Raw genomic sequence first — 72,089 nt, 5'->3', positions numbered from 1 at the left:
TCCAAGTATATGTGGCAAGAGCAAGCCTTAAAAGCAGGAAACTACTATCCGACTGTACGCCTAAAATTGCCTGTAGCGCCTCTAGAAACCAATGAACCACCAAATCGAAATATGCACAAGAACCTCGTGGCAATGGAATAGAAGAAAATGAGAGATGTGCTCTGATTAAAAAGGACGTAAGGCATCCCAGAAGCCGTATGGAAATATGAAGGATTACAGGACCTATTGAGTGGAACGAATTGTCTAAGAAGCACAAAATATGGGCTGGCGATAAACTGAAGATTGTCGAAAGTAACGAGGAGCAGTAGAAATGAAATTAACTATCTACATCTACATCTCCTGTTATGCTCTGCAAAAGACCATGAAGTGCATGGCAGAGGGTACGTCCCATGGTACCAGTTATTAGGGTTTCTTCTCGTTCCATTACGTATTGTGCGCGGGAAGAATGATTGTTTGAATAATTCAAAGCTTAAGCAAAATTGGGGACTACGAAAAAGACGAAGTGATGTAATTTTGCAACATATGAAACAAAATAGGGCATGAGATTATGAAGGAACAAGGATGTAACTAGACTAGCATAGGCAAAAAGGGCACGCCTCGTTAAAAAAGAGTGTACCAGTATCACAGGCCTTAATTTGACAATGTCCGCTTCGAGCGCAACATTGTGTGAAACTGAATCGTGGACGTTGGGAAAATCGAAAAAGAAGAGAATGATATGTGGTGCTGTAGAAGGGCGTAGAAAATTTACTGGATTGATAGCAAATAACGAGACTCGATAATGAAAGGAATGAGTGGAAAAAGCAGATTGGAAGAAGGGACAGAAGGACAGGGCCTTTGATAAGACACAATGTAATTGCTTCCACGATACTAAGGTAAAAACTGCAGGAAAAGATAGATATAGGAATATATCGTACAAAAATTGAGATGTTGGATGTAAGTGCAACCTTGAGACGAAGAGGGTGGCACAAGATAGTGACAACAATGACAAAAAAAGCTAGGGCACCTTACGAAATGTGCCAGTTTGTGTGCCTCTAAACCTCCACCCCTCCAAATCATCTGACCTCATCTCTATTGAGCACACATGGGACATCATCGGGTAGCACTTCGTTGGCAAGCAGGATGCATCACCTATATGTAATCGAAACACTACGTCAGCGTGTACAGCAACGCATCACTGCACACAATCTTTCATATGGGTTCCAGAATCTAGTAATTATGGTCGTGTGCTTATTCTGACTTCTGTGGCGAGTGACGTGCAGTGAGTGGGGTATCATGTGAGAGGGGCAATATGTGTACCCCGTTACGAAGAAGTGATCTTGAATGGTATGGCTGCTCAACGGTTGTTGTCGTGCAGCACTAAATTGGTGACTGTTTTGTTGAGGCTATCCTCAAGTTCATACAGGCGGCTGGCGGAGGAGGTGAAGACTCCCGACCTTACGCGTGGGGAGCGACCAAAGCTCGCAGTTTGCAGAATTTTTACCAGGGTTAATCGGTGTTCTTCGGTTTGGAGCCGAGTGGAGAGTCTTAACCAAGGACTTCGTCGACTGTGTGACGGGGTAGTGGCTGCAGGTTTATAGACCTGCGTTATCTGGTAGACAGTTGTAGGACTACCCTTGATAGACCACGGGTGCACTATACAAAGGGTAGCGGTGTACTTGTGGAGTGCACATTAGGCTAGGCGGTCGTCTGAGGTACTTCGACGATCACTCGCCAATAGATAAGCAGCGGGGGTTACTGCCCTCCAGGAAAGTTCTCGCGCTCAGATTGTTCTTGGCACTGAGAGCTGGCTGAAATCCGAAGTGGAAAGCTCTGAGATATTTAGCGAGTCGTGGAATGTATATTCGAAAGACAGATTAGAGGCCACAGGAAAGGGGTACTGATTGCAGTTGACAAATATATTCTCTCTATTAAGGTCGAAGGTGAGTGTGACAGTGAAGTTACGTGCTCCCATATAACAGGTGTAGGTGAAACCAAATTAATTGTTGAATGTTTTTACCAAACATCCGATTCCGCTGTGACCGCTGTACAGTCATTCAAAGGAAGTCTACTGTCAGCAGCGCGTAAATACCCAGATCGTGCATTACTAGTTGGAGGCGACATTGACCTATCGATTATAGATTTGCAGGGGGTGCGGAGAGATCTTCGTCCGAAGTACTGTTGAACATCTTTTCTGAAAACTGCCTTGAGCAGCTAGTACTGCAGCACACACGCAATGGAAATATCTTAGACCTTATAGCTACAAACAGGCCAGACCTTATCGATGGCGTCAGTATAGAGACGGGGATTAGTCATTTGACATTATTTAGTTCCAGTAAAATGGACGTAGAGAAATTATGGGCAAAGTTTAAGTAGACTGTAAATCATGGTTTGGAGAGTTATGTGACTAGTAAATGGATAAATGATGGAAGGACCTACCATGGTTTAGTGAGGAAGCAAAGACTGTTGTACGCTCGGTTCAAAACAGAACGGGCAAACGACGACAAGCATGAATTCGCAGAGATTCGCGCGTCTGTGAAAAGATCTATGCACGAAGTATACAACTACCACCGTCATATCTTAGCAAAAGATCTCGCAGAGCACCCGAAAAATTCTGGTCCTATGTAAAATCGCTTAGTGGGTCTAAACCTTCCAACCAATCACTTGTTGATCAGTCCGGTGAGGCACTGAAGATAGCAAAACGAAAGCTGAAGTTTTAAATTTCACGTTCACGAAATCTTTCACGCAGGAGTATTGTACAAACATACTGTAAGACGTCGATGACTAAGGAATTTATTGCTAGAGCACTCGAGAAGATGTAATTTCGATGGATTGCTCACGCGCTGCCTGCGACATGTAAACTATAAGAGAATCTCAGACCAGAGAGCAGTGATGACTGCAATAAGAGCAGTCAGTAGTAGTAGGTAGTAGCGGGCAGTCGCGTGTACTGAGTTGGCTGGGCCGGTCGTGGGGAGCGATGACGGTGCCTGAGCGATGTAGTATAAGGTAAAACCAGCCTCGCGCATATGTACCATTGCTGTATCAAGTCCCATGTAAATGTTTTTCAAAATTTCTTAATAATAATCTTTCTTATATAAATTAACTTTTGACAATCATACATCTCATTTAAAGTATTTACTAAATTCTCTAATCCATGGTCATCCCGATTATTGTAAAGAAAAATTAGTTATTTCTTTTTATACATGACAAATCTATCGGCCAACATTGCACTAGGCTGTGCCATAAAAATTTCTTATAGGAGCAGATATATACGCGTTATCCGGCGACCTTATTGAGGAGCCGGCCGAAGTGGCCGTGCGGTTAAAGGCGCTGCAGTCTGGAACCGCAAGACCGCTACGGTCGCAGGTTCGAATCCTGCCTCGGGCATGGATGTTTGTGATGTCCTTAGGTTAGTTAGGTTTAACTAGTTCTAAGTTCTAGGGGACTAATGACCTCAGCAGTTGAGTCCCATAGTGCTCAGAGCCATTTGAACCATTTTGAACCTTATTGAGGTAAGAATATTGAATTTATTCAGAATGAACTTTCAGGGCCATGACGCGGCACTGCTGACGTCCAAATTTCTCAGTTTAGATTCACAGTAAGTTAATTATTGAAAGGTTATAAGTGAGCCACAATTATAATTAGAGGTTAGTCACATTTTATTATTGGTAGGTTACGAAATTTATTAGTGGGGAGGTTACACTAAATGTGAATGCTATATAATTATTTTTTATCTGTTGGGAGGTTACAATACTATCCATTGAACATCGTACAGACTGCGGTATGGACGACGTAGTAATAAGTATACGTGGTGTATAGAAACAACTGACATGGTTGAAAGCAAATAAGTAACCAGGTCCGGATAGAATTCCTATTCGGATTTACAAAGAGTACTCTACGGCACTGACGCCGTACCCAGGTTGCATTTATCGCCAATGACTCGTGCAGCGCAAAGTACCAAGCGACTGGAAAAAAGTGCCGGCGACTCCTGTGTATAAGAAAGGCAAAGGAAAAGATCCGCAAAATTACAAGCTAGTAACCCTAACTTCGGTTTGCTGCAGAATCCTTGAACAAATTCCCAGTTCAAATATAATAAATTTTCTTGAGACCGATATGCTTATGTCGATGGAACAGCATGGTTTTAGAAAGCATTGCTCTTGCGAAACTCAGCAAGGCCTTTTCACACATGATATACTGCGAACTGTCGATGAAGGGCAACAGGCAGATTCCATATTTCTAGATTTCCGGAAAGCATTTGACACGGTGCCTCATTGCAAACTGTTAAGGGAGGTACGACAGCATAGAATAGGTTCACGGATACATGAGTGGTTCAAAGATTTTTAAGTTATAGAACCCACTACGTTTTCTTCGACGGCCAGTGTTCATCAGATACAGGGGTATCGTCAGGAGTGCGCCAGGAAAGTGTAATAGGACCGCTGTTGTTATTCATACACATAAATGATTTGGCGGGTAGGGTGTGCGGCAATCTGCGGTTGTTTACTGATGATGCTATGGTGTACGGTATGGTATCGAATATGAACGGCGGAAGGAGGATACAAGACGACTAAGACATAATTTCTGGTTAGTGTGATGAATGGCAGCTAGCTATAAATATAGAAAAATGTAAGTTAATGCAGATGTGTAGGAAACACGAACTCGTAGTGTACTGCTTGACAGTCATGTCATTTAAATACCTGAGTGTAAAGTTGCAAAGCGATATGAAATAGAACGAATATGTGAGGACTGTGGTATGGAAGTCGAATGGTCGACTTCTATTTATTGGGAGAATTTTGGGAAAGTGTGATTCATCTGTAAGCGAGGTCGCCTATACAGCGTTGGTGCGACCTACTCTTGAGTACTGCTTAAGTGTCTGGGAACCGTACCAGGTCGGATTAAAGGAAGACGTCGAAGCAATTCGAAGGTGGGCTGATAGATTTATTACCAGTAGGATGAACAGTACTCAAATATCACAGAGATGTTTCGCGGATTCAAATGGGAACACCTGGAGGGAGGGAGACGTTCTTTTCGAGAAACGCCACTGAGAAAATTTAGAAAACCGTAATTTGAAGCTGACTGCCGAACGATTTTGTGGCCTCTAACATATATTGCGCTTAAGCAGCACAAAGATAAGACACGAGGATTAAGAGATCATACAGAGGCTTTAAATGCGAACATTTTTAGGTTAGGCTTTACCGTGACTGTTACTGACATTAAATGAAAAAACAATTTCACTGTTACCAGTCACCGTTTTATTTATTTCACGACGCGTTTCGAAGGTTTAAACCTCCATCATCGGGTGGGTTTACATTAGTAAGTATTACATTTGTGTGTGTGTTGTGTTACGATTTTTGGAGGAACTTGTGGCACTGCCTAGTGTAGAAACGAGACACTATTTCAGAATATGGTTTAGGATAACTTTTATGAAAAATTAAACTGATATCTAATGGTAAACATTAAATAAGTAAACTACAGTACCTTCAGTGATCACAGGTTCCTTTTGCTGTCGTAACACATCACATGTATACTGCCACATTTGTAAACAAATATGGCGTCTGGAATCAGCTGGGTGCAAAGTTCGTATAGCAGACATAATCGCAAAGTGCAAAGAATATACATGATAACAATATTATTACAGAATAATTGCTTTAAGCATTTGGCGGTGTTTGTTTTCAGGTGTCAAATATATGTGTGTGTACTTCAGGTGGTATATAAATCCAATTCTGACAAGTTGAAACAGCAAACATTCGTACTTGTTTATACAAACAGGTGAAATGTTAAAATGGCTTAAACATCATACTTATTGATAACAATTAGGTGAAATGTTACAGACTATAATTTCAATGATCATATTGGCTACAACAGTAAAATCATACATACATTACACTCTTTGATTGGGGTTAATAAACAGACGTGAAGTGAGGGGCTGGAGGCAGAAGGAGAGGTAGAGAGAGAGAAAAAGTGTGTGTGTGTGTGTGTGTGTGTGTGTGTGTGTGTGTGTGTGTGTGTGAGTGAAAGGGAGAGGGGGGGAGAGAGTGAGGGAGGGAGAGAGAGAGAGAGGGAAAGAGGAAAGAGTGATTATTGAGAGGAAACATTTACATGGCAAGGAGTCTTAAGATTGCATGTTGCATATAGTAGCTGCCTAAAGGTTGGGGAATACATTGGTTAATGCTATGAAATATGCAGATAGATATACATTTGTGCCAGTAGTTGATGTACATACAGTTTTAAGCTGACAAGGGGTACAAGCTGTTGGTGTGATGAATTATCTTTGAATGAGGTCAGTCTCTTGTACTCTTGGCAGCTGTCAATATTTATGGTAAATATTAGGTGTGTGTGTGTGTGTGTGTGTGTGTGTGTGTGTGTAAGTGTGTGTGTGTGCATTTTTATGAGTGTAAGCAGTTGCTGAAAACGGAGATGATACTATTGTAAATATTGTCATTTTTGTCATTTAAGATAGATTCTGGTTGTTTCATTTGATGTTTGTATATTTGGAGTGTTTCAAGGATGTCTAGTTTTCTGCCTTTTGGTTGGGTGTGTAGGATGCTAATACTTGTGTTGTTAACATGGTCTTTTGTTTCATGCAAGTGTGTAGCTATTGCTGATGTGTGATATTTTTTGTTTTTTAGTGCTGCCATGTGTTCCTTGAACCTAATCTCAAATGATCTGCCTGTCTGGCGTATGTAGAAGCAGTCACAGTCCAAACATTCAATTTTGTACACACCTGTGTGATGAAGTGGGTTTCGTGTGCCGATGTTGTGGGGTAACTTCTGTCCAATCTTGTTGTCTGTTGTAAAGGATATGCTTATGCCTTTCCGTTTGAAGACATTGGCAATCTGGTATGAAATGTTACCCAGAAAGGGGATTGTATGGAAGATGTTATTTTCTTTTTGTTTTTTGTGTTGTGATTCCTTTGCCATTATTGAGTGTTTTAGGGTGTCTACTATGGAGCTGTTATAACCATTTTCAATAGCTGTTTGTTTTATTATTTCAATTTCTTGATCACATTTATCTCCTGAGAGTGGTAGTTGGATAGCTCTATTAATCATGTACCGGAATGCTGCCATTTTGTGTGCTGCGGGGTGGCAAGAGGAGTTGTGGATTGTGGTATGTGTTGTGGTAGGCTTCCGATAAATTTCAAATTGATGTCTGTTATTCTTTATTCTAATGGTAAGGTCTAGGAAATTTGTACTGTCGTCTTTTTGGTGTTCAACTGTGAATTTTATGTTTTCATGGGAGTTGTTGAAAAACTGATTCAACTCACTGATGTCATCTTTAGTGCCTTTGATTAAAATGATGGTATCATCTACATATCTGTAGTAGTAGATGATATTTTTGAGGAGGTGGTGATTAGAATTCAGGATTTTCTCTTCTAGGTTACTTATAAATATTTCTGCTAGCAATCCGGAAAGATTTGAGCCCATTGCCAGACCATCTGTTTGTCGGTAGATTTTATTGTTAAATTTAAAATAGTTGTGTGAAAGTGTGAATTCAAGCAGGTCCATTAGTTCATTAATGTGAGTTGAAGGGATATTTTTGTGTTTATGTAGGTTGGCATTAATTATCTGTAGTGTGGGATCTATTGGCACAGAGGAATATAGGTCTTGTATGTCAAATGAGGCAAGTGTGGCTCCCTCAGGTACTTGTATGTTTTTGACATATTGTGTAAATTCTGTTGTGTTTTTAAGTGTTCTCTCATTATTGAATGTGTATGCTTGTTTGAGAATTCTGAAGAGTATTTTATTGAGCTTGAATGTTGGGCTGTTCCTACAGTTCACTATGGGCCTGATGGGGGTCCCGTTTTTGTGGATCTTTGGTTGTGATCTAAGGCAAGGTGGTTGTGGGCTCATTGTTACAATGTTTCTTGCTTCTTGGATGGTGAGTAGAAAGTTAATGTTGTTTGAAGTGTGTTTAATCTCCTTTTGTATTCTGGCTGTTGGATCTTTATGTATTTCAGTTATGTTGCTGGTTTGGAAGAAGTCTAAAGTTTTTTCTATGTATGTTGTTCTGTCCATTACTACAGTTGTGTTGCCCTTGTCAGCTTTTACAATTATAGCATTATTCACATTTAACTGTAGGAACAGCCCAACATTCAAGCTCAATAAAATACTCTTCAGAATTCTCAAACAAGCATACACATTCAATAATGAGAGAACACTTAAAAACACAACAGAATTTACACAATATGTCAAAAACATACAAGTACCTGAGGGAGCCACACTTGCCTCATTTGACATACAAGACCTATATTCCTCTGTGCCAATAGATCCCACACTACAGATAATTAATGCCAACCTACATAAACACAAAAATATCCCTTCAACTCACATTAATGAACTAATGGACCTGCTTGAATTCACACTTTCACACAACTATTTTAAATTTAACAATAAAATCTACCGACAAACAGATGGTCTGGCAATGGGCTCAAATCTTTCCGGATTGCTAGCAGAAATATTTATAAGTAACCTAGAAGAGAAAATCCTGAATTCCAATCACCACCTCCTCAAAAATATCATCTACTACTACAGATATGTAGATGATACCATCATTTTAATCAAAGGCACTAAAGATGACATCAGTGAGTTGAATCAGTTTTTCAACAACTCCCATGAAAACATAAAATTCACAGTTGAACACCAAAAAGACGACAGTACAAATTTCCTAGACCTTACCATTAGAATAAAGAATAACAGACATCAATTTGAAATTTATCGGAAGCCTACCACAACACATACCACAATCCACAACTCCTCTTGCCACCCCGCAGCACACAAAATGGCAGCATTCCGGTACATGATTAATAGAGCTATCCAACTACCACTCTCAGGAGATAAATGTGATCAAGAAATTGAAATAATAAAACAAACAGCTATTGAAAATGGTTATAACAGCTCCATAGTAGACACCCTAAAACACTCAATAATGGCAAAGGAATCACAACACAAAAAACAAAAAGAAAATAACATCTTCCATACAATCCCCTTTCTGGGTAACATTTCATACCAGATTGCCAATGTCTTCAAACGGAAAGGCATAAGCATATCCTTTACAACAGACAACAAGATTGGACAGAAGTTACCCCACAACATCGGCACACGAAACCCACTTCATCACACAGGTGTGTACAAAATTGAATGTTTGGACTGTGACTGCTTCTACATAGGCCAGACAGGCAGATCATTTGAGATTAGGTTCAAGGAACACATGGCAGCACTAAAAAACAAAAAAATATCACACATCAGCAATAGCTACACACTTGCATGAAACAAAAGACCATGTTAACAACACAAGTATTAGCATCCTACACACCCAACCAAAAGGCAGAAAACTAGACATCCTTGAAACACTCCAAATATACAAACATCAAATGAAACAACCAGAATCTATCTTAAATGACAAAAATGACAATATTTACAATAGTATCATCTCCGTTTTCAGCAACTGCTTACACTCATAAAAATGCACACACACACACTTACACACACACACACACACACACACACACCTAATATTTACCATAAATATTGACAGCTGCCAAGAGTACAAGAGACTGACCTCATTCAAAGATAATTCATCACACCAACAGCTTGTACCCCTTGTCAGCTTAAAACTGTATGTACATCAACTACTGGCACAAATGTATATCTATCTGCATATTTCATAGCATTAACCAATGTATTCCCCAACCTTTAGGCAGCTACTATATGCAACATGCAATCTTAAGACTCCTTGCCATGTAAATGTTTCCTCTCAATAATCACTCTTTCCTCTTTCCCTCTCTCTCTCTCTCCCTCCCTCACTCTCTCCCCCCCTCTCCCTTTCACTCACACACACACACACACACACACACACACACACACACACACACACACACTTTTTCTCTCTCTCTACCTCTCCTTCTGCCTCCAGCCCCTCACTTCACGTCTGTTTATTAACCCCAATCAAAGAGTGTAATGTATGTATGATTTTACTGTTGTAGCCAATATGATCATTGAAATTATAGTCTGTAACATTTCACCTAATTGTTATCAATAAGTATGATGTTTAAGCCATTTTAACATTTCACCTGTTTGTATAAACAAGTACGAATGTTTGCCGTTTCAACTTGTCAGAATTGGATTTATATACCACCTGAAGTACACACAAATATATTTGACACCTGAAAACAAACACCGCCAAATGCTTAAAGCAATTATTCTGTAATAATATTGTTATCATGTATATTCTTTGCACTTTGCGATTATGTCTGCTATACGAACTTTGCACCCAGCTGATTCCAGACGCCATATTTGTTTACAAATGTGGCAGTACACATGTGATGTGTTACGACAGCAAAAGGAACCTGTGATCACTAAAGGTACTGTAGTTTACTTATTTAATGTTTACCATTAGATATCAGTTTAATTTTTCATAAAAGTTATCCTAAACCATATTCTGAAATAGTGTCTCGTTTCTACACTAGGCAGTGCCACAAGTTCCTCCAAAAATCGTAACACAACACACACACAAATGTAATACTTACTAATGTAAACCCACCCGATGATGGAGGTTTAAACCTTCGAAACGCGTCGTGAAATAAATAAAACGGTGACTGGTAACAGTGAAATTGTTTTTTCATTTAATACAGAGGCTTATTGATAGGCGCTTTTTCCTCGCTCTAATTGCGAGTGGAACAGGAAAGGAAATGACTAGTAGTGGCACAAGGTACCCTCCGCCACGCACCCTTCAGTGGCTTGAGGAGCATGGATGCAGATGTAGATTAGTTTGAAGCAGCTCTACACGCTAGTGTATTCTCTGCATGACTACTTTGACCCGCATCCATTTGAACTTGCTTTCTGTAGTCAAGCCTGGGTCATTGTCCGCAACTCTTAACCATGGCACTTATTTTCATCAAAAAACTATATCTTCATGCCTGTGATATGTCTTACTGAGACGAGGAATATTCGGAAAGTACGGTCCGATGGGGGTGCGAAATGGGAACCACAGTGAAAATCCGACAGAGCTGTAGACAGATGTGTTGGGCAGTGTCTCTAGTACAACTGTCCATCGCATCACGTCACTCTTTTTAGTTCTGAGCGCACAGTATCTACGTAAAGATGCTTAGAGCAATAGTGTCTCCCGCCAAGTATGAGGGTCTGGTGTGATATTTCGTGTTAGCCGCCGAAGTGGCCGTGCGGTTAAAGGCGCTGCAGTCTGGAACCGCAAGACCGCTACGGTCGCAGGTTCGAATCCTGCCTCGGGCATGGATGTTTGTGATGTCCTTAGGTTAGTTAGGTTTAACTAGTTCTAAGTTCTAGTGGACTAATGACCTCAGCAGTTGAGTCCCATAGTGCTCAGAGCCATTTGAACCAATTTTGATATTTCGCCTGATGTCATGCAGCCCACATAACATAACTGTCATATGTTTCCTTCAACATGAATACCTCAGCCACACTCTGCAGGGGCAATGAGGATGGTCATGCAGCGTTTTCGATGGGAAGTGTTTGATCACCCAAAATAGAGCCTGTAATAGACTCTCTCTGAGTTTCATCTCTGCTCACATGAACCGCTAGCTATGAAGACAGTGTTCTGGCACTAACAACGAGCTGTAGATCAGCGTAGAGAATTGGCAGGAAGCACAAGCGGCTTCCTTCTATGACGAGGGTATTGGAAAGTTGGTACAAAGCTAAGATAAATGCCTAAATCGGAGAGGCGACTGTGTAGAGAAGTATCTGGAAGGTGTAGCTAACTGTTGCAAATAAAACATTTTTGATTTTCACGATGGTTTCCATTTTGCGACCAATGGGACCTTACTTTCCGAATAGGCTTCGTAGATCCCGTCTTTTAGTTGATCCATAAATATTTTTTCTCCCCAACGTGATTCACCACCTCTTCATTAGTTACCCAATCAACTCATTTACTCTGCAGTGCCACATTTCAAAAGCTGATAGTGTCCTATTTTATGAACTGTTTACCGTTCACGTTTCACTCCTTTGCAAGAATACACTCCAGATAAATACTTTGAGAAGTTTTGCTAACTTTTTAATTGATATTCCTTGTTAACAAATTTCTCTTTTTCACAAACGCTTTCCTCCTGCGTCTGCATTTTATATCTTCTCTACATTTCACAATAGTCACCCACTCTATTTCGTGTCTCATTTCCTAATCTAATTCTCCCAACATTACCTGATTTAATTCTACTGGGCTCTATTACCACTGTTTTACTTTTGTAGATATTTATCTTATAACCTGTTTTCAAGACACTGTCCATTCCGTTCAACTCATCTTCTGCCAAGCTTTTTGCTGCGTGAGACAGAATTATAATTTAATCGGAAAACCTCACAGTTTTAAATAATCCTCCGTAAACCTTTAATTGCCTTTCCGAATTTCTCCTCGTTTCCTGCACTGTTTGCACAAAGTATTGGTTGAGCAACACCTGGGGCAGTCAACAACCCTGTCTCAGTACACTCCCGGCTACTGCTTTCCTTTCATCTCGTTCGACTCTTATAACTGCAGTCCGGTTTCTGTACAAGTTGTAGATAGTCTGTCTCTCATTGCATTACGCCCCTGATACCTTAACAATGGCAAAGTATGTGTCCCGGGTCAAAAAAAGTCTACACTGAAACAAAAAATACAGGCGATATTTGGAAGAAGCATAAAAAATTGGGATATTGCTAAATCAGGCACTGCTTTTATTTTGATTGTTGGAATAAGAATGTATTGGAGAGTTAGGGAAATTCAGAATACAAAGGCTACGAGAAGTATTGAACGAAAGCATCTTGTCCTTCACGTATAGTGGAGAAGTACTGGCCTGGAATAATGCAGAACACTCGAGATCTCGGCAGAAGAATAGCGGTGATAATAGGACTCCTTAAGGTCCGTGTTCATAATCACAAAATACCAACCGCCGCCAGAAGGCAGATAACTGGAGATACTCCAATTACCAGAGTCACTTTTTAAATCGTTCGTACTGAGAAGAGAGGAGCCCCTTCTGTGCGAGCTGAGCGCGCCACAGCGTCCTGATTTACAGCAAAAGGAACAACAAGGAAATAAACTTTTACAGATAACGAGCACAGTGAGGTAAAAGACGACTCTACGGGCTGACAAAATATTACGGTGTGCCGGTTCTTCGAAAACTGTAGAATCGCGTTGTTTTGTTGTCTGAGCGACCCCGAGGGGTAGGAAAGAGTTTTTGCCATGGTGTTCAATGACCCACCTCCCACAGCGTATAATAGTGATGTCTAAGTGTATCTGTTGAGGACAGGTGACAGTAATGTATACATGTGTAAAGTGGCGTGATGCTTTTGCTGTATGATGATGAGGGAAGAGAGAGGGTGAAACCCTGTGTCAGAATGTAACCTACTCCTTTGGATTCGAAACGTGCCAAGGTGAACCGTACGTAAAGCGAAACCACACAGCAGTTATGTTCGCCTGCCATTCCTGATGGCGCCAGAGGTCAGACACTGTACAAAACTCACATGACAATCCGATTCCCGTTATGAAACAGCCACAACCCGCCTTGCTCGAGACCGACCGTCTTTCCTCAATTCAAGAACATTCCCAACAGTTTAGTCTCTGCTTGATACAGTTGTACGTCGAGACACCTTCATGAAAATAAGCTGAGGAATGAGTAAGCCAAGCGTACATGCAAATACAGAACTAAATACAATATATTTATTAGACGCAGTGGCCTCTATCACTCTTGCTTGTCATAGATTACATTGTCGACGTAGTGTGATCATGGCACGATACTGCGAAGAGTTATCACGGAGGACCATGACGTCAGAACACGCGTCGCCTGCTGGTTCTACGCAGCGTTACTGAACCCACAGAATATACAGGAGGTGGACACGAAATATGGTAACACCGAAAACACAACATATTACCGTGCCTAGTACTGTGCAGATCTGTTGACATTCAATAGAGCTTCCAGCCGCCTCTTAATTGACAAATGATGGTCCTGTATGGTTTTCAAGGGAATGTTATACCATTCTTCCTGCAAAATAGTGACAAGTTCACGTAACGATCATGGAGGTGGATAGCGATTATCCACCCTTCTCTCTGAAGCAGACCACAGAGGCAAAATAATATTGAGATTTGATGACTCTGGTGGCTAGGAAAGACGCGACAATTCATTTAATCTCTGGCAATAATGCAGCCCTGTAGAGCAACCGTGCGGACCATGGAGTATCACGATATGGCTGTCCTAATCACCACCGAATCCCCACCATGCACCTTGGGACGTAAACTCGGCCAGAAGTTGGAAAAAGTGTGCAGCAATACTCATCCGAACAACTACTTTCTCCCAATGCTCCATAGTCTAGGTTTATGGATTCGGTAGCACGTTTTCCTGTTACGGGCATTCGCATTGCTGGTGAGTGGTTTTGGAATTCCAGCTCGCCATACATTTTCCTGCTTATGTGTTATTTTGATACTGAGAGGGTTCACGAGTGTGATTAAGGTTCTGCAGTGATTTTTGCAACTCTCGTCCTCTTAATTTCAGTTTGTGAACATCTCTCAACGCAGTCTTTCGTCCATGTTGTGTCTTAGCTGATGATGTTTTCCAGCTTTCCCTGTATGCGGTATAAATCTTCGATATGGTGCCTCTTGAAAACCGAAACACTTCGGTTATCTTGGTTGCGGAATCTCCCGCCAAACGAGCATCAACAATCTGTGCAAGTTTGAATTCATTTAGCTCCTATATAGACCACACAGAACACTGTTCCGACCGCTACCTACATCGGAACATACAACAGCATAATCTGCAGACTTAGATAGCATCACATGTTCAAGTATGCATTTCTCGCAGCGTTTCCACATTTTTGTCCGACCCTGGATGATGGATGCAGGAGGGAACACATAAACTCGCTGAAGAAATGACAACGTTCTAAAGACCTTTCCTGCCACACGTGCCTTCATAACGTTAAAATAATACTGTATTTTTCATTCACAGGCTACGCTGTACAGCAACAGTGCTATTTGCGATTATCAAGGGTATCGCACTAAGATACAGAAACGACGCACGCAAAGAGCATTGCATAGGCGTACTTGGTCTGGAGAGAAGCGACGTTTTCAGCGAGCATATCAATCTCCAACAGAATTTTTCACCTCTTAAAGTTGATTTCAGAAGAAAGTTAATTTGTGAAAGCGTTCTAAATTCAGACGAGCTGCCCATGTTTTGAAAATACGGTGACTGCAAGCCATCCTTGAGAAGGGTGCTGGCGTGGTCGTCTGTTCCGCTCGCAAGCGACTTTCGCCTAGGAATCATCGATATTCGCAAAATGTGTATGTTCGGAGTTTATCGATAGTAAAGTGGGTGAAACATCGTAACATTGATGCTTAATGCAAAATATCGACCTTCGAAGAGGGGAAAAACAGGTGACAATTTTTTCGTCATTTGAATGAAACACTTCCTGCCTGGACATGTCTCACTACGTCATCTGCGCAATTGTTAAAGGAGTAGAAAAAGCATTTGGACAAAAAAAGTCTTGTATTATGTTTTGGCCTCATGCTGAATTTGGAAGCAAAGTATCTATTGAAAAAATTGGCAATTTGACTAACCTGATTATTGCTGTAAAATGATTTTAATGTTGTTTAAGCTATTTCTTCCTAAAGTAGCGTATACGCAACACTAAATGTAACTGCACGAAATGCAGTCAAAATGAACTTATTATAAACAACTCAGCATTCACAAGTACTCTCTCAATTTTTATTTATGTTTCAAAATTAGTTTATCAGTTCGCGAAAAAAAATAAAACATTGAAAATTTCGTGCTGAGTGTACGCAACACTGGGAAGAAGTGGATTAAACGAAGTGTAGTACAAAGTGATGAGTTAAGAAAACGAAAGACCTCAAAAAAATTGCATATACACTGAGTGGCCCTCCTGGAGCTCATCGGTTCCATTTTCTTGGAAGACATCTCCAGGGTCTTTCATGAGTGTCTCCCTATGAGCTATTTCACGCGGAGTGTCAACTTCTACGAACAACTGGAAGGGGTAGTCCTCTTAGTGCATTCTTCTTCGTGGAACATTTCGATGCACAGGCGTTGGACTTGGCACCTTGTAAACCTAAGGTGTGGTACAGGTACGTTGCGATACCTTGATTGTGTGGAGCTATGGTGTGGAACACAGCTGGGTGACTTCCTAAGACACTTTGACAGCCTCCATGGCAACATAAAATTTACCGTAGAAGCAGAAAAGGACAAAAAGCTACCCTTTCTAGATGTACTGGTCACAAGGGATGATGAAAACCTGGGACAGAGCGTGTATCGAAAACCGACACACGCGGACCGATACCTGCGCAAACTGTCAATACATATTTAACATACACTCGTAACGCGAGCAAGACGAATATGTGAGCGGCAGCACCTCAGACGCGAGATGCAACACCTGGAAAGCGTTCTTAGCAGCAATGGCTACTCCACCAACAATACAAGAAGTGTAACAGAGTCCAGCACTCGGGGAGGAAACACATTGGATAAAGAAACGTCGGGTACGGCCTTTCTGTCATATATTCCCACAATGACGGACAGAATCGGACGTATATTGCGCAAACACGGTACAAGGACTGTTTATAAACCGACAAAGAAGATCAAAGAGAGTCTCAGATCTGCAAAGGAGAAAGGCAACCCACTTGCAATGTCGAGGATATACCGCATACAATGCACATGCGGTGAAGTTTATGTTGGAATGACTGGACGATCAATCAACACCAGGATAGCAGAACACAAGCGGCATTGCGGGTTGGGGAAGGAGATAAATCAGCCGTGGCAGAATACACGCTGCGTGAGGCCGACCACATAGTGTAATTGCACTGGCTATCGAGAAGCACTATCACACGCGCTTGTTCAGAGAAGCTACAGAAAAACAAAAACACGGGAATAGCTTCAGCAAGAAAGAAGAAAGCCTTAAGGTGAACGGATCCTGGTTTTCCGTGCTACAGCGAACGGGTTTGGGACACATGTGTGGAGTGAGATTTGCATGGGGTGACACCTGCAGGAAGCCTGGAGCTCTTGCCGGGCTAACCGGCTTTTCAAAGGCACATACGCAATTGGAAGTATAGCAGTTCAGCACAGCTGCTCGTGCGAGCTGGCTCGCGCTCACACCGCAGCGGTGAGTAGTCACGTATCGCTTGAGGGTGGCTCATTAACGGGAGTCGTGGTAAATTTATCTTTACGACCGTTGTATTAATGAGAACTGACAGTGAAATTCAGAATCTCTTTTAATATTTTGATATTGTAAGGAACAGGGGGCAGCTAAGTAAAACACATGATATTTCTTACGACAGTTGCAACCATATGATGACTGCTGTTTTAGGACCAAATTTAAATTGACAGATTTATATTGCGTCACTATTTTATTTAAACGTTAAACACAAAAACGCAGAACGTCAATGAATACTACTTTTGCTTTTCACTAAAGGATCAATGTTGATACAGCTTTTCTATTAATGCTAATTCAAAGACAAGATCTTAAGCTGAAGCCTGCCAGTGAGCTTCTTTGGGTGGATTAGGTTCTCTTCATTGCGAAAAAAAGCAACATGTACGTGTAAGTCTAAACATCGACATAATCTTAGCTGCAGACTTTAAATTCGCGAAAATTTACATTGGGGAAACAGAAGTCTGCGAGACTAATTTTGCTAATCATGCAAACCTCACGCAGTAGACGTTTAAGTTCTAACTGTTTCCACATTGTCAGCATAACCTGCAAATCAATGAAACTGCGCAACCCTTTGCAAGGTGAAAAGCAATATGGTAACTTCAGCTAACTGCAGATTCATTCGTTGAGTGTTGCTCTTGAAAACAAAAATGAATTTTCATAGTGAAAATGTTGGGAGAATTATTGTGACGTTTATTTCCACTATTTCTATGCTCCCTTATGATGAATACTTTCTTCAGTCATGTCACTTAAAAGTCTTTCTTTTGTGTTCAACGTTTTGAAGCACATTAACAAAACACTCAACCGTATCAAGACACCATTACATATAATAAACGTATAGGTTAGGTATCATACACTGATACTTTGACGTTGATGTGTGTGACTAATTTGAAGTTCCTAAACTGACCGTCTCATCCCTTTCAAAACGGCTACTCTCCATTGTAGGGGGAGACTCCACCATAAAACTTCAATTTAAAAAAAAATTGTAGCTAGTTTACATCTTTGTAGTGTTTACTCTTACATCACAAAAGTATTTGGCTGTATTCGAATTACAAGTTCTTCTAAGAAATGTTTGAAATACGGATAGCATAAGGGGCTGTAGCACACCGAAAGATGCCTAAGATAATTTTTTATTTCTATAGCCGTCAAACAGAATCATCTTTACTCCAAATTTGGCATATATTGAAACTGAAGGACACATGTTGAAAGATTTTCACGAAAACGGAAGCGAAACAGTTGGCAGCCAGTCACTGAAAATCAATTTCTTTGCCTGTTGATTGTGTAAGTATAAATTTAGGGAATACACTAAAGTTCTGTTCAGTACAGTCAACAAGCTCCAAGGAAACTGGCATTGTCCTATCCCTACCACTGCTCCTCCTCAAAGAGACATAGTGGATTTTTATTTAGAAAATTCAAGAAAAAGGCTTCCTGATCTTGAAATTAGAAGAAGCAGTCTCATCCAAGCAGGAATGGGAAACGTTATGGTTCCAGCGAATTTTAATGATTATGTGCCTTGTAGTAACATTAATTTTTTGATAAAATGTTAAAATCCACTATAAGTTTGTTTTACTAAGCTCAGTACCAACTTTTTTAGAATAAATGTTAACCAGTCTGAACGAAAGTTTTTGCAGAAAGTGGATGTGTTTGCATACTTCTATGGATAAATATTATCAAAAATGGAAATTGTTTATTTTGTCATAACAGGAACAGAAAATTTAAGGTTGAAATTCTAAACAAATACTGAAAACAAATTATTAATATTTAGAGCAGGTGGAGTCAGTAAATTGTGAAATTACAACAATCAAAGAAGCGATACAAAGATAATCGCTGTGTAGCTAGTAATGCAGAGAATGTGCCTGGACAGGGATATGTGCCTAATTGTCCATGGTTTCAGAAAGAGACTTACAGCTGAATGTGTCCCTCAGTTACCATTAGTGAGGGAGGAGTTATATGAAAATGCAGCATTGCATCTGGAGGACAAGCTAATCACATACTACCAGTTCTAGGTTTTCACTGTGAATAAAAAGACAATTAACCCAAATGTGTTGATAGAAGCGTTCAGAGCTGCGTTACCATGTACATGGACCGAGTCCCAAAAGACAGAGATACATTAGTATATGCATGGAGGCGGCGCTTTATGAGCGGAAAATGCATCGGAATCTGAAGAATTCGAGATAGCATTTATTGGTAAACACTCGTCACATGCCGTCCGTGAAAGACTGTGCAAAGAAGTGTTCAACCCCGAACGCTTTAATGTGAACCAAGGGAATTTGAGGGCAGATGTAGGGCAAAACTGCGAAAAAATTCTAACTTTTTTCATTCCATTATTTACTAAATTGATTTTTTAAGAATATCACCGCAGAGTTTCATAATCTTATTCTGGTTAGAATATGTTTTTAAAAAGTCTGTTTGGGCGTCTGCGCCTGCCATGGCCCCTCTTTCTACTCTGTGATGCCCCAAACTTCTTGTGCGTTAATTTTTCGTTCATACGTTCTAAACGAACTGCAGATGAGTCTACACGGTTATGAGAAAGATTATATTTGCTTCTTCCTTTGTTTATAACGTTTTCTTAATAGTATGTGATAAGAACTTAGTTTAGTTTTTTGTTTCGCATATAATAAAGTGTTTTGCTCGAACTGGATGGTAACAGTGGACGCAGGATCAAAAAAGTGAGGGAATGTCGAATTTCACGCGTGAAAGGTACAGGAAATTTAAATAACGGTTTTACAGTTGCTACTCCTAAGTCTGAAGAACAATTTTCGACAAAGTCACTGCGTTCATCGAAGAAGAAAATTTGTGAAGGAATTGATAATGCTGTATACAGAGCTCAATGCGATTTTTCCGGTGGATTTAGGTTAATTGACTGAGAAATACCTGCCGATATGATTGATGTTTCACGTGCATGTGTTAATGGTGGGTCAAAGTGCCTTAGACTGTGTGATGAAAGTAACAGAATTGTCGTTGTAAGTAATATACATGTTTTGTGTAAAGTTTGTAAATACGGTGTTCAGTTCAAGACTTCTGCTCTACGTGGGTAGAAGTATGAGGCGAATACAAGATTGCGATACGCCATGAGATGCTTAGGTGAAGGCAAAGAAGGCACAATTTGTTTTGTGGGTTGATGAACATGCCTGCACCAGTGACTAGATCCAGTGGTTACGACATAACACTCAGAGCACTCCTCGAAGTTGAGTGCGAGGAGGACATGAAAGCAGCTTTTGAGGAAGCTGGAGATATTAACAATGAAGGGGAAGAACGCCACTGTATAGTGAAGGCAGATATGTATGTCTCTTGTGTTGGCACTTGGATGAAGATGGTCCATACATCACTTCATGGTGTATCATTTGTCATTAATGTGGAACAGGGAAAGTCTTAGACTTCCAAGTAATGAGAAAATACTGCTCTCAGTGTGACACAAGAAAGAATACTTATGACAGCGAGGAAGAAAGACGGCAGCTGGAACACAAGAAAGTGTGCAGAAAGAATTACCAGGGGTCTAGTGGTGGGATGGAAGCAGCTGGGGTTAAACTAATGTTCCAAAGGTCAGTTAAACAATACTGTGTTAGTTATGTGAAGTATCTAGGCGATGGAGATTCCAGAGCTTTTAAGGCAGTCTTAGAGAGCAACCGTAATGGCTCAAAAACTAAAATTGAAAAACTGGGATGTTTGGGGCATGTTCAAAAGCGAATGGGGATAAGACTTCTCAGACTGAAGAAAGAAATAAAAGGCAAGAAATTAGAAGATGGAAAACCACTGGGAGATGTTAAGAGGCCGACAGACAAGGAAATTCATACTTTACAAATATAATATGGAAAAGCTATCAGGAATAAGCTTACTTGGTATGAAAACGCTGCATCAAGGCGTGTGGGGAATATTGCTTCACCATCTTTTCACATACGATAATCATCAACATTCCCTTTGTGACATCGTGGTGAAAATATCTTCAGGCAGAAGCCAGTGGAAAGCCATACATCCGCAAATATGGTTTGCCACTTGCTGTGTTAGATGTTATAAAACCAACTTTCGAGTACCTAGCCAGTCCTGAACTGCTGAAAAAATGTGTACATGGTAAAACACAGAATGCAAATGAGAGCTATATGGAAGTGTTGTCCAAAAACAGTATTTGTTTCCTCAATTGTTGTGAAGATAGCTGGATGTGATTCCTGTCTAGCGTTAAATAGTGGAAATGTAGCTAGTATTAAGTGCCTGCAGAGACTAGGCTTCTACCCAGGTGCATTCACACTGGGCAAAGCTTAGGCAGCAGAAGAAAAAAATACAAAATTTGGATAGGCAAAGGAGGCGGGGAAGAGATTACCCCAGGAAGACGAGAAAGAGAATAAAGACTATGGATATGGACAGCATTAGTCACTAGAGGTATAGCAGTACTGTCAAAAACTGAAATAAAAACTTTAAATACAAACAGCCCTAAAGTGGCTACTTTGAGCTATAATGAACCTTTTCTCTTGAGCTATAAAAGGTAACATCCTGAAATTTGGCATAGTTGTTAAGAATTACTTACTGAGTAATCCTGTGTAGCACTTTTCCGTTGTCTTTTCTCAGTTGTCCTTTAAAATTTGAGGAAAACAGAGCAATCCCGGGTAAAACAAAGCTGAAAAATGAATTTCAAAGCAGTTGTGATCGTAAAAAAAAGCTGTTCCACAGTTTGATTAGCTTCTCATGCAGATGCAAGCTGTGATATTCCAGTTTTACTGCTTGATTAGTTTTCGAGAAAACGTACATTAAAGAGACAATGTTAATTAAAAATTCAGATAGGTGTAAAATGTATGTCGATGCGTATTTCAAATAAAAATTTCACCGAATATCAAGCATTATGTTGTAAGTAATAGTCTCAAGTTTTACTACTTTAGCTGTAATATTTTTTGGAAATATGTATGTTTAAGTATAAGAATGCTTTTTGCCCTGCGTCTGTCCTTAAAAGGGGCCGCCAAAGTAAACGCATTCATCCGACCATTAACAGTGTCACATGCCCTCACTGCATGAAACATTGCAAAGAGGTATCAAATTTAGTCCAGGACATTAGTGGAAAGTGTGGTGTTCAGGGATGTTACGCTATCACCTCTCCTTCCCTTGCCGGTCAAATAGCGGCGGTGAAAACGTTTTTCACCAGCAAACAGCTGCATTAATATTCTCAGAAAAATGCAGCTGACTGAAAAGCTACTGAAAGGAGACGGTCTTCATTAACGAGAGACGTCATTAACGACAGGCACAAGTACTTCGTTCGGTGCTCCTATAATGATCTCCAAACCTTTAGTTTCTAAATTATAGCGAAAGTAGACGATCATAAACGAGTTATTGTAAGTTAATTAATGAGTGGTCAGAAATGAATATGTAGATTTTTACTGTCATTTTATATTTACAACTTAATCTTATAGTCACTAACTTATGGCCACTGGTCAAGGTTACAACCACAACTCTCAATGCACAAAACTTGAGAGACCCTCTTAACAAAATTTGTTGTCTGTTGTGTTATGAGACATGAAACTACGCTCAGCTTCTACTGGATTTTCGAAAATCAATAAGTTCGGGTAACTGGTTCGTGTTGGCTGTGATACAGGACCTCCAGTTTCCATACAACAATAAGGGTACTTTTATTTCAGGTGCTCACGCACATATGTATTGAAGACACATTTTCTCGAAAACAAGTACAGTCTCCAATAACTTCTAGTGAATAATAGATACGTGCAATACTCATACTTCATCGCAGCAAATGAAGACCTAGGTGTAGCGTGTCTCACTATTAGCTAATACCTCTACCTTTGCTTCGAGTGGTTAGATTTTGGTTAAAAGTTATCACAGATGGTGAGCGGAGACTTCCGGTTTGCAGAGTCACCCTCATTCGGTTTGCGAAGTCACCCTCATTCTACCAGCGGCCCTATTGGAAGGCGGTGGAGGAGCGGACAGAGAATCAGGTCAACTAATCAGACTGTAGCAGTCAATGGAAACCACTGCATATTGTGTGTGCAACGGAAATTGGTCTGAAGTGGATAACATTTTAGAGTGGTTCCCTGTCCGAATATTCGGTATGGGATTGCCTTTTAAAAAATGACCATGACAAAAAGGTAGAAGATCAATGAAAATGTGATATTGCATGAGTTGGAAAGTGCGATGTCAAAAGTCTGAATGTAGAAGAGAAGCTAGGAAGTGTGAAAAGTGAAATGTAAAGGCTAAATACAGATACAGGAGAACAGAGTGGGAAGTTCAGACTAATACGGGAGATTATCATCAGTGGCGAATAATGATAAAAATGGAGTAGGATTCCTTATGAATAGGAATGTATGTCAAACAGCGAATTACTGTGAACGGTTCAGTAATGGTGATCGGAACTGAAATCAAACCATCACCGACAACTAAAGCTCACGTCGCAAGGCACAAGGAATAGATGACATTGTTTCGAAATCTCTAAAATAATTTTAGGGAAATGCCAAAGAAACGATTATTCACGTTCGAGTGTTGAATTTGAGACAAGAGACATACCATCGTACTCTCATTGTCATCCACACAATCCCGAGGATAGAATAGGGATATAAGTGCAAGAAATATCGTACCGTCAGACTGACAGTTTATGCATGCACGTTGCTAAGCAAAATAATGTACAAAAAATGGAGATAAATACTGAGGCAACGTTAAAGAGTTATGAGCGATTGTTCATCTTCACTGCTGTGAAACATGTCTGTTGTACTGATCGAGTGGTCATCGGTTTTAAGGTATGCATTTTAGAGCCCATATATACTGGATAGTTTTTTCTTGTTACGCTCCACAGTATCTCCTACAAAAATATGGAAACCAAAGAACCTGCAGTAACAGAGATGCGTTTCACAGCATCGAGGATGAACAGGTGCTTTTAGCTCTTGAAGTACGCGTAGTAGAGTCCATTTTTGTCTTATTTTGGTTCAAACAACCACCTCTAAACGTTTCCTACGCTAGAATCTTAGCAAGACCAATACAGAAGATTTACTCCACTGTCAGAGGTATCTGAACAATTTTCTGTTATACTTTTCGATTCGGTCGTTACTAGACCAGGGCCTCTTACATAAAATTCATGCATCTACTCTTCTCCATCATCCCTGAAAGTTTGTAACAATCATGGAATCACCCTTTATAAAGGACAACTTACAGACGTCGTAGATGTTTAATATTTCGCGGATACAACCAATCTCGCTGCTGCGAGTTTGTTGCTGGATACAGAGCGTATTTGGAACTAAAACACTCATAAGTTCTTGGAAGAAAAGAATTCACAACGGACACCGTAAAAACAACTCGTCTTGAACATAGCTATCTTTATCCACACACGGTCTCTTGCAACGAATACACACAAGAAAATAGTTAATTGCGTCCTCAAGGACTTCTGTAACGAGTTTCACACTGGGGCGTACTGTCGACTAAGAACCAAGATAAGATCGTACGCAGAACCTTCGCGATTTTGGGACTGCCTGTATGAATTTTGCACTGGATAGCAAATCATCTGCAGGGATGAAAATAAGTTACCACTGGGTTCAAAATGGCTCTGAGCACTATGCGACTTAACTTCTGAGGTCATCAGTCGCCTAGAACTTAGAACTAATTAAACCTAACTATCCTAAGGACATCACACACATCCATGCCCGAGGCAGGATTCGAACCTGCGACCGTAGCGGTCTCTCGGCTCCAGACTGTAGCGCCTAGAACCGCACGGCCACTCCGGCCGGCAAGTTACCACTGGGAATGCCACTAATATTACTAATGTATACTGAGAGAAATGAAAAGTGTTACAACGCGAAGTAGCAGTTCGATATTTAGCATTTTGGAGACGAACATGGAACTTTCCGTATATTCGAAACCGATATCAGTTACGGTCACTATGAGACGTAACTCCCCACGAGCACGAGTACACTCCAGTATTTATTGTGGGATGGAAGCAAACTGCCTCAGAATGTCATCTTGAGGAATTTGTTTCCAGACCTGAAACACGTTTTATGTTAATTCACGAAAATGTATGGCTAGAGGCTGATATGTAAGTACACGTTATATTATCACACCCCACACTTGCTTTATGCTTGACAGATCGTGGGATGGATAGGGTGCTCGAGTTTCCAAACATTATTCAAGACGTTATGGTGTGAACTGCGGTGTGATGTGTTGCATTATCCTGCTTGAATATGCCACTAGGTACCTTGGCCATGAAGACTATGACAATATGACCGGCCAGCATAACTACCAAATGAGTCCTGCTGTGATACCCAACAGCTCCACCCCCACCCTCACCGTCATTCCGACAGTTGGAGAGATACAGATCCCAAGAATCAATGCTTTCTGTGACCTTTCATCACGTCGTCTATGGACGCATTGGCGGTGATCTGAACGTACGGGCAGAAACAAGACTCGTTGCTGAACACCACAGAATACTGCTCAATGTCTCAATTGTCTCTGGTTCCACACAAAGTAGATGTGTGTTGTTTATGATACGGTGTTAGCGGTAAGCGCCATGCGGCACCTAAACTCAGCTTTCGAAACTATAAATCCGACTGTTCGTGGAGCCGCTGATTGCAACCTCCTCCCAAAATACATTTGTCATAATTAGTCACAGGTAGTCAAACAGTCTGACAACATTCTCGTGGTGTTGTTCCTGTAGTCCCATCTTGCCACAGTGTTGTCCTGAGTTGATCTCGTCACTTCTCGTTCCGAAGTCACTGTATAGGCAACTGTCTGTGCGATCTGTCGGTGTGATGTTCCATGTTCATTGAGTCAGAGATCGGATGTTTCTCAAAGTCAGAAAGATGACGATAAACTGTTCGTAAACGTCTTGTGTTGCGAACTGCACATGAAAAGTTCCAGTGTTAGAGAGACCCAACACGCCATTAAGTAATCTCACGACTCCTTATCTATAGGAATGGCTATTTCCATGCTGAAAACAGTTAAAATTAGCTCTCATAAGGATGAAATTTAAATCAGCACATCACACAGTCACGGAAATACTGGAAGATTTGTTGAACAACTTTCGGTGAAGCTGTTGATGGAGTAGGCCTAACAGTTTCCGTTTCCGTCAGAGCATACAAAAGATTTATCATTTAGGATGAACACTACTATCTGATAGTCCCGCGATGATGCTATTGTCTACAGGGAAGTACAGTCCTTGGACTATTCTAAGAAAGTGCAGGGAAACTTTGACAAAATTTCCAATGATGTTATGCAGGGGGTAAATGTGAAGTAATACACGGAATAAAAAGAGCAAGAAACCAATAGTAATGATGGTCGCACATATTTACGGGTCAACGCTAAGAAACGATATGAAGTAGACGAATGCTTGGAAGCACTTCATAGGGAAGGCGAATGTAAGAAATAGATTTATTGGGAGGGTTCTTGGAAAGTGCAACGCATCACCGACCCAAATGGTACACGATGGTCTAGCGTAACCAGCTCTAGAGCAATACGCCAGCTATTTCAATCCTTTTAGACACTGTAAGTGGTCGGGGGAGGAGAATGCTTGGAATGTTAATTAGACATATGAAAGTGGCCCTATTTATCTCACATAATTAAATCATTGCTCTCCAAAATAACTATCAAGGAATTCGTATTCTACGAAACTAAAGAAGAAACCCAATTAACCCAGTCAATTGCATTAAAATGCACGATAAATAGTTTGATCAACATTGACTATGATAGGTTAATGCCTTGGCAAGTCTTAACAAAGGATCTGTAACACGATTCAACAGAATGGGTATCAGGATAAAAACAATTATACCCGAGGAATCCGTACTGTGATTGCAGAAGGATTAGTGTTTAAAGATTAAAAAGCGCTTGCGTCCATGGATGGAGTTGAAAGCGTATTGAAACTTAAACTGCAAACAAGTGTTCAGAATGAATCATGAAATTACTGAATCTCGATAAAAATGATTCGATTTTCCCTACAGTTTTTCTCGCTGCTGCGGCTTGATCTCGCCATATTGATCTTCAGAGGGCGGCTGAAGTGGCTGCAAATTCAGTCACTGGTCTCGTATCAATAGTTTGCACCTGCACCTAAGATCAAAAGCCGGGAAAGTTCCTAAGTAGCCTCCTAATCAAGTCGTCTGATTGAAGAGGCGCCTGGCTGGGGAGACGCTAGATCGAAGATATCGTCCTGTGATGGCTCCTGGTTTGGCCAAACAGTAATTATGTGCCATCTGCTTCGGCGTTTTCTCTATCGTCTCATAACGTTGATTGGCTGGACGTTAAATATTCTAGGCGATGACCAGTGAAAAGTTGTCTTGAAAGACCCTGGCTTCCTTCCCTTATTCCCATTTCAAGTGGTTAACCAGTAACAAGACTCGTAACATTTTACGGTGAAAAAACTGTGTCCTGGTCTTTCTATTCTCTGTTTGCGGCCAATGAGGATGGACCGCTGTGTTTCTCTCTCCCATTTTTAAATTATTTATATTACCCAATCGTAGTGCTTTTCACATTGCATCAACTGAGCTCGATGGTGGGTGTCCCATACACTTCAAAGGGCTCCTAACTTTCAGTTCCCCACTGAACTCTCAGATGTTATCTACATTGGTCTGTGTATTCCAACGAAGTCTGGCTTTCTGCCGTTCTGTCCACAATGGACTTCTTCTGGGTCACTGCCAAAAGTGGCATGTACGTGCCCACCACACACAGCTCGTTAAAAACAGACCCGCTGTCCTGGCACAACTGGAGATAGAATCTGTGTTATGATTTTCAGCGTTCGGTGCCGAGGGCAGCTTCTCAAACAACAGGCAAGTGATGTTCATGTACATGTACAAGCAAATGATCGCAATTTTAGGAAAACTGGATGAGAAAGAACTCCACAAACTGAGCAAGTCAATAATGCGTTGGTCCACCTCTGGTCCTTATGCAAGCAGATACTCGGCTTAGCATCGTTGATAACAGTTGTTGGATGTCTTGCTGAGGCCGGCCGGAGTGGCAGAGCGGTTCTAGGCGCTTCAGTCTGGAACCGCGCGACTGCTACGGTCGCAGGTTCGAATCCTACCTCGGGCATGGATGTGTGTGATGTCCTTAGGTTAGTTAGGTTTAAGTAGTTCTAGGGGACTGATGACCTCAGATGTTAAGTCCCATAGTGCTCAGAACCATTTTTTGTAACAAGTGATGAGTTTGAACAGCATGGTATGGTTTCCTAGATTTGAAATAGGCGGCGCTGGAGCGCCTCGTGGACTTTTGTCCGCAGTCAGTGGAGTCGGAAGCTGGACTTACTTTTTGGAGCAACAGTACAGTTGTACCGTTTCGACACTTTCAAGGCAGCCGCTTGCACGTTCGTCGTTGCCACACTGCTCTTGTGTTTATTCTCTTGACGGAAGTTCATTGCCTAAGCCCGAGTAATTGTATATTGTGATGAGCTTTTACAAATAGTAGTGCAGTGTAACTGACGAAATTTCACTGTATTATTTCCCAGGGATTTGGACTTAGGTTTTACAGCTGGGTACTGTATGAGAATTAAATAGGAAAGATAAATGGGGAAATTTGTGTAAAATTCCCTCAGACACGTTCTTTACAATGGCTGCCCTAAGGCGACACGTGAACTGGGGCGAAATGTAGGCTGAGAATTACGAATTTCGAATAAAGAAAAAATCTTAAAGCGAAAATGTGTATAATAGACACACTCCAAAAGTCACTTAGTTACATATTTCTACTAAGATAGAAACTACTGCAGAAATTGTTGTAAATAAATACATAAAAATATTAAACACCTACACATTGATAAAAATACCAGTATAACACATTGTACCTCACCGTTGCATCTTTTCATAAATTAGTTCTATCCTCCTGTCCTTTTTCTGGGCGCAAACATCGATAACATGAGATATGAACTCCTGTCGTGTGGTTGAATATTTCACAGATCCCTTCTGTATAGCCAAAATTTCCAAGTTTGACAGTTTGTCATTTGTCAGTGTCTTGCGAAGATAGGTTTTAACGCGTTTTAATGTACTCATGCTTCTTTCGTAAGACGCGGTGGTCGCTGGAATTGCGAGAACCAACGACAGTAATTTTACACATTCAGAGGACAAGTTTTTTAATCCAATGTTTATAGTGGGTTTAATGAGGTCCTGAGGCTGTAGATGTTTGTCCTCACTGCTGTGAATAAACATGAGTTCTTGTTTCAGTTTTTCACTGTCATAGAAAGTATATATTTTGAGTAGTTTTTCAGCTTTACGTATCGGGAAATTGTTTGGCCTGAGAACTTTTTCTCATTTACAAGTTCGATAAAAACTGTTTCATGAAAGTCCTGGAATCTATTTCCCATGTTTACTACTACTGTGCCAATTATTACAAAAGCTATCCTTCTCAATTCTTGAATACTTGCTTCTGTTTCGTTAAAATTAATTTCAGACACTCTTGCTAAGCTTGCTAGGCTCTTAGCTTCCGGTGTGAATTTCAAAATAAATTCCACACGTCTTATTCTTTCAACAGCCTTAATGCGGTTTTCAATTTCTAGCTTACAGCGTCTTATAACAACAGTTTTACTTTGCAGGATGGCAAACAAGATACCTGTATCCTGGAAAATAGAACTATGCAGCTGCAGTAGAAAAAGTAGAAGTTTGATCACACAGTATACTATTTAGTCCAATTGCTTGATGAAAAGAATTATCATCCAACTCTACATTGTTTATCCCATCATTAAATGCTGATCTCAGGTTTTTATAGTGAAGAATAATGGTCTGTACTGCGCATGAATGAAAGCTTCCCTCTTGTTTCACAAGGACTTGGTAGTTTAAATCCCCTTCCCTTCAGAAGTTCACTTCTTTTCTAGAAAGGAAAAAAAATGCGCGAAATACTGTAGATTTACCACAAAAATATATACTTGCTTAACTTTTTTACAGGCATAGAGGACGACCTGGTTCAACTTAATGTGCGTAGCAGTGGACAAAGAAAATATGAGGAAACGCTTGTTTCACAATAGAATGGACTCCATAATTTTTCCTTGCTGTCGTATGTTTGCGATACTAATTTATTTTTATCAGTATTCCAACTACTTAACACTTGCAACAATACAGTGGCTATGACTTGTGTGCACCGGCCTTTGGATACGTCATAAAACTCTACGAATCCCTCTTGTATTTCTCCTGATTCGTTATTTGCAGAGCAAACAATTACACTCATTTGACTTCTAGTGGAGACAACATGAACTTCGTTCCTTAACAACATCCGTAATACGAGCTATTAATTCTTTCTGTGTATAAGAGGAAATGCCTTTAAATATTCCATAGGATGTGATTTTTCAATTTCTCCAGGCGTATTTTATGACGAAATAAATCTCGGGTGAACAGCCTGGTATGAGTGTGCATAGGACACTCATGCACACTTATACCAGGCTGTGCACCCGAAATTTATTTCGTCATTCCATAGTACGCTAAATAATCTTTCTTCTGCCAAGAAATCCAAATGTTCCAAATTATTTCCATTATATACTGACACTTCAGATTCGTCATGTCCTCGAAGAACCAACTCTTGCCGTACTGAAAAGCAGTCAGTCGAAATAAGTCTGTTCCTTAGACTTCTGTTTCGATCAACTATCTCGTTACGTTTCAAAGCTTCCAGGCGAGTTGCTTGTGACAGATCATGGGCAATTCTTACTGTACATAGCTGATTGTAGTTGCTGTGATATCTGAAATGAAACATTCTTGTTTTTTATCATTCGAAAGAACATTTTGAAGACTCTCCTCGACTACTCCCCACTTACATCATTCAAAACCGTGATTACCCATTCCAAATAGTACATAGTGAAAACAAAAACGTTTTCTCTCACAACGCTCCAACTTAGCCACGGTTTTGAATAGTACCATTGTGTTCGAAACGAATTACAAATTCTCCATACGATTTTTAACAGTCTTGGCGTCGGCTTTCGTTCTTTCACCTGGAGTTTATCTGCCATAGAAAGACGAAAGAACAGTGCAGCCTAAGGTAGTCAGCAATACCGTGGGTTACAAGATAATGAGTTATATATTAGACAACTTACAGTTTTCCTTCCGACAACACAATGGCAAGACAAATTGAAGACGACGCCTCACACGTGACAGGGCACACGAAACATACTTCACTAATCAGTTATCATTACCAATACTTACTACATTTTACCTACAAAATTCATATGCCATGTTTCACCATAAGCATGTTTAGCACTGTTGATATGGAAACCTAAAGACACACTAGGCAACTAGTAACGTTTGCAAAAGATAAGGCTACTAAATGTTAATCTGAGGAACAATGAAAATATATACTTTAATTCCTAGCCTCTTGCAGAAACATCTAATGATGCAGTACATTTATTTTCTATGAATTATGAATGTTTTCTTATTCTTTGTGTCTTAAATAAAAAAATTAAATTAAGATTTAATAGTTTCTCAAATGATTCAAGTGACTCCGAGCACTATGGGACTTAACATCTGAGGTCATCAGCCCCCTAGAGCTTAGGACTACTTAAACCTAACTAACCTAAGGACATCACACACATCCATGCCCGAGGCAGGATTCGAACCTGCGACCGTAACGGTATCGCGAGCTGCTTCTTCACTGCAAAGCTAGAGGAGTGATGCGTTATTCTGACGGGTACATATACGAAGATAAAACGGAAAATATTTGAAAGCACTTACGAGGATACGTGATCAGATAGGATTAAATTCAGTTTGGATGAATTATTCTGGTATTTTTTGGGTAGGGTCAGCCTTAGAGCCTTAATGGACGCTTCGCCACTGCACGTGAAGTAAACAGTCAATCCCCCTTTCCGAGAATCTTTCGTCTACGACTGACCGCTCTACTACTTATCTATGAGCCGCGACCCACACATGTCCGCGACCTGTTGAACCGCATGCGGATAACACTTGACGAGCAGGCGCGATTCCGATTCGGCTCCAGTTTTATCTGGGACGCCATGGCTCGCACCACGTTCGCCCTGCTGCTGTTTGCGCTGCTCGTCGCCACGGTGGCCGTGGCGCTAGTGTCGGCCGGCGGAGACATCCCCAGCAGAGCCAACTGCCCGCTCGGCTACGTCGAACGCAAGGGGCGCTGCGTGTCCAGTGTCACCAAGTGAGTTGCGTCACTTCTCAGTAAACGCAGTTGCCATGCACATCGACTGTAGCCCCTGACTCAATAGCGCCCACTCGGACAGAGCCGTAACACTGGGTTTCAAGCCAGACACCATAAGCATGCAATGTAGAGTTGTCGGTGAGGTTATCTTGCTCACAATGTGATGTGCACAAATCACAGGGCCCGTTTATGACCCAAGCGACACAAGCGACATATTGGGCGACAAGGTAAGAGGGGTACCAGACGCGGGCAAGAGCCAATGGTTTAGACTGAGGTTTTACCGAGATCACAAGGGAAAGCAGCTAATTTCTGGAAGAGCGTGTGGGGTGGGGAGCTGCCAAATTGTATGTGGCTTGTGTAAACTGCCCTGACCACGTTTCATCTGAATAAGCCAATGGCCTCATTAATTCCACTACTTCACTTTTAGTAAAAATGTAATTTAATATGTCTATTTTAGTCATTATGTTCTGGCACCTTTTAAAAACCGGTCATACAGACAACAATTTTCCTCAGTTTTTTGCAAGCCTAGTTTCGCGTGATAAGAGCTGTCAATTCTTTATTTGTGTGGCCATAGTGTCTGTAGTCAGCTTTCAATTAGTAGAAGTATTTAAAAATCTATTTTCTGACTGCTAATAACTTTTTAGCTTCTTCGTAATATCGCAGAAGCTACAGCCTAATAACACATTTATCGATATTGGCAACGAAGTATTTATTGCGTGCACTTTGCTTCCTCTTCTCCTTTCGCGAAGATATTTGAACTTCACTACAGTCAGCTTGTGTCCCTTCTGCTGTAATTTGAACACCATCGACTTAACTCAGCTTCAGCGTTCTGCTAGCTCGTTTCGTAATCCGGGATGGGGCAAATAAAAGTGACCCAGACCATTTGTGGCAGCATTAACGTAGGAGGAAAAGATTTACAGTTACTTCCAACAGGATAGAGCAACTGCCCATGCAACGGACCAAACCTTGGAGCACATTTACACAGTCTTCACGCCTGACAGAGTTGTTTGGAATCGTCCGTCTGGTCACGGCCCTAGCTAGCCACACAGGTGACCTGATTTATCAGTGTGCGAATATTTTGTGTGGGGAGCCCCCAAGTCTAAGGTGAATCGCAACAACACTCATAGTCTTTAAGAATTACAGCAGAACATTTCGGATGGGACTGGAGTAACTCCTGCAGTCCAGCTTGAATCCACCCTCAGCCACTTGCTGACAAGGGCCCAAAAGCGCAAAGACATGAATGGTGGTCACTTTCAGCATCTGCTACACTCAGGTTAGCACTGTATTTCCTTTCCTCTGCTGTGTTTTTGCACCTTGGAACTCTGTTCTCTGAGCCACTTTTATTTTTCACACGCTGTCTTTTCCGTTAATACTTGAACGCTTGCCCTCCTTTAATTAACTTTAAGCTGCGGGTATACGTGAAACTGTAGCCCTTGATTTTATGGTCGAAATGTCACCTCTTTATATCAAGCCTGACCCACATGTAAATAACCACAGTCTGACTGCGATAGCTAAAGATTTAGAGTGGCAAGTGCTTTCGCAAAGCGCAACGGAAGACGGGAAAGTTAACTGGATTTAACTAAGACAAAACTACAAACAATCCTTTCGGAGGAACATCGGCAACTGAACTTATACCAGAGGCTGAAAATACCGCATGGAGTCATGCTCTGCGCTCGTAGGTAGCACACCACGCCTTGCACATGTCCACCACGGCGATCGGGGGTTCACAGCACTAATTTACGATACCTGAAGATGGGCGTACAAGAGTCCGAAACCTATCGTGTGATAATAAAAGAACCTTACAACTGTAGCGGTATTTTCAACCTCTGGTAAGACAAAACTGATATTGGAATCTACAATATGAGTCCCTATGCATCTACTGATTCTGTATGTATATCATTTGTATCTTAACAGATTCAGCTCATGCAAAGCAAATGTTGCTGCCATCTCTGTCCTACGATGGATAAAAACCCAAATACTCTTAAACTTCGGTGCCGGCACGTGTCTCGAAGATTGACAGCGACGTGGACTTATCTTTCAGAGTGAAATACTTATGATCATTGCTTAATGTGCGCTCTTTCACCCCACCTTTAATTACAATTGGGAAGGAACATGTCTCGAGGTATGGAACACATGGGAAGATTCATTAAACATAAACCAGGGAGTCGGATAATAAATTCTTAATATCCCTACCGTACTGAAATGTAATATAATTATCAAAGTTAATATAAAAGATAACATACTTAGTGGATAAACACAATACTACAAACCATCATATGCTTTTACACCCCCAAATGAAACGACGGACAAACGAAGACTAAAATATATTCTTATTACTTCCTGAAACGGGTGTAAGAGCATTAAAATATGTCCCTTTTCACTTTGGATGGTTAAATTAGAAGTGGATACTTATTCTCACATATTCTAAAGAAGCTGAGAGCGCGAACGAAGACCTAACATTCCCCATGCCATAAACGACTACAAAATGTGTTCTGAAAAGAAACCTAGTGCTCCATGAAGGCCATGTAATTTACAATAACGAAAGAGCTAGCAATAGTCTCACCATAATCAAGACCAAAGTCGGTTGAATGTGCCCATTTCACTATCACGGGCATCTATGTCTTTTCACGTCATGAGTCATGAGTACCATGGAGATTGTTCCCTGATGTTTACACACATGTCTTGTCATCCTGTCTGTTCTTATTCTCAGAGTTTTCCATAGGTTCCTTTCTTCCCCGATTCTGCAGTAAGATTCCTCATAGCTTACCTTATCAGGCCATTTAATTTTCAACATTCTCCTGTAGCATTACATCTCAAGTGCTTCGATGATCTTCCGTTCCGGTTTTTCCCCAGTGCATGTTTCACTACCATACAATGCTGTGATCCAACTGTACATTTCCAGAAATTTCTTCCTCATAACTGAAGCCTTTGTTGGCTACTAATAGGTTTATCTTGGCCAGGAACGCCTTTTGCCTGTGCAAGTCGGCTTTTTATGTCCTCCATTCTCCGCCCGTCATGGTTAATTTGCTTCCCAGGTAGCAGAATTCTTTAACCTGCTCTACGATTTTGACGTTAAGCTTCCTTCTATTCCCATTCCTGTTACTTCTCATTATTTCTGTACCAACTACGAAGCAAATCGGAACGTTCTGATGTCATGGTGGCAGGATCGGAATAAGAGTGTTCCTTTGTGCTGTGGCCATGAGGCTTCCAAACTAAAATGTATCGCCCAACATTCTGATTGGCCGAAGCCCGTCACAGCTCGTCCCCCCCCCCCCCCCCAACCACCACCAAGGTATGCCTTGCGGTAGCTCCTACTCCAGAGATGCATCGCGTTGGCAGACAGCTCGCTGAAACTCTTGGAGACTGAGAGACGACTATCGTAGTGCGCATGCATGAATACGCTGACTAAAGACGTTCGCGATGAAGCATACGCCGGTCACCCACTCCTTTCTTCTTTGCACCGTATTCGAATTTGCTGATGTCAACAAGCCGTTGCAGCTACTCGCGAAGGCATTTTCCGCAGTCAGTTGCCATGCTTGTACCTCGGGGTAGTTATGAGTATTGCCTTTTACCTGCTACGTGACTGTGCCTAGTCACGTCACCAACTTGCTTCTGGCTAACCTAGGTACCGGTCACTTTGTTGCGTATTACCCTCCGGTCTCTGTTGGTCTGCTCTGTTTTGTGAATCAAAATGAGTGAAGAAACTGTTTCATACAATTGACAAAGATCTGACTGTCGACGATGTATTAGTCACTATACGGTGAGTACGCAAAATGCACGCAAGCTTTATAAAAGCACTACACATCTAGGACGCGTAGATGCAACTGATACTGTAAAAGGACAAACAACGTGCATTACAGTATACTAGAGTAGATACGTGACTGAATTGAGAGCGCCTTGGTAGACTGTTCACGCACTTCTTCCTTAGCAACTTTACTGAGACATACTGGGAGCAGGGGTAGCAAGTTACGCATAGCACACAAATCACGTTAGCTGTACCACGCTAATGGGGTTTTGCCGACGACATCAACGACATACGGTGCTAATAAATGTTTTAGTATTTCTTCTAGTCTAGTCTGAGGTAGTTTTACAAACTAATACAAGTGCGTAATAGTGCATATTGCAACATCATAAATATAAGTTGTATAACATGATAGATGAAGAGGGATCTCATGATAACCATAGAGACCAGAAAAAACAGATAATTAAGGGACAGAGTCTTAAAAAATTGAGTTCCTTGCGTATTTAATAAGCAACCTAGGATACAGAGTAGTCACTATTCTGATTCCACGTGAACATTGACTTATCCCAGTTCATACAGTGACCTTAATGTCGAGACTTTTACCTCACTCCAAGGTTATATGTAATATTTTCTCTGCACGAATTAACTATGTTCTTAAATGCAACTCTCATTTCAATCACAACTTTATAATCAGGTTGCCAGCCGATTATTGCGATATATTCATCGCAACGTTAAAGCGATAGGAACATGTGTCTGTGAATGACATGTTACATTCTTTCTAAGGACATTGAAAGGTATTCCTTCCTCATAACTATTCACATTCTTGTACAAAGGAACATTACTGGAAGCTGTGAATTTGACATGACCTACTCACAAATGTCAAGACTTTTTTTACATGTTTTTAAAACAAATAAATACAGTACATGTTGCAGTGGAGTCTTATTTTTAATGAATGCACTTTTGTGCTATATTAATTTTTATGAATCGTCTGCTGCTAATTCCATAATTTCACAAACATGAATATTTTTGCCTATATATGTGTATGAGGTCGCTGAATCGGTTTCGTGTCCGAATGCAAAATTTAAAAAAAATGTAATAAAATACAGAATCTTTGTACAGATTAGCTAACAAAGTACGCTATGGTAAAATAGGTAGCAAAATTTATCTAATGTTTAACGTTATAAACACTATTTGCCATAATTGATTATTATTATTCTGGATTTACAATGTGAGTACATTTTTCCAGCATCTATTCTAGATTATAGTAAGTCACTAATTATTGTTCTCCACTCTTCTCTATTTGTCCATAAATCTTCAGGAATGTTGTTCTTCCTCATTGCTGACTGAACTCCCTGTATCCATGTATCAGGTGGTCGTCCCCTTTTTCTTCTTCCAATTGGTACCCAGTCGATTATGCATTTTGGTAGCCTTTCCTGTTCCATTCGTCTGATGTGTCCATACCATTTAAGTTGTTTGTGCTCGATGAAATCAATAACTGAATTTTTACATTTCATCTTGTCTCTGATTACTTCATTTCTTATTCTTTCTCGTCTTGATATTCTTGCTGAACGTCTCCAGAAATCCATTTCTGTGGCTAATAATTTTGATTTCAGTTGCCATTTTGTTGTCCACACTTCTGAACCATATGTAATAATGCTCCTAACTATTGTTTTAAAAATCCTTATTTTGTTATCAGTTGTTATGTGTTTGTCCCAGAGAATTCCATTCAATAAAGAGATTGTCGTCTTTCCAGAATTTATTCTTGATCTAATTTCTTTGTCCTGTTTCCCATCATTTGTAATTTTCACACCTAAATATTTATATTCCTCAGTAGCTGTTATTGTTCCCATCCCTTCTTCTAATATTAAGTCTCCATTCACTCCACCAATTAGCATGTACTTTGTTTTATTCATGTTTACATTTAGACCTGATTTTTTATATTCTTGAATCAATTTTCTGGTCATATACTCTATGTCCTCACAGTCTTGGGCTATAATCAGTTGGTCATCTGCAAATTGTAACGAGTATATTGTTCTATCATTTATTGGTATTCCCATAGCGTGACATTTTTTCTTCCAATTTTGTAAAGTTACTTCTGTATATATTTTATACAATGTAGGTGAGATGCTACATCCTTGATGTAATCCTTTTGTGACTTGGAATCCATGTGATAGATATTTACCAATTTTTATTTTTGAAATAGAATTTTTATATAAATTTTGAATTGCTTTAATTATTCTTGGATTTATTCCTATTGATATTAAAGCTTTCCATAAACTGGATAAAGGCACATTATCCTAGGCTTTTTCTGTATCTATGAATACTAAATGTATAGGTTGTGCCCGAACCATTTTTTTTTCAATAATTTGTTGTAGGCAAAAGATATGATCAATTGTTGATCTTCCAGCTCTAAAACCTGCTTGTTCTTCAGCCTCCTTTTCTTTGTATTCTTGTTCTAACAAATATTTAATAATTCTTCCATATAATCTACTGAAGGTATTGGTCACTGTTATTCCCCTATAATTTTTACACTCATCTTTCGCTCCTTTTTTATGTATCAATGAAATATATCCTACTTTCAAATCATTTGGGACATCTTCCCCATTTAAACATCTTTCGAAAAGATTTCTTAACAATTCCATTAATTTCTTTGTTCCTAATTTTAATAATTCTGCAGGAATACCTCCAATGCCTGTAGCCCTTCCATTCTTTAAAGATTTTATTGCAGTTTTTACTGTCTCTATTTCCAAACGGATGTAATTCTCTGCTTGTAGATCTATCATCTCATTATATTCAGGGTTTCCCAAGTATTCTTCCCTGTTTTCTGTTAATAAACTTTTAAAATATTTTTCCCAAGAGTCATGAGTAATATATTTAATATGTGTTGTTTCTTTAGAATTCCTTCTTAAATTTTTTATAGTTTTCCATGCTTCTGTGTTTCTTTTACCACCAATATAGGATTCAATTTTTTGACATGACTGTTCCCAAACTTTGTTTTTTGCTTCTGCAACCTTTTTCCGGATTTTTGCTTGTTGTGCATTAAGCTCTATTTTATCTTGAAGATTTCTGGTATTTAACCATTTTAAATATTTTTCTCTCTTTAATTTCACTTCCTTTTTAATTTCTTCTTCCAGTAGTATAATGGATGGTTTGTACGTGTTTCTTCTGTTTCTCCTAAAGCTTCCTTGGCGGCTTCATGTAGTTTATTTACAATTTAATGATATTGATCTTCTGTATTATCAAACTCTGTTTCTACCTGTTTTTCATCTAATCTCTTTTGATATAAAAATATTATGCTTTCATTCTCAAAACTATTCAAATTATATTTAGGAATTTTGATTTCTGTTTGTATATTTTCTATAGGACAATTTCGATTTTCTTCAGTGCTTTTTCCTCTGAAGGGGAATAAAAATTTGGAATTTACCAAATAATGATCGCTAAGAGTTACCCCTCTATATACTCTTATGTCATGTATTTTTTATCCTCATTTGCTGTTTAATTATAATATAGTCTATTATTGATTTTTGATTCAATGTATCTTTATGCCATTTAATATTTTCAATGAATTTTGTTCACAGATATCAATAAGTCTATTACCATTATCATTTATAACATTTTCTCCAAATGGTCCTATAATTTTATTTCCAATTTTACTTCCAGTTCTACTGTTAAAATCCCCTGCAATAATAATCTCCCTGCTTTTCCCGATATCCTCTATGATTCCATTTAAATTATTATAGAAATCATCCTTTTTACAAATTGGTTCATCTTTGCTTATTCCATATACTCCTATAATAGTAATTTTGTATCCATGAATATCAATATTTATTTTAATCAGATTTTCATCAATAGGTTCCCAGTTTGTGACCATTCTTTTGAATTTGTTTTTCATCAATATCGATATCCCCCATTTTGCTCTTTGATTTTTTGGGACACCACTATAGAAATGTGTATATGATCCTATTCGTTCAATACCTCATCCTTTTTTCTTAGTTCCTGGGAGTATAATAATATCTTGATTTCTAGCCTCCATTTCTTTAATCACTTCTCCTACTTTATTTTGTAATCCTTGTATATTCCATACACCAATTAAGACAGTCCGTTTTCTTAGCCTTTTTCGTCTCCTATTATATCCGTCCTGCTGTAATCTTATAGGCTTTTTAACCAGTGAGGTTTTTCCATAATTGATGTTGTGCGAAAATCTTGTGTAATTACAAGGTTTTTGACAAATTTTCTAACATCTACCGATTGACTGCCTGAGACCTGCGTAAAATTTTTCCATTAGTTTGAGAATTTGAGTCATTATTCACGGCATATATTCTTCCATGTGACATCATTAAGTGTAAGGTTGTAAATAATATTCAACATATGGAAACACGATTCACACTAATCTTTTTATCTGTGTAGAGGTCATAACAATGCATATCAAATGGAACCCCATACATATGGAATAACAAGGCCATTGACATGGTATTTTTTCCTATTCGTCAACATCGCATACCAATGTTCGTTTCACACAAAGCAAACAATTTTCTTAACTTTGACACTGATATTCAGCACATTTACCCGCTATTGTCAAATTTTCTTTGCATATATCAACAGTGAGTATGTTTTCTTCCGCAAATATCGCCTGAAAAGCTTATCTTCAAAAAGATGCATGGGTCCATTACAAAAATCAGACTAAGCTACTTCAGTATCATTGTACAAGACGTGATTGTACTTACTATACAAGAAATAGTTGCCTATTTTGGTACAGCCATTGATGGAAAAAATTGTTTTGAGGTCTCTAACCTCTTATGATGTGTGAGGAGTGCCACAATATATGCAGTATAAACCTTAGGACAAAAATGAGCAAATGTAAGTGAGCCTTACAACTGTGTCATTTTTCTTAGGTCCATGTCTGAATGAACAGACACTACCGACGATTCACGACTGCACGAAATAATTCGAAATTAATTCGCTGCATGCAAATACCTTGACGTATACATTATTAGGTTCAGCTCTACTATCCTATAAAAACATATACAAATTTGTTCCGTGTCAGTACTTTCTAACGCGGATTTCCCACTTTTGCGGCCGGCCGCGGTGGTCTCGCGGTTCTAGGCGCGCAGTCCGGAACCGTGCGACTGCTACGGTCGCAGGTTCGAATCCTGCCTCGGGCATGGATGTGTGTGATGTCCTTAGGTTAGTTAGGTTTAAGTAGTTCTAAGTTCTAGGGGACTGATGACCACAGCAGTTGAGTCCCATAGTGCTCAGAGCCATTTGAACCATTTGAACCACTTTTGCGAACGGTCGCCTTTCCAACTTCGGCTGTCCGTGCACACATCCCAGACCGATCCAAATTCCCATACGTCACACTACTACATACTTATATAGTAGGATACTGAATTCATCACCAAATGCTCGCAAAATTTTTTACATTCCTGCATCTGGGAACCCCAGGTCCAACGCTCACCATTAACAATAAAAACCATAGGATATTCGGCTCTGCTGAGCTGTTTTCATATTTTGTCAAATGGCCGGATGGCCTTCTGTCGTCATTGTCGAGGCAAGTCGTGTGCGCCATCAGTCTATGAAATATGTAACTTCCGTCTGTGTGTTATACTATTTGACTGTTGCTGCGTCGAAGTTTCAGAAACGGAGATTGCGAACCACCCCAGAATTTGCCTAAACGATCTTGGAAAACAGCCATACGCCGGCTAATTGGTGCACAAGACCAACGATCATCTGGCAAGTTAGCACGCTGAGTGTTAAGCTATACGAAGAGGTCACTATACAAGAGAGGTACACACATGAATTTCAAATACTTTGTCTAGTTATCAGTTTCTGGAATGGCATACGGAAGCAATCGGAATGCGTGTGGTGCCGCAACTCACAAGTAACGATGACGAATTGTCGTCCACGAAGTCTGACACGTCGAAGGTGAAACAAAGGTAATTTCACGGTGGACTCTGTGGCATAGCTTTGGCTAGTGGGCACCAATCAATCCCCTAAACATGATGTACTGGAAGAGAGCTTAAAAGAGCTTGCTAATAGCCTCTGAGTATTTTATTGCATTGGAACGTGCAAAGAGGCTGCCGAGTTTTACCGTGTGAACACCCATTCTATTAAGGAATTGATAAATTATTCCACTCCATTTTATTCTGAAACTATTGAGGAATTTTGACCATAAGCTGATTGGGCATCCAATATCGCGATACAATACAAAATTTTCAGACACGCGTTGTACGAGCACCACACCTTCACGTGTATGTTTTTAGAAATGAAATAATTCGATGAAATCTTATAATATGTTGAAGGTTGGCGGAGGTATGACTAATGATTTGCAAGAAGAATTTTCTGCTCTGCGTTAACATAATGAATAACTTAGCACACCCAGAGAAAAGCATTCACTCACACGCACTGACACACACATTCATCTACACTACGTTACATTTAACCGAGCACAAACGTATACGGCAGTAGCTGAAAACAAAATGTCTATCAAAATTGCGGGTAGCTGATACGATACTGAGAAAGACTGTGTTATTTTTCTGAACGTGATGTTATCAAACTACTTTGTGAAGCGAAAACATAATCTTTTAAAATGAATTTTGTGGTCCACCTAGCATTAATGAATCTAAATAGCACTGTACAATGCAACAATTTCAAATCAATGTAACAGGACGAGTTCTTTCGACCAAGTTAAGTTTTTCACAAGACAAGTAATTTTTTATGTTGCGTTAGTCATTAACATTCTGACACCACTGAGAACAGTTTGCTTTTGAAACTTTAAGAAAGGTCGGGAGCGCACTTCATAAAGTTGTATAACTCACCTGTGGTGTTGGACTTACGGATTTGGTAGCAGCTGACGTAAAAGTAGCGTATTGGCACTCTCTCACAGTGCCTTTTGTGTAATGTTATGGCTAATAGTATATGGTATTACACAACTTTTTTACATCTTTTAATACAATGCCACTCCACCCACAATGAACCACATTTCTTTTGTTGGGAACACCGTATTACAACGTACCGCCATTTGCACACATCGCTGGCCACTGGCACTCGATGCAGACTGTGCGCCTCCATGTTCAACAACAAACAATATCTCTGATCTACGTAGTGTAGCTCTCTTTTTCTCTCGGTCTCTCATTCTCTCTCACATGTTAATTTTTTTTATAATGGAATATTGCCTTCCATATTACAAGTTTTATCATTTGCATATCTTTTTGTTTGGTAAAGAGCTGAAAATGTAAAATAAAAAGTAATAAAAGTAATAACCAAATAAATAAAACTATAATTTTGCACTGACGTTAAAAAAATTGATGCATATGTGAAATGTTTCAAAATAAATTATATATCTAACTGAGAATGAAAAGAATGAAAAATTAATTATTTGTTAACACCTCTAATTTACTGACCATTACAAATGCCACGAGACTTTCATCTGCTCAAGTTGCCTATGAGCCGTATTTACTTTAAATGAATGACTACTACTGTCAGCGCTCTTGTTGACACCAAAGAAACGTCCTCGTTCTTCCATCTGAATAACTGCGAAGCTGCCAAGAGCGGACGTAAGTGATACATAAAAATGAAAGCTATTGTCATTTTGACAGTAACGTTCAAAAGTTACAACGCCTGAGATTCGTTCTAGTAAGCAACACTGTAAGAGAATACGAAAAGAGACTGACCTCATGCTCCGACATCTACTCTGTAAGATGAATAACAAATGTTCCGCAAATCTCTGTGCAAAAATATGCTTGTTAACAGACAGCTCTTTCAATTAAGTTTTTATCGAGACATTTAAGCTCTTTTTCTTTCAAGTTGCCTTACAAGGACTAATATTTTTGCTATCTTTTTCAGGGTGGTGGAGGTATCTACGAAGAAGCCCTGAACATGTGATGCAGTTAATCCTTTGCAAATTGAAAATCGATCGCAACTACCCAATATGTCATCTGACGGTGAGGAGTGTACAGGCCTGTCACTGAGAAATCTCGTGGACAGTAATTGTGTTCGAAGTATCTCCGAAGAAATTTTCGAATAGTATGTTCGAAAACAAATTTGATTTTATGTGTATGCATCATTTCTTTGATAATTAAAGTACGTTAATGAAACGTGGTGTATGTCATTTTTCTTGCTGTGCAGTCAGTGGCGCATACCCCTTATTTATTTGTTATAAAGTGGCAACATTACATGGGAAACGCGTAACAAGTTTTTCACTCTTCGCAATATTTAACCTGAAAAGGAACAAATTAGAATATTTGTAAAAATGTAGTTTTGTAGAAAATTAGACTCTAAGTAATCTATGTTTAAAGTCGGCGTTGTTGATTTCGATGAAGGGAACAATGTTTTTACCAGAATGGGGATAATGTGGTACAATCAAACCTTGATATATCGAATCTCTAGGGTAGGCAAAATTCATTCGATATATCGAGGGATCGATAGAACGGGATTTCGGGAAAAAATACTTTACAACCTATGGTTTTTTATTGCTGCAGTTCTATTTTTTTCGCATTTGTATGTAATACAGGCCTACGTTTAGTTTTGATAATGTAAAAAGGAAATCGAGATAGATTGTTATGCATACTGTTTTATTATTTCTGAAGTAGATAAAAATTATGAGTATGAAATAAAATACTATCATCTTCAAAAAATTAAATTCAATAAAAGAATATGCCATACGTATATAAAGACTTACAGAAATCATTGACTTTAAGAGTAATCTGTAATTTTGGCTTGCTGTACACTTTTGGTTACCTCTGAGTCAACTACATTGTTTATGACTACGATAACTGAGAACACATTACGCTCTACCTTCTCACATTTCTCATCGTATGCTCTGATTGTGTGGAGAGGCTCTCTGGCCGGCCACATCACGAAATCTTCAAAACGAATGTCGATATCCAACAGCGATTCCACTGTATGACCTAGCAGTAAACCTGCAAATGAAGTGACGGAGGATGTTTTGTATTACTTTTTAATTAAATTTAAAGAGGAAATATTACAGAATGGGATCGAAAAGATCGAGAATTTTAAGACGAAATCGAAAAGGCTATTAAATCCTTAGAGGGTGAAAATAAGGAAAGAGACGATAGGTTGGCTAAGTAACTCGAGAAACTGAGACTGGACTTACAGTCAGCGAAACGTAAACATGATACCTTACAGGTATCGGTAAATACTTTAGAGAAGGATCTGAAAGAGATTCGTAAAGAGCAGTCTGCCGTGTCGGATAGAAGAGATGATCTAATGACCAAAGTGAAAGACCTACAGTTAACAAGTCAAGGGTATATTAACGATTGTTTAATGGGTCAGACGAAAAAGACTGAGGAAGAAATGTCCGAGTGAATAGAGACCAAATTAAAGGAGGTATGATCTCAAGTACAGAGCGCCGTAGAGTCAGTTAGTAAATCGGTCAAGCAGGAATCATCGATTCTCAGAAACACTGAAATCAAAGAACAATTTAAAGCTGAGTTTCAGAATATTAAAGAAAAAGTAGTCTGAGAAATTCCCGCTTGGCAGAGTCGAGTCAACTATCTATTATCGCTGATGGAAGGCGAGTCAACCGAGTTAAAATAGCTGGACAGATTGTCCGATCAGCGTTCACCCATCAATCCAGAGATAAAGAAAAGGAGGTGGAACGGCTGCTGGGAGAAATTGGTTAGCAGTAGCGAAGATTCAGATTACAGGAATCGACATTTTGACCGTCGATGTGCAACTTCATTGGCAAAGGTCGAAAATAGTCTATCTAAAGCTAGGCAATTCCATACGTTTTCAAAAGAGAAAAATTCTGATCGCCCTATAGTGTTGATGAAAAGTTTTCGAAAAGTGTTTCCTAAATCCTCGAATGAACAGGGCAACATTTTGTTTATAGTGTTGAAAACCATTGGTGAAGTCCCACTATGGGCATCTGAGGCGGCTGAGACTTTGAAACTTCTTTATTTAAATGCGTGTGCCTATACTTAAATTGCTGAATGACTGAGAAGATGAAACTTGTATGTTGTTCGATTCTGAAAGAGCTGAGTAAAACTGAACGTACTGAGCCTACTTTCCCTTTACTTTTTCTTAGCATGTCAATACTGACCCACAATATTCTGGCGCAACGCAATATGCCTGCCCAAAAAAAAAAAAAAAAAAAAAAAAAAAAAATCTGTTACAACCTGACTTCTAATAATCTCTAACTAATAAGAAATCTTAACAATAACATATACATTTCATTAAGCACTTACCTTGCAAAGAATCATGAATAATTTTAAATCTCCAAGTCGGATACTTCCAGATCGTTAGCCTACGCTAACACTTCAGACCTCTACCCTCCATCAATGCTAACTTCTCGCATCTAACACCCATCACTGCTAGCCGTTCACCTCCAACTGCCCAACAGTACGGTACTTCCGTCACTGCTGGCGACTAACTTCCAACTGCGCAACACTACTGATGATTAACTTCCAACAACAAGTCCACACAGAAGCATACCGACAATCCTTTCCACGAACAATACGAGACTGGAATAGAAGGGCGAACCGATAGAGGTACCTAAGGTACCCTCCGCCACAAACCGTCAGGTGGCTTGCGGAGTATGGATGTAGATGTAGAACCAGCCACAGAGTCTCTTACAAAGAAACTGCAGACAGAGATCCAATGCAAAGCGCTACACAGCTCTGCCAACACAGAAGCAGTCCACTTACAACTTGTACGTCATGCTATGCGTTTGAAAAAACCATTTATTGAGAAATACTGGTCGAAGAGTAAACAAAATAGATTCAGGAACGAGATTTATGGTCCAGAATTTTATAGCCCGAAAAACGGCACATTTCTGAAGTATTTCGAAAGGTACATAAATAAGACCCGATACTGGGATGAACCATGGGGACGTTTCAAGAATTCTGAAAGGGGAACTGCCAATGCCTGCGAGTGAAACTAATTATTGTACCCGACGATGACTTAGATCAGTTCCTGTCGTAATAGACTCGCTAGAAACAATCCAAGAGCAAGGGGACGCAAATCAGATGTATAATACGTATAACACGAATCTGTACTATATATACCACGGTAAAAGTTGCAATGAAAACAATCTGAACGGAAAATCGCAATATAACGGTAATACGAATAATCGAAATTGCCACAACAATAATCAGTGTAATGGCGATCATTCGGGAAATAAAAGGTCCAGTTCACATGATCACCAGTAGAGTATTGGCAATAACAAAACAGTGCTATCCACAATCATAGTAACAGGCATTATGGACAGAGACCGAGCGACAGTAATAGCGGTGCATTCAACGAGAAGCGAAAATGTAACGATTACAAATGCCACCAGAGAATAATAACATGAGACATGTTCAATGGGGTCACCAATCGGCAGTTCCATGGACAGCGTCTGCAAATGTAATATAGACGTGTGGGCAATACATCCCACCTCAAATGATAAGCAAAACTGAAAATAGGCCGTGTAATCATGAACGTGATTGGGCGGCTCAGGACCATGAAGTACGAGTGGTAATTGCAGAGGAACCGAATAATGACAAGTCAACTGAATCAGCAAACTAAAGTCATCCTCTTTACGACTGCCGGAAGTGCCTTAGAGGAAGGTGAAACGTTATTGGAAGTAAGAGTGCTAAGATGCAACAATGGGATGGACATTTGAGAAAAATTACTAGAGAATCCGAGTGGACGTGGAATGAAACCTACCGAAATGGTACAGGCAACGGTCGAAGTTGTAATAAATGACGAACCTGTAAATATCCTGCTAGATACTGGAGCGACTTTTGGTGTGATGAGCGTTCGTCTGTTCAAACAACTGAACAGTAAGCAAGAATTGTCTGTCTTTCCAGTTTCAAACTGTACGTTTCCAGGTGGGTTGAGTACTCATTCCATTCCTGTGAAGTGTCAGGTGCAGGAAGAATTGATTGCACAAGGCGAAAGGCTATGAAGCACCTTCTTGCTAGCTGCACACTATCCTATCCGTGCATCTGTGGCTGGGATTTTCGGCACAAAAATTCAGTAATTGACCTCTTAAAAAGGGATATGCACTCTAGCCAATGACAGGAAAGTTATTGTTTTGAACGTGGTGAGGAAATTGGAATTGTGTGACAGTTTCTGCCAGAGAATAAAGACAAATTGTTTAGGTACTAATATATTGTATTTAATTGGCTATTGTGGACTATTTCGTTTACCAACAGACAACTCATTGGACGTTGAAAAAGTTATCCAGAATAAAGTAGCCGAAAACTGAATACTAACTGAAGTACAGAGGAATGAAGTAGCAAGCTTGTTAAAGGAATATTTGGAGGTCTTCGATCAGAAGCCTGGTGTGATCAAGGATTATGTTTATGAGATGGATGTCTACCCACGCCAAACTTATTGTAACGCCTTTTATTCCACTCCGCGGGCCAAGAAGGAAAGGATCAGAAAGGAAATTAGGAAAATATTAAAATGGGGCAATATCGAACCATCTAATTCTCCATATAGTAGTTCCTTATTAGCAGTAGCCAAATCTGACGGGAGTATTTACCTCATGTTGGATGCAGGGGATATAAACAAAATTATTAAACCAGTACGAACAAGACCCGAAAATCTCGAAGAATTACTGCAAGACTTTCATGGTCTGAACTATTTAAACTCGATCGATTTAAGCTCTTCATATTGGCAGTTACCTGAAGAACCTACGAAATACACAGCCTTTATTTTTGCAGGTAGGAATTACCACTAAAAAGTTTGCATTAAACGCAAGAGGTGGTGTTTTTATTGCAGCTTATGGATACTGTACTAGGACTGCATTTGTTAGAGAAGATGATTTATTAACTGCAACCTCGACGTGGGAAGAGCATATTGACTTATTAAGAAGAGTACTCGCTAAATTTAATAATACAGCATCACAGTGAACCTGACGAAATCTAAGTTTGGAAGGGATATATTAAAATTTTTAGGACAATAATTTCAACCGAGAAGATAGTACCGAACCCAACAAAGTTGGAAGCAATTAGACATTTCCCATATGCAAGAAATAAAAGACAATTAAAGTCATTTATGGGACTAGCATCGTTCTTTCAAAAATTTCTAGCGAATCGGTTACTAAACAACATTGATTTATTAAATTTGCTAGAAAAGAACGTAACCTCTCAATAGACTACTCATTGCAGCACAGTTTCCGATAAAATCAAAGAAGTAGTAGTTAATTCTGTTGTGTTAACTCATCCGGATACGACAAAAGGTTCTGGAAGATATCAATATCATTTCACACCTAATCCGACTGTGAGAGGGCTTATACGACCACCGAGTGGGAAATTTTAGTAGCTGTGTGGGCGCTGCGTAAATTCTGAAATTTTGTACATGGCAAACCGACCATTTTGTATTGTGACTATAAGGCCATCACATTTTTAATGACCTGTTACATTCAAGGCTAATGAGGAGGGCATTGCTGCTGCAGGAATATCGGATCGATATTAGATACATTAAGGGAAACGATAATGTAGTAACCAAGGACTAACCGATGAAGACAGTATAACTGAAATTAACCAGAACCTTAGAGTCATGCTGTTGAAAAATGTGCAGTTCCGAAACGACTACAAATATATCTATAAAAATTTAACAGTCGTACAAGATCAAAGATGCGAAATGGAATTGCATCTTAATCGCTTGAAAACAGGTGAAAAGGATCATCGATTGTTCAATTATAAATTACATTCGGGAATCCTGTTTCATCTAGCGAACATCAACAAAGTAGGATGGAAAGTGTACAAATCCGAAAAAAATATCTACGAATCCGAATGGCATATACACTACTCCTAGGAACATTTTAGTGCTCCTAAGTGTAATGATAAAATCGAACAATATTGTTTTTTTCCTAATATAAAACGAAAAGTACAAGAAATTCTTAATGTGTGCACCCTACGTCAAAAGGTAAAACCTATTAATTACAGCACTAAGTATGTACTACACCTAATTGCTCCATCAGAACCTTTAGCGATAGTATCTTGTGATGTGATTTGGTCTCTTAAATATGTAATTGCCGTTCATGATTTGTTTTAAAAATGCGTTAAAACGTACCTAACAAGAATTACTGAAGTTCAGCCAAAGTTGCATCACCTAATTAAAGATTACATATGTAAGGTTGGTATGTCAAGTGCTGTTCTCACAGATAATGCATCATATTATACCAGCAAGCCTCGGAAGGATTGTATCGCAAAATTAGACATAAAGCACTCCTTGATGTTAAAATAGGACAACGTTCCCAGCCAGCCAGTGTGGCCTAGCGGTTCTAGGCGCTTCAGTCTGGAATCGCGCGATCGCTACAGTCGCAGGTTCGAATCCTGCCCCTGGCATGGATGAGTATGATGTTTTTAGGTTAGTTATGTTTAAGTAGTTCTAAGTTCTAGGGGACTGATGACCTTAGATGTTAAGTCCCATAGTGCTCAGAGCCATTCGAACCATTTTTGAACAACGTTCCTATCCTCATCTGAAATTCCTTCTTCGTGTCAATATTCTTTGAAGAGGTCACTTGAACTTTAATTTTATTCAAAATGATAGCTCTACTTGAGAGCAAATACCCTTGACAATATTTTATTTAAAATGATTCCTTTATAGTTATCTAAAAAATAATTTAAATTGTTGTACTGTAAAATTCATTGTAATTGTTGTACATAAAATTAAGTAAACTTTTCCAAACTGAATATCAGAACATAAAGGGCAATATGTGGCGTTTTTGGTAACAAAAATTTCGCGCATATACCTATGTATATGCTTTTGTCCTTCTTAAATCTTGGTATCTTGATTTGTAATTTTAACTTTTGTGCTTGTATCTTATGCTATATATTATGGTTGTGTTCTGGACCTCACCATTTTTGATGTCTAGAATTTTGGTTTTCTTCCTTTGTACAAACACACAGACTATTTAAGTTTGTTTTCAGCTTTCAGGAGCATGTTTGGGCTAGTTTGTTATCTTATGTTATACTGCCTATTATGCTAGTTTATTTTTAAACCATTATTTGTTGCCACATGACAACACCTACATCTGGGCATCATTTTCAGTGATGTGAGGGGTGGTATTCACGGAAATATATGAGGAATCTGTCTTCTGTTTTTCTGCTTTCATAACATGTTGTAAGTTTTCTTGTGCCTTTTAGACTATGTCATCCATGTGATGATCACCCAACTGGTTTACCTGCTTTTCTTATGCATATGTTTGTATCACTGGAATCCTCATTATCTGTGTCATATGTTGACTTGAACCAGAGATTTCAGGAATGGTCCAGGAAGCAAATCTGCAACTTGATCACCTTTAAATTGTATATATTTATCTGATTTTTCGTGACCCATTTAGACTGAGTGCTAGTACTTTTGAATGACATACTTGGCCAAGATTAGGTCGAGTAATGCACACTTTTTGTACCATAATATATGTGAAGTTAGTGTATTCTAAACACTATATGGAAAATTTAGAATTTAAAGTTAAATTTACTGTTATGACATACAGTTTTCCTTCTAAAAATATATGTTTTCCAAGAAACTTTAAGATGACACTGTGATGCTGTATATCCTGTGATCCAGATTGAAGACTATTATACATACACTGAGACTATACTCATATAACACAAAGATGATAATTCTGATCTAAACACTTTATACAAAGCCATTACATATGGTAATTGTTCTTACACTTACATATACTGTTGGGTTAGAGGCACACTTGAGATGTTAGGTAAGTGTCAGTCTGAGCAAGTGTTTTGTTTCACAGGAATTTCCTGTATGGCCCATTGTGAGGTCGAGGTTGGTCTACCTTTTTGTTTTCATACTAGACTTGTCTGTTACCTTTGAAATTCTGTATATACAGCTGGAGCAAAACTATCCAATTTTAGGATATTAATGTGATATATAATATGATGATTATGCTTATCTAGTTCAATATCTTGATACTATTTCCTATTTATATATATTATATCCACAACATGTTTTGTGTAGTATTGTGGTCAAATGACCTATTTTGTGAATACTTACTGAAGTGAAAAATGAATTGTATAGAAAATCGACTTCATAAATGTACATAAATGACAGAAATTTTTGTTTATTGTATGTGATGTCCTCCATTAGAATCGAAAGTTATACAATGTGTGGTTTCAGGTACTGAAAACAGTTTTGACAGCAGTGCCAGTAATGGACTGTAGCAGGTGGAGATCCAACCAGAAGAAATAACTTACAAAGGTAAATGAAATTTTAGGATGAATGTAAAAATGCAACTTGTGTTGCTTAGATAGAAATCCTATATTACATGTTTTTGAACTTTATTTGACTCATAGATTGGGGGTATCTCATATGTGCTTTTAGGATGCTTTTTTGTAATTGGTAGCTCATGTTGTTGTTGTTTTGGTCTTCAGTCCTGATACTGGTTTGATGCAGCTCTCCATGCTACTCTATCCTGGGCAAGCTTCTTCATCTCCCAATACTTACTGCAACCTACATCCTTCTCAATCTGCTTAGTGTATTCATCTCTTGGTCTCCGTATACGATTTTTACCCTCCACGTTGCCCTCCAATACTAAATTTGTGAACCCTTGATGCCTCAGAACATGCCCTACCAACTGGTCCCTTCTTCTTGTCAAGTTGTGCCACAAACTCCTCTTCTCCCCTATTCTATTCAATACCTCCTCATTAGTTACGCAATCTACCCATCTAATCTTCAGCATTCTTCTGTAGCACCACATTTCAAAAGCTTCTATTCTCTTCTTGTTCAAACTATTTATCGTCCATGTTTCACTTCCATACATGGCTACAATCCATACAAATACTTTCAGAAACGACTTCCTGACACTTAAATCAGTACTCGATATTAACAAATTTCTCTTCTTCAGAAACGCTTTCCTTGCCATTGCCGGTCTACTTTCTATATTCTCTCTACTTCGACCAACATCAGTTATTTTGCTCCCCAAATAGTAAAACTCCTTTACTACTTTAAGTATCTCATTTCCTAATCTAATTCCCTTGGCATCACCTGAATTAATTAGATTACATTCCATGATCCTCGTTTTGCTTTTGTTGATGTTCCTCTTATATCCTCCTTTCAAGACACTGTCCATTCCAAACTGATCTTCCCTGAGGTAGGCGTCTACCAGTGTTTCCATTCATCTGTACGGAATTCGCGTTAGAATTTTTCAGCTGTGACTTATTAAACTGATAGTTCGGTAATTCTCACATCTGTCAACACCTGCTTTCTTTGGGATTGGAATTATTAGATTCTTCTTGAAGTCTAATGGTATTTCGCCTGTCTCATACATCTTGCTCACCAGATGGTAGAGTTTTGTCAGGACTGGCTCTCCCAAGGCCGTCAGTAGTTCCAACGGAATGTTGTCTACTCCCGGGGCCTTGTTTCGACTCAGGTCTTTCAGTGGTCTGTCAAGCTCTTCACGCAGTATCGTATCTCCCATTTCATCTTCATCTACATCCTCTTCCATTTCCATAATATTGTCCTCAAGTACATCGCCCTTGTATAGACCCTCTATATACTCCTTCCACCTTTCTGCTTTCCCTTCTTTGCTTAGAACTGGGCTTCCATCAACGCTCTTGATATTCATACAAGTAGCTCTCTTTTCTCCAAAGGTCTCTTTAATTTTCCTGTAGGCAGTATCTATCTTACCCCTTGTGAGATAAGCCTCTACAACCTTACATTTGTCCTCTAGTCATCCCTGCTTAGCCATTTTGCACTTCCTGCCGATCTCATTTCTGAGACGTTTGTATTCCTTTTTGCCTGCTTCATTTACTGCATGTTTATATTTTCTCCTTTCATCAATTAAATTCAATATTTCTTCTGTTACCCATGGATTTCTACCAGCCCTCGTCTATTTACCTACTTGATCCTCTTCTGCCTTCACTACTTCATTCCTGAAACCCACTACAACCTCTGGTTTAGTTAGTTTATCAAGGTCCCATCTCCTTAAATTGTCACCTTTTTGCAGTTTCTTCAGTTTTAATCTACAGTTCATAACCAATAGATTGTGGTCAGAGTCCACATCTGCCCCTGGAAATGTCTTACAATTTAAAACCTGGTTCCTAAATCTCTGTCTTACCATTATATAATCTATCTGATACCTTTTATTATCTCCAGGGTTCTTCCATGTATACAACCTTCTTTCATGATTCTTGAACCAAGTGTTAGCTATGACTAATTTATGCTCTGTGCAAAATTCTACCCGACGGCTTCCCCTTTCATTTCTTACCCTCAATCCATATTCACCTACTATGTTTCCTTCTCTCCCTTTTCCTACTCTCGAATTCCAGTCACCCATGACTATTAAATTTTCGTCTCCGTTCACTACCTGAATAATTTCTTTATCTCATCATACATTTCATCAATTTCTTCATCATCTGCAGAGCTAGTTGGCATATAAACTTGTAGTACTGTAGTAGGCGTGGGCTTTGTGTCTATCTTGGCCAAAATAATGGGTTCACTATGCTGTTTGTAGTAGTTTACCCGCACTCCTATTTTTTTATTAATTATTAGACCTACTCCTGCATTACCCCTATTTGATTTTGTATTTATAACCCTGTATTCAGCTGACCAAAAGTTTTGTTCCTCGTGCCACCGAACTTCACTAATTCCCACTATATCTAACTTTAACCTATCCATTTCCATTTTTAAATTTTCTATCCTGCCTGCCCGATTAAGGGATCCGACATTCCTCACTCCGATCCGTAGAACGCCAGTTTTCTTTCTCCTGATATCGACATCCTCCTGTGTAGTCCCCACCCGGAGATCCGAATGGGGTACTATTTTACCTCCGGAATATTCTACCAAAGAGGACGCCATCATCATTTAACCATTCAGTAAAGCAGAATGGCCTCGGGAAAAATTACGGCTGTAGTTTTCCCTTGCTTTCAGCCATTCGCATTACCAGCACAGCAAGGCCGTTTTGGTTAGTGTTACAAGGCCAGATCAGTCAATCATCCAGACTGTTGCCCCTGCAACTACTGAAAAGGCTGCTGCCCCTCTTCAGGAACCACACGTTTGTCTGGCCTCTCAACGGATACCCCTCCATTGTGGTTGCACCTACGGTATGGCCATCCGTATCGCTGAGGCACGCAAGCCTCCCCACTAATGGCAAGGCCCATGGCTCGTGGGTAGCTCATACCACAGTAAAAGTTTGATTGAGGTTGTTTGTCTCTAAACTATTCAAATAGTTCAAATGGCTCTGAGCACTATGGGACTTACCTTCTAAGGTCATCAGTCCCCTAGAACTTAGAACTACTTAAACCTAACTAACCTATGGACAACACACACACCCATGCCTGAGGCAGGATTCGAACCTGCGACCGTAGCGGTCGCGCGGTTCCAGACTGTAGCGCCTAGAACCGCTCGGCCACCCCGGCCGGCTCTAAACTATTAATGATATACCTTTATAATTTTACATGTTTTGGGTGTTACACATATTACCCATGATTTCTCTTACATAATTTAATGATTTAATGGTTTTGGTGCTTCACACCACCAGTATCTCACTATTTTTGGTATTTACACCTGTATTTGATAGCATAGCTCTGAGTTCTGTATTGTAACACTTTTCCAAATTGTCTATATTCCACCTTCAGGATTGGAGAAGAGCATTTCATTAACCTTTGATTAGTTAAACCTCTTTGGGAGGTACTGAAATGGGACACCTTCCCATCCCTATCTGAAATTACTTCCTCACGTCATCGCTCTGTGAAGAATTTATTTTAGCCCGAATTTTTAACTTTTCGGACTTTATACTGTTACATCTATACCCGTTCCAGTAGCAAAGTGCCCCTTAACATTAATACATATGAGTTTACTATAACAGATTAAATTTCGCATTAATATGCTTTCCAATTTATATTAGCGGCTACGAGGAGTAAGTCATTTGTTAATAATCGAACTTTGAAATTTAGTGATATGAACTATGCAACCATGTTGCACCACATATTCATGAAATTTACTTCTCTTCTATTTATTCGTAATGATTATTCAAATTGATGGTTCTACTTTAGAGCAAATCAAAATAGTCCTAACAATATTTTATTCAAAATGATATGTTTATACTTAATTAAAATATAATTTAAATTGTTGTACTGTAAATTTCATTGAAATTGTGTATGAAATTAACTTTTCCAAACTGAATATAAGAACATGTAGGGCAATATGTGGCCTATTTTTATAGGTGACGAAAGTCATCTAATGACTTTTAATGTACCATTGCAGCCCTGTGGAGTCCACACGACCCAGGTCTTTGATAAAGATGCCAAGATGTAATGATTAGCGTCCTTATGAGTCGTGCATACACAACTCTCTCTCTTAATGATGGACTTCACTGTCCAACAGGTCGTTACACATCTCAGTGAGTGCTTTGACACGTCTCTACAGCAACCCATATAAGCAGTAGCTCTCAGAAGAACATCTGAGTAGGCAAGGCTCTGTTACAGCTGTAAGTCGTTGCAGTCTCGTCATTAGTGTAGCGATTCTTGAAGGCCTGCTGGTCTTAGCTGGAAGACTACAGCCACGGTCCCAGCTGCAAATTCACTTGAATTGTCCATCACGCTCACGTTTAGTGAGTGGTCACCTTACAAAGCCACCCTGAAGGATGCTCATCATCTGCGTAGGCAGCGAGAAAGGCATTCTCGTTCGCCCCATCTGCTTCCTCATGTGTTCCAGCTTTGCCCCGTCATACTTAACACGTTAAAAATGTGGTCTCATAGATCGATGCCACCCTCATTGGTGTGTCACAGTTGCCAACGGAAATGCACGTATCCGACAGACGCCGATACGGTAGCACGGGGACCGAGCGGATCCAACAAAGCCAACTGAGCTACGCCTTCAGCGGCCCAGACTACAAATGCCCTCTGCCGTCACGATATAGGATGGCCGGCGGCAGCTATAAAGCTGAGTCTCATACGGGATCCACCCGTTGAGCCGAGGTCGAAAAAGGCCAATGACGTTTATGGCATTTGACGTCGCACGTATTGTGTACCTTGCAACCACAATATTGGCTGCTAATGGCAACTGGGGGCAGGACTGGAGGTATCCAATGATGAGCTCGGCATGAGGCTACAGAGGTAGTTGAACTGTTTAGTCGACCAGTAACACCCAATAGTGCTACTGTGCTAGTGGCGTTGATACAAAGCAGAGCAATGGGAACGGTAAACGAAGCGATCATTGCATTAATTCCAGAACAATAGTTGCCAAAGTTGACATTTCGTTAGAAGGGAACTCAAGGAATTTCGCAGAGTGAGGAAAAAGGGCCAGATGAAATATTAGTTTTTATGCAGGGTGAGTTAGTGGTGTTGTATAAGCTCGACTGTGTGGACGATGTACATGACGAGTACAATGATGACGATATGTGCTTAACAACTGAAAGTTGTATTGAAACACCTGTCGTGCCATATAGTTCGCCACCCTCATCGGACAGAGAGCCACAAATCCCGCGAGGACAATCGCTGTCCACGGAGCTGGTACTAAACATAATTACGTACATGGAAGTTCAGTAAAAGAACAATTATGAACAGAAGTCAAGAAAGTCCTCATCAATATGCCCATGTAAGACATTAAAAAACCACAGATTTTCTAGCAAGGGAAGGCGCACTTGATACAAAAATTGGCGTTTGCACATTTCAAGGATGCCTGATACAATTTAGAGGATGTGCTTGATAATGACCTACTACGTTCATATCAAACTGCGCGCGATATACACTGTAGAGCGAAAGAAACCGGTACACCTGCCCAGTATCGTGTAGGGCCCCCGCGAGCACGCAGAACTGCCGCAAAACAACGTGGCATGGACTCCACGAATATCTGAAGTAGTGCTGGAGGGAACTATCACCATGAATCCTGAAGGACTGTCCTTAAAGAGTACGAGGGAGTGGAGATATCTTCTGAAGAGCACGTTGCAAGGTAGGCCAGATATGTTCAACAATGTTCATGTATGGGGAGTTTGGTGGCCAACGGAAGTGTTTAAACTCAGACGTGTGTTCCTGGAGCCACTCTATTGCAATTCTGGACGTGTGGGGTGTCGAATTGTCCTGCTGGAATTGCCTAAGTCCGTCGGAACCCACAATGGACACGAATTGATACACGCATCAAGGATCCCACATCACTCCAACTGCACACGCACCACAGAGCCTCCACCAACTTGAACAGTCTCCTGCTGACATGCAGGTTCCATGGATTCATGAGGTTGTCTCCATACCCGTACACGTCCATCCGCTCAATAAAATTTGAAACGATACTCGTCCGAGCAGGCAACATGTTTCCAGTCATCAAAAGCCCAATGTGGGGGTTAGCGGGCCCAGGCGAGGCGTGAAGCTTTGAATCCTACAGTCATCAAACGTACGCCATTGGACCTTCGGCTCCGAAAGCCCATATAGATTATGTTTCGTTGAATGATTCGTATGCTGGCATTTGTTGATGGCCCAGCACTGGAATCTGCAGCAATTTGCAGAAGGGTTGCACTTCTGTCGCGTTTGACGATTCTCTTCAGTCGTCGTTGTTCACATTTTTGCAGGATCTTTGTCCGGAAGCAGCGATGTCGGAGATTTGACGTTTTACTGGAATTGTGAGATATTCACGGTACACTAGCGAAATGATCGTACGGAAAATTCCCTCTTCATGACTACCTCAGAGATGCTGTGCACCACGTTCAAACTCACTTAAATCTTGATAACCTAGAATTGTAGCAGCAGTAACCGATGTAACAACACTTTTTCTCTTATACAGGGGATTCCGACTGCAGTGTCGAATTCTGCCGGCTTGCATATCTCTGTATTTGAATACGCATGGCTACACCAGTTTCTTTGGCGCTTCAGTGTAGATTACAGTGATTTGAAGTGAAACAGTGAATGGTTGCTTACCTTCAAACAGTGTTGTGGAGTTGGTAGACGTAAGATAAAGAAATTTCAAACAATGTGTCAACTTGACGATGCACAATAAAGTGCAGAATCGGCCCGAAAATTTGTCGACGAGGTAAACAAACTTATCCCATCGTTCAGTAAGGAATTTTTCTTTAACTCCTACCAATCTGGTTTCGTACAGGAAACGCATGTGGAGGTAACCCTGCGTTTTAGAGGTGCCAAGACAGTTGTATCAAGGTTAATGATAGAGGCCTACTACGTTCACATCAAACTCCGACGGATATACACTGAAGAGCCAAAGAAACTAGTACACTGGAAAACTGGTACCTTAACGCATTCGTATACAATTATACCACCTGTTAATCCGGGCGATAAATTGGCTGGGATGTTATTTATTATACTGAGAGAAGGTAGAGGTGCTCGGCTCCCTACAGTTGTTTTTCGTGTGTGTGATCTTACAAGTGCAATAGAGAATATTAGCGTCACAGCAAGAAAGAGTGGGAAAATGGGCAGCAGAGAGCTACAATTATAGTATGAACACTGCTTTTGACCAATAGCTGGTCAAAACAGCTTGCTTTTGATTGCCCCTGGTCTGCGTATAAAAGTAATACTCCCTTAGAGCAAACTATCCCTTCTGAAAAGTGTGAGACATTGCAGTTCATACCACCTGGAACCATTCGACAAATTCAGCCTTTGGAGGTTTGTTTTCCCGGTGGCACTATCTGCAGCTGTACCTTTAAGGGTAGCCAGCTGCTGACAGACTATTCAGCATTCGGTTGCATGCCATCACATTTCATCAGTTCTCCTCACCCCGTTACACTAATATGATTCTATTCTTTAAGAGTGAATACGTAGCTGAAAGTTCTGCACGTTTTGTAAGTCCAAAGAGTTAGCCTTCGATCTTGATGGTCCGAACCTCTGTGGTCACTGTGGCGCGCCATTTTTCATTCGGCGTTCTTGGTACAAGTTAACGGTTTGTTTTGAACATTTCATAAATGTCGGCGACATCCATTTTTTTGAAGTGTAGTACATACATCCCATAGAAGTTTGATTCCTGCACCTTGCGGACACTCGTTTTCTGCTCCCATACTGACACGCGTGGTGAGTCATTAGCAAATAACATTCTTGCTGTCATAATTGTTAAAGAAACCGTTTCAAATGAGCCTCACTAAAGACTGAACTTGCGATCTTGCACTCAAGGGGTTCCTTGTCAGTCGCCGTTTTAGACAGTCCTAGGTCTTCAACAGTTTGCTCGTGTATTAGTAGCGGGAGTCTCACATTGCCAGTCCCACTTGCTTCATGTAATAGTTTGACTTTATTGCTGTTTGTCTTTTTGTAAAGTCTGGTATGTTCCTGTGGTACCAAACTGATGAGGTCATCGGACCCTAGGATTACACACTAATTAATCTAATTTAAACTAATTTACGCTAAGGACAACACACACATCCATGCCTGAGGGAGGACTCGAACCTCCGCCGAGGGAAGCCGCGCGAACCATGGTGCCTCAGACCACGCGGCTACCCCACGCGGCTCTTTTGTTAAGTTCCTCTGCAGTGCTTGAGAAAGCTACAAATTCAGTAAAACTTCTGTATACTGTATTTACATGTTCGATAATCATTTATGCTCCTGCCCAGCTTCCCTATGACGATAGCTGCAGCACAAATTTGTAGCACATCTCTACTTACCACTCTGTACAAAGTGGTACACAACAAAAGCAATACTAAGAGTACACGCATGAATATGCAAATATACAGTCTTCCTTATCACTACATTTCCCAAAGAGACTTTCCAAAAACGTTTTCTGAATTAATTTACAATATTTAGTAACTTGGCAAGCAAAAAATCTTTACAGGAAATCTTTACAGTAACTTAACAATCCTGGCCATAAGTAGAATTTCAGGAAATCTGTGCAGTAATTAAGAATGCATCGAGTACGAGTTACACTCATTGCAAATGAGTGTTAAAACGTAAAGACAGCACACATCATCGAATCAAGTAGAGAATAGCTCACATGTTCCATTAAATGCACTATCTCTGTGCCATCCCGTAACTGTCTAATTGTCTGTAACAGGAGTGGTGAAGAATTCAGCATGCGAGCCCTTCTCTGGCACGAGTCCCATGCACTCAGCCTGGCTGGCACATTCCGCCCACTGTGTGTAAACCGAGGAGGGGGAAGAGGGGGAACTGGTGAATGCGATACATTTAAACGGCACTGCAGTCGCACTGCATACGACTTCACTTTATATTTCACATTTATCAACAGAACAGATCAAAAACAAAATAAGTCTTCAGTAGTATATAATTATTTTTGGCGCCCTGAAGATACAACTTAATTTTTTTCTGGTACAGACTGTTGACATATGGCTTGACACAGAATATTTCACAGATTTTTGCACTATTGTTGCCACTTAATCTTGACCTACTTAGTTTCGCGGTTGAATAAAAAGTCTTTCACACACATGTGTTTGTCGAAATATTGTAGCAATTTTGCCACCTCATAATGGATAGGTGGAAACTCTGCCTGAGGAAAGCGCTGTAGACGTCCTTAAAAAGGTAATTATCTTGTAGATCAGTCAGATACATCTGCACATGCAGAGGGGCGCTTTCAACCGAAAGGGCAAACGGTGTTTAAAACAACTCAAAAACAGATGTAAGAGTGGCAGTATCCCCAAAACGTTTTGAGAACTATACTAGTAATTCTTTTAAGGCCACAATGAACTCTTCAGACCTCATGTTTTCTTTAACGTCAATGAGCTTAGGGATCTGCACTGTGTTTGTCAGAATGTACCCTTTCTACAAAGCGATTTTCTTGTTAAATGCATCCTCATCGAGTAAGGAATAAGATGTTTTTCTGCTTGCAGTGTCTTGCTGTGGGCAGTGTGCAGTCAAGTCCACTTAAAATGTGAGGTCTGCAATCCATTCCGGTGTTCTTCATAACTGAAGAACAGTTTTAAATCAAAAATCGTTCCGGGCATGCCCCTTGATTTAGGCAATGTACTTTCCAGTAATTCAAAAGTTTTCATACTCTTCTTTAATTTCCATCGAAAACTGTTGCAAATGACAGTGGAATAACGTGTGCGATTTTACGGTTTGCACCAACGATTTCTTCACGTTGTCCGTACCTCCAAATTCAGCACAAAGTGCTTCTTGATGTAGAGAAGAATGAATGCCCTCTGTGAATCGTTGTATATTTTTCCTCTTTCAACTCTTGTCAAATAAATCTTGAAATACTTTGTGTATAGCATTGTAAAGTCGTTTCATAGCAAATTGGTTTATACGACTGCATAACATACAGGGTGGTCCCTTGATAGTGACCTGGCCAAATATCACACGAAATAAGGATCACACGAAAAAACTACAAAGAACGAAACTCGTCTAGCTTGAAGGGGAAAACCAGATGGCGCTATGGTTGACCCGCAGATGGCGCTGCCATAGGTCAAACGGATATCAACTGTCTTTTTTTTAAATAAAAACCCCCATTTTATTACATATTCGTGTAGTACGTAAAGAAATATGAGTATTTAATTGGACCACTTTTTACGCTTTGTGATAGATGGCGCTGTAATAATCACAAACGTATAAGTACGTGGTATCACGTAACATTCCGCCAGTGCAAACGGTATTTGCTTCGTGATACATTACCCATGATAAAATGAACCGTCTACCAATTGCGGAAAAGGTCGATATCGTGTTTATGTATGGCTATTATGATCATAATGCCCAACGGGCGTGTGCTATGTATGCTGCTCGGTATCCTGGACGAAGTCATCCGAGTGTCCGGACCGATCGCCGGATAGTTAAATAATTTAAGGAAATAGGAAGTGTTCAGCCACATGTAAAACGTCAACCACGACCTGCAACAATTGATGATGCCCAAGTAGGTGTTTTAGCTGCTGTCGCGGCTAATCCGCACATCAGTAGCAGACAAATTGCGCGAGAATCGGGAATCTCAAAAGCGTCGGTGTTGAGAATGGTACATCAACATCGATTGCACCCGTACCATATTTCTATGCACCAGGAATTGCATGGCGACGACTTTGAACGACGTGTACAGTGCTGCCACTGGACACAAGAGAAATTACGGGACGATGACAGATTTTTTGCACGCATTCTATTTAGCGGCGAAGCGTCATTCACCAACAGCGGTAACGTAAACCGGCATTAATATGCACTATTGCGCAACGGAAAATCCACGAAGGCTGCGACAAATGGAACATCAGCGACCTTGGCGGGTTAATGTATGGTGCGGCATTATTGGAGGAAGGATAATTAGCCCCTATTTTATCGATGTCAATCTCAATGGTGCATTGTATGCTGATTTCCTACGTAATGTTCTAGCGATGTTACTGCAAGATGTTTCATGCATGACAGAATGACGATGTACTTCCAACATAATGGATGTGCGGTACATAGCTCGCGTGCAGTTGAAGCGGTATTGAATAGCATATTTCATGACAGGTGGATTGGTCGTCGAAGCACCATACCATGACCCGCACGTTCACCGAATATGTGGTCCTAGGATTTCTTTCTGTGGGGAAAGTTGAAGGATATTTGCTATCGTGATCCACCGACAACGCCTGACAACATACGTCAGCGCATTGTCAATGAATGTGTGAACATTACGGAAGGCGAACTACTCGCTGTTGAGAGGAATGTCGTTACACGTATTGCCAAATGCGTTGAGGTTGACGGACATCATTTTGAGCATTTATTGCAATAATGTGTTATTTACAGGTAATCATGCTGTAACAGCATGCGTTCTCAGAAATGATAAGTTCACGAAGGTATATGTATCACATTGGAACAACCAAAAGAAAATGTTCAAACGTACCTACTTGTGTATTTTAATTTAAAAAACCTACCTGTTACCAACTGCTCGTCTAAAATCGGGAGCCATATGTTTGTGACTATTACAGCGCTTTCTATCACAATGCGAAAAAAGTGGTGCAGCTAAAACATTTTTTTTTTACGTACTACACGAATATGTAATAAAAATAGGGGTTCCTATATTTAAAAAAAAAAAAAAAAAAAAGAAACGCAGTTGATATCCGTTTGACCTATGGCAGCGCCATCTAGCGGGCCAACCATAGCGTCATCTGGTTTCCCCCTTCAAGCTAGACGAGTTTCGCTCTTTGTAGTTTTTTCGTTTGATGCTTATTTCGTGAGATATTTGTCTCGGTCAGTATCGATGGACCACCCTGTATATTGAGAATTATCATCCCTCTCTTCTGCCACTACCATTACTTTTTAAAGACTTGCGACAATATATCGCTTGGCATGATCTTTTTGTGCGAACAGCCATGCTACGAACAAATAGTGATGCGTAAACAGCGAAGATACCGTAATTCTGCTGAAGGGAGTTGGGTCGACAGAAAAACGCCACACCGCAACACTCGATGAAATGCCGCGCTACTGCGGATAGTCCCGAGAAGAACCGAGCAAAGCCGAGACTCACCGGGACGCGTTCCTCACTCTCTAAACGCGACACGTTTGGCATACTATGGCCGATCCTGCTCTACAACATACAAGTCTGATTTGTCCTGTTACTGAATACCACACTATTAACAATAAACAAAAATCTACAACTCATACAGACACATTGTACCACCCACACAATTCAACAAATTACTTCAAACTAATAATTCCCCGTTTTGGTGTGTCACCGCAAAGAAGAACAATAGCTGTATATGCAATAAAATTCCTCTGGGTATGTGACCACATTATCAATGTGTATAGTCCTCCAAAGTTTCGGCTACTGTTGTAAATGGCCTTCCTCACGGTATTTTGCTAGCTGCTGAATGAGAGAAGCTTTGGTTCTTATATCCTGGCTGAAGAGTCTGTTATCGTAATCTGATAGTGTACTGAGGATGAGGAGGAGGGGTGATGTTAGACGCCATTTATTGCTGTTTGCTTTATTTATCGTCATTGGTGCTAACATACATTGTTGGTTAATGTCTAATTAATTGCTTGCCGCTGGTGGGAATAGGTGAATGAGAAACGAGCGGCAGCTGTTTACCAGCTGCCAACTGCAGGCTGAGGCGTGCCAGCATTTTGTGTACCTGTGGCCGCTGTGGTCTACCGCGCGCCTGTGTGTGTGTGTGTGTGTGTGTGTGTGTGTATGTGTGTGTTGCTACGCATGAGCTGACGTTCCGTAACGCTGTTATTGCTGGCAGCCGGGCCAAGATGCCGGAATTATGTACCCGTCCTCCCTATTCATGTTGGTGGGTCGCTTGACTATTTCTATCGCCTCTCTAGTCTTATTCGTAGAGGTAAGAGGCAGTTTCACCAGTATACCAGGTTCTCGAAATTCTGTTTAGCGCACTCCTCCTGGCCTTCTTCCATTGTCGACTTGCTGTGTTGTCTCAGTCTGGTATATCTGTAAATGGTTCAAATGGCTCTGAGCAGTATGGGACTTAACAGCTGAGGTCATCAGTCCCCTAGAACTTAGAACTACTTAAACCTAGCTAACCTAAGGACATCGCTCCTGCCCGAGGCAGGATTCGAACCTTGGACCGCCTAGAACCTCTTCGGGAGGACGACGGTTCAATCCCGTCTCCGGCCATCCTGATTTAGGTTTTCCGTGATTTCCCTAAATCGTTTCAGGCAAATGCCGGGATGGTTCCTTTGAAAGGGCACGGCCGATTTCCTTCCCTCACCCGAGCTTGCGCTCCGTCTCTAATGACCTCGTTGTCGACGGGACGTTAAACACTAACCACCACCACCACCTAGAACCTCACGGCCTCACCGGCCGGCTGATGTATCTCTCATGTTCACAATTCCGTGTGCTGATCGGTCGCCCCACCTCACCTACTATACTTCCATTCAAGTAGGAAGGCGGCCCAATTTTCAGCCGTTCTGCGCATCCCCCTGCATTGACCGCAAGCAGTCAGTAACCGTCACTCTCTCTCCGAACTGCTAGCCGCGATTCACAACTAGAATGCGAGAATCACTCTCCCGCATGCTGCGTTGTTGCCGTATTTCGCGACAACGCAGTTTCATTCACAGAGCGACCGAATTATTCATTCAGTTGTCGATGTTACTTTCTTCCACAAGTATAGCTCTCAATGTTTACCTGTAAATGTTTTAGTGTGACTGCCAAATAAATACCAGGTGATCGAAAAGTCAGTATAAATTTGAAAACTGAATAAATCACGGAATAATGTAGATAGAGAGGTACAAATTGACACACATGCTTGGAATGACATGGAGTTTTATTAGAACCAAAAAAATACAATAGTTCAAAAAATGTCCGACACATGGCGATTCATCTGATCAGAATAGCAATAATTAGCATAACAAAGTAAGACAAAGCAAAGTTGATGTTCTTTACAGGAAATGCTCAATATGTCCACCATCATTCCTCAACAATAGCTGTAGTCGAGCAATAATGTTGTGAACAGCACTGTAAAGCATGTCCGGAGTTATGGTGAGGCATTGGCGTCGGATGTTGTGTTTCAGCATCCCTAGAGATGTCGGTCGATCACGATACACTTGCGACTCCAGGTAACCCCAAAGCCAATAATCGCACGGACTGAGGTCTTGGGACCTGGGAGGCCAAGCATGACGAAAGTGGCGGCGGTGTACACGATAATCACCAAACGACGCGCGCAAGAGATCTTTCACGCGTCTAGCAATACTTTGTTACTTTGCTTTTTTTTTGGTTATAATAAAACTCCATGTCATTCCAAGTATGTGTGTCATTTTTTCCTCTCTGTGTGTGGTTTGAGGTTTTCGGACGCTATCTACATAATTCTGTGGTTTATTAAGTTTTCATATTTATACTGACTTTTTGATCACCCGGTACATCAAATGACGACAATAAATGTGCAGTGCTTCACAAGCAGGCGGGTAGGTTTATTTACTACATTTACAACTATATCGAATGTGGATCTTAACGCGGGACTCCTATTCTTGACATTTTGAAGACACAAGAGTGACTGCAGAAGCATGTGTCGGCAGGAGAACTGCACAGAGAAAAATAATAAACGGAAGTGTCAGAGCTATAGAAACGTCTTGAAAATATGGTTCCGTGTCGCGTCGGAAGCATCAAAATCGCAGAAAACCTGTAACACAAATGGATGTTTTAACAATGATATTTTAGAGCGCTCCGTGTTTGAAATGTATGAAGTAAAGCATAGTGTGGATGAGCGACGTGCCAAAACGTATTACAGTTACGGATGAGAAAATTGGCTTCAGTGGTAGCACTTCGTCAGCGCATTTAATGTTAAAAGACACTGATTTCAAATTTATTAACGAGTTTGTTATTGATTGAAAGAAGTAACAAAGGTGCAGCACGAGCAACATCCCTTATAAAGATACACGAAACAAGAGGAGGAGGTAGTTCAAAATGTTTTACCTTGATGAAACATGGGTGAATCAGAATCATTCCACGAATACCTGCTGGAAAATCAGTGATGGTACCGGAGGTTTTAAAGTTCTCATAGGAATAGGTTCTCGGATAATTATTCTGCATGCTGGCTCTTCTTCTGGTTTTGTTTCTGAGAGTAAACTTGTATGTAGGTTTAAGAGAAACTGCAGTGACTGTTGTTGTTGTTGTCTTCAGTCCTGAGACTGGTTTGATGCAGCTTTCCACGCTTTTCTATCCTGTGCAAGCTTCTTCATCTCCCAGTACCTACTTCAACCTACATCCTTCTGAATCTGCTTAGAGTATTCATCGCTTGGTCTCCCTCTACCATTTTTACCCTCCACGCTGCCCTCCAATACTAAATTGGTGAGCCCTTGATGCCTCAGAACATGTCCTACCAACCGATCCCTTCTTCTAGTCAAGTTGTGCCACAAACACCTCTTCTCCCCAATCCTATTCAATAACTCCTCATTAGTTATGTGATCTACCCATCTAATCTTCAGCATTCTTCTGTAGCACCACATTTCGAAAGCTACTATTCTCTTCTTGTCCAAACTATTTATCGTCCATGTTTCACTTCCACACATGGCTACAATCCATACAAATACTTTCAGAAACGACTTCCCGACACTTAAATCTATACTCGACGTTAACAAATTTCTCTTCTTCAGAAACACTTTCCTTGCCATTGCCAGTCTACATTTTATATCCTCTCTACTTCGACCATCATCAGTTATTTTGCTCCCCAAATAGCAAAACCCCTTTACTACTTTAAGTGTCTCATTTCTTAATCTAATTCCCTCAGCATCATCCGACTTAATTCGACTACATTCCATTTGAGCCGCGGCGGCTCGGGTTTTATCTATCGAACGTACCGCGCATAATATTATCGTTGTATCGCGGAGGAAAGAGAGAAGTGGTGCCCCCTCGTGGGGGAAGTCGACGAGGCACCTGTGACAGTCGAGTAGTTGGATTTTGGAGGGCGAGGAGAAACAGTGAGATAGGCAGTAGAGCGCGGAGCGTGAAGGCGTGTCTGCCGACGCCGTGTGTGGTGGCAAGAGGAGAGTTTGCCACGTTACCTGATTGTGTTTGTGCGTTTTCGGCGGACTTGGTGGGTAGAGGCGCCGATGCTGTCGCGAACATGCTGCTTCCTTGTTTATGATGGATTTATCGTTGGCTTCTAGTGACTACATTCTCGTCTCTATGGCTCTGTGACTGATGTGATGCCATTGCGAGGACAGTTGGTTTGGATATAAGCAGCATTTTGTTCTTAGTGTCCATCGTTCTGGCTATTGCTGAGTGTGCTTGTCGTTGTGGTGTATTTATTGAGCAGTGTGCTTAGGACGCTTGACCTCACTATTAGGAGTCCACTGCGTAAGGCCGCGTTTATCAAAAAAATGGTTCAAATGGCTCTGAGCACTATGGGACTTAACTTCTGAGGTCATCAGTCCCCTAGAACTTAGAACTACTTAAACCTGACAACCTAAGGACATCACACACGTCCATGCCCGAGGCAGGATTCGAACCTGCGACCGCAGCACTCGCGCGACTCCAGACTGTAGCGCCTAGAACCGCTCGGCCACTCAGGCCGGCCCGCGTTTATCCCGCGAGGACTTGCGTTCTGCATTTAAAAACTTAGTTGTTGTCAGTCACTGAATTGCTCGAATGTATTCATACTTCTCTGCTTAAGTGTTACTGTTTTACGCCCCTCTGAATGGGAAAATGATAAAGGCCTTACTATTACTGACCTTCTTGTGTGCCACTGACTTGGTTGTGTTTTGCAGCCACGTAATTTGTGCGTTTATTGTAACGAACCGATGTCTGTTTCTGATTAATGTTTCCCTGTGACATTGAGTGTTAATCTGGTAACGAACGCTGTTTTAGATATTTTAATCAGTGTGTTGCAGGACGTATCCTATTTGTGCCTCTCAAATGGAGAGCGGAGGCGGTTTTTTGGCCATGATGATGTGTTGGTAGATCCATTTCACGAGTCCAGGCCAGTCACGCGGAGATTTAAAAGTTGTATGTTGTGTTAATACTCCTTATTTTAGCATAGTGCGCTCATGCAGGAAGTTTATATGGTTTTGCGCAGATTGCGCGGTATGTTTAGATGACTCTGAATTCACTGTGTTAAGTGGTGTCCTCTGAGGTGCTGGAAGTAGTGGGTAGACAGCTGTTTTGGACATGTTGTATATGCAAATAATTTATGTCCTTATTACGTTGGTGAGTTGCTTGCCCTTTGTGTCACAGGTGGTGCTGATTTCATTAATTTCGCCACCGGTCTTCGCAGAGGCTGCGGGAGGAACCGACCCACTGTGGCAAGCAGTTACGTAGTCGCGCCCGCCCACCGTAGCGGGCGTTGTTTACTAGCCCGACGCCTTCCTGTACTTGGTGGCGGGAGCGTGTTGACTGGTTTCTTACGGCTTGCAGTCTGGGAAACCGTGCCTTTGGTGTACACGTGGAAGACTTATGTTTTGCTTCCAGTACCTCGGAGTGGCTCTATGTGGGTAATGAGAACGACTTATGTTGTTGGTGCCTCAGGCTGAAAGCGGTTCATTTGCTAAACAGAGGGTGTATATGCATTTCTTTCCCATAATTCTGTAAACATGTTTAGGTGGTTGTGTTTTTTTAGTCAATTGAATTGTTGTTCAGAGGTTACTATGTATGGCCATTAACTTATGCAGACATTTAATAATAAGGAAGTATATTGAATGCTGGTTTCAAGATGTGTTGATTATGTGGGGAAATTGCCTTGAACAGACATTTAATTAATTAGTAAACAACTGAATGCTATTTGTGAGTTGAAGTTTATTGTGTTCCAAAACATATTAACGATTATTTTTAGTAGTTCACTTATGCAGTTATGCGATTTACAGGGCCTGTTGTGTTGTTTTCCTTTTAAAAGTATTATCAATGTTATTAATAAAGAAGGGTGTTGTTAAAAAAAGTAAACAATGAATGAAGTGCCTCAAATCCCTTTGGTCCACACCTTCCGTCATTCAACCTTCGGTGGTATTAACAAACCGTGAAAGCCCATTTCACCATTACCCTCGTTTTGCTTTTGTTGATCTTACATCCTCCTTTCAAGACACTGTCCATTCAGTTCAACTGCTCTTTCAAGTCATTTGCTGTCTCTGACAGAATTACAATGTCATCGGTGCACCTCAAAGTTTTTATTTCTTCTCCATGGATTTTAATACCTAATACGAATTTTTTTGTTTCCTTTACTGCTTGCTCAATATACAGATTGAATAACATCGGGGAGAGGCTACAACCGTGTCTCACTGCTTTCCCAACCACTGTTTCCCTTTCATAACTGCCTTCTGGTTTCTGTACAAACTGTAAATAGCCTTTCAAAAATGGCTCTGAGTACTATGGGACTTAACTGCTGAGGTCATCAGTCCCCTAGAACTTAGAACTACTTAAACCTAACTAACGTAAGGACATCACACACATCTATTCATGAGGCAGGATTCGAACCTGTGACCGTAGTGGTCGCGCAGTTTGACTGTAGCGCCTAGAACCGCTCGTCCATAGTCTTTCGCTCCCTCTATTTTACCCCTGCCCCTTCAGAATTTGAAAGAGAGTATTCCAGTCAGCATTGTCAAAAACTTTCTCTAAGTCTACAAATGCTAGAAACTTAGGTTTGGCTTTCCTCAATCTATCTGCTAAGATAAGTCGTAGGGTCAGTATTGCCTCACCTGTTCCAATATTTCTACGGAATAGATCTTCCCCGAGGTCTGCTTCTAACAGTTTTTCCATTCGTCTGTAAAGAATTCACGTTAGTATTTTGCAGCAGTGGCTTATTAAACGGTTCAGTTATAATCTACAGTTCGTAACCAATAGATTGTGATCAGAGTCCACATCTGCCCCTGGAAATGTTACAATTTAAAACCTGGTTCCTAAATCTCTTACTATTATATAATTTATCTGATACCTTATAGTATCTCCAGGCTTCTATCATGTATACAACCTTCTTTCATGATTCTTGAACCAAGTGTGCAGTGACTATCATTCGGAAATGAACACTGCCAGCTTTTAGAAGTGGCTCATTGAACAATTCTTTTCATACCTTGCTTCGAAGTCTGTGACTGTATTTACCATGCCAGCTATCATTCAGTTGTTATAGAGAAAACACCAAGTACAAACACAAGGAAAGCAGTTCCAGTTCTCTCGCTTAAACAAACATATTCCGCACATTATAAACCACTCATGCCGAACTTCTGCAACTTGTTAATTAATACAAGTTGAGGCGAAGCGCCGTATGCCGATCCTGCCTTGGAAGCGGTTAAGTGGGAGATGTGTCTGAGAGCTGTATAGTGACAAATAGTGACGCGAGACTGGACGCGCACGTAGTTTATGTTATCAGCCGATAGAGGACAATACTGAATAGGGAACTTATTTAGTTTCGATTGTGCCCACTAGAGTGCACTAAAGTAATAGAATGTTTTTCATAAACTGTTCTAGTATTTTCATAAAGTGTTATTATTTCTTTTTGTGTATGTAAAATGTTATAAATATGTTTTAGCAGCGTGAATGATGCGTGAGTGTGGTTTAAGGTTAATATGAAGATAATTTTTTAACGAGTTATGTAGTAGGATTTACTGTGGGAAAATTTCGAAGTAGTATGGATATGGACAAAGGGGATTTTTGTAGAAAAGATTTGTGAAGTAAGTTTATGGTAAAGGCAAAGTTAATTCAGGTATAAATAACAATAGTAAATAACTTTATGCATAAGCATAACTTCAGCATATTAGATAATTACGTCGGTAAAATGTGCAGTCGTTAGGTTTACTATTTTGCGATTGGTTATTGATGAAAAGGGCGGATTGACGCGGGAGAATGTTGTTTTGCTATTGACTGTTGAGTAAACTGACCAATGGTAAAGCAATATTCTTCGCGCGCTTTTCCCTGCTGGTAGAGAAGACTAGCCATGAAACAGTTCGGATGTGTGTAGTAATAGTAGTTCTGATGGAAACGGTAAGTTGCCGGATCTAGCAGTGTTTCATACATCA

General features: G+C 40.3%; 1 long non-coding RNA gene and 1 other non-coding gene across 2 annotated transcripts; one reads left to right on the top strand and one right to left on the bottom strand.

Annotated features, from left to right (window-relative positions):
• The first annotated feature begins 31,899 nt into the window (after window positions 1-31,899).
• On the top strand, window positions 31,900-43,979 carry LOC124606726. Its single transcript, XR_006978711.1, has 2 exons — window positions 31,900-32,144; window positions 43,729-43,979. It is a non-coding gene; the product is annotated as an uncharacterized LOC124606726 (long non-coding RNA).
• A 24,600-nt stretch (window positions 43,980-68,579) lies between these two features.
• Trnas-gga lies at window positions 68,580-68,663 on the bottom strand. The gene is given in 2 exon segments: window positions 68,580-68,614; window positions 68,624-68,663. It is a non-coding gene; the product is annotated as a tRNA-Ser (tRNA).
• Between the last annotated feature and the right edge of the window lie 3,426 nt (window positions 68,664-72,089).

The sequence above is a fragment of the Schistocerca americana genome, chromosome 3 (assembly GCF_021461395.2).
Source record: "Schistocerca americana isolate TAMUIC-IGC-003095 chromosome 3, iqSchAmer2.1, whole genome shotgun sequence".
Lineage (NCBI taxonomy): Eukaryota > Metazoa > Arthropoda > Insecta > Orthoptera > Acrididae > Schistocerca > Schistocerca americana.
The sequence above is the reverse complement of the archived record's forward strand: the minus strand, read 5'-3'. Positions and strand labels throughout refer to the sequence as shown.